The sequence below is a fragment of the Chamaea fasciata genome, unplaced genomic scaffold, assembly GCF_029207755.1.
Source record: "Chamaea fasciata isolate MVZ Bird 193981 ecotype frontalis unplaced genomic scaffold, bChaFas1.0.hap1 SCAF_30, whole genome shotgun sequence".
Lineage (NCBI taxonomy): Eukaryota > Metazoa > Chordata > Aves > Passeriformes > Sylviidae > Chamaea > Chamaea fasciata.
In genome coordinates, this window is record NW_027094115.1 from 4261758 (window position 1) to 4331529 (window position 69772).

Here is a 69772-nt window from a genome sequence, read left to right on the forward strand (position 1 = left end):
ATTCTGCTTCCCTCTTGGATATTGCTGCTGCCGTGAGGATCCAAAACATGGAGGACATTAAATTTCTCCTGTTGAACCAGCTGCAGTCGTCCTCCTCCCCATCCTCCTGGCACACAGAAAAGGGTTTTCCACTCAAAAAGGAAAAAAAGTGGGAAGGAATATTAACAGCCTGCAGGTACGAGGCTTGTTTGGCTGGCATCTGAAGCGCGGTGGTTTTTACAAGCTGAGGTACATTCCTTTATTAATACATGGCATAATAAATGACAGCATTAATAATTAAACCTCGTGCTCAGGTTGCTGTAGGGCGGATTAGCATAAATCCATCGGCACCAAACGAGGCATTTCGGTTTGCAGGAGCCGAGCATCTCAGGAAAAAAATCACCTCCCTGAATCCCTGCCCAACCTGCTGGGAATCCTCCTCTCTCCGGCGTCTCTAGTCCTCATTTCTCCCCCTTTCAAGCCCAATCTCTGCTAAAGATAAAAAGATTCGCACAGAAAACTCTGCCTGTGCTGCTCTCCTTCGCACACCCTGAATAATGAATGGCTGCTCTGACATGCATGAATGCAGCCACCACTGGAATTTAAAAAGCAAATGGTGAATAAAAATCGAGGCAGGAGCCCGGGCTTGCAGTGCTGGCTGCTGGGAGCGGCTGCACTGATCTCCAGGAGGACTCTAGATGTGCGGAATGAAGTCTCCCAGCAGCTCTGCTGGGATGTGAGCGACACTTCAGCCTTTATGAGCTCTCGGTGCAGTTCATTCCGTCCAGAAGGAGCTCAGGTGAGCAGGGATTGCAGCTCTGTGCCTCTGAGGGGCTGCTGCCCTTCACAGCTCAATGATCCAATATTTAAACACCCTGAAACGTGTGGAGAGGCCGCCACACAACAGGTGATGCTCTGTGTGAGGTCACTGGGAAATAGTGGGGGATGCATTCAATCCACCCTGCTCTGCCTTTCCTAAAACAAACATTTGTTTGTGCCAGAAATACCCAATTACCACTGCAGTTACTGACAAGAACATTAGTTCATGCATGTTGTTAAGTCCTTCCCCTTTCTTTGGGAGGCACCTCGGCATTTTTGTGGTATCTGTCTAATAAGTGTAGTGACTTCAATTCCTCCCTTGAGAAAACTTTGAAGAGTCTGGTTTGTGATACATTTGCCCTCCCGACTCCAAGAGGTGAATTCTCATTGTCTTCTTGAGCCTCCCATGCAGTCTGTGCTCAAAACATCTCTAATTTACCTCTGATAAATCCCTACTACATAAACACCGCTTTGTCCTAATCAGCCGGTGGTGACAACCTGGCCCAGGGGTGGCTGCAATGCAGTTGCCCAATTCAATCTCTGCATTAGCCAGATTAGACAAGGATAAATGTCCTGTCCCTGTGATCCGTGGCTCAGACCGGCTTGGCTCCAGGGAATCTCAGGGAAGCAGGACTGAGGAGAACCACCCCGTGTCTGATGCTGCTTTCGTGTAATGAAAGGACAAAAACTCTGCCAGGCTTCCCCTGAAGTGCCCAAGGCCAGGCTGGAGCAGCCTGGGACAGTAGGAGGTGTCCCTGCCCATGACAGGGGTGGCTCTGGGTGGGATTTAAGGTCCCTCCCAACCCAAGCCATGCCAGGATTCCATGATCCTGTAATTACCTGGTTATTAGGGACTTGTAACAAAGGACGTGGGGAGGATGCCGGGGCTCCGAGAGCACTCATGCCTTGTGAAAACTGCAAACTCAAGGCAAAAATCTAGACTATTTACACATGTCTGGGGGTTCTGAGGTGCAGCCAGGGTTGGGTGTCCCCCAACCTCAGCCTCAGCCACAACCTGGGGCTTGCAGCACCTTCCCGAAGCTTCAGTCAGGGCAGGTGTGGAGGAGCAGCGTGAGGGGCTTAAACACAGCCTGAGGGGTGCAGATGGACCTGAGGGGAGCTGGATCTGAAAGGGTTAGAGCTGGGCCCCAGGGGGGCCGGGAGATGCCCCAGGACGGTCCGAGGCTGAGCCCAAGGAGGGGTGAAATAGGGCTGAGATGATGAGGTGGGGCCGAGCCGGGCGCGTTCCAGAGCGGGAGGGTCACAGCCCCCCGAGCCCGCGGAGGTGTCCGGAGCTGTCCAGGCATCCCTTCCCTGCTGTGACACCCGGAGCTGTCCAGGCATCCCTTCACTGCTGTGACACCCGGAGCTGTCCAGGCATCCCTTCACTGCTGGGACACCCGGAGCTGTCCAGGCATCCCTTCACTGCTGGGACAACCGGAGCTGTCCAGGCATCCCTTCCCTGCTGGGACACCCGGAGCTGTCCAGGCATCCCTTCCCTGCCGTGACACCCGGAGCTGTCCAGGCATCCCTTCACTGCTGTGACAACAGGAGCTGTCCAGGCATCCCTTCACTGCTGGGACAACCGGAGCTGTCCAGGCATCCCTTCCCTGCCGTGACACCCGGAGCTGTCCAGGCATCCCTTCCCTGCTGGGACACCCGGAGCTGTCCAGGCATCTCTTCCCTGCTGGGACACCCGGAGCTGTCCAGGCATCCCTTCACTGCTGGGACACCCGGAGCTGTCCAGGCATCCCTTCACTGCTGGGACACCCGGAGCTGTCCAGGCATCCCTTCCCTGCTGGGACACCCGGAGCTGTCCAGGCATCCCTTCACTGCTGGGATGGCTGGAGCTGTCCAGGCATCACCGGAGGGAGCTCCAGCCCGCGCCGCTCAGGGCATCACAGCAGTGAGGGAATGCCTGGACCACTCCGGGTGTCACCTCCTCCCTCGGCGGTGCCTGGACCACTCCGGGTGTCGCCTCCTCCCTCGGCGGTGCCTGGATCACTCCCGGTGTCACCTCCCCGCCGCGATGTCGCCGCGCCCCGCCCCGTCCCCGCCCGGAGCCCGCTCCGCCCGCCCTCCCCGCACATAAATAGCGGGGTGCGGGCGGCGCCCGCCGCAGAGCAGCCGCCGGAGCCCCCCGCAGCCATGAGCTCGTACGGCTACGACCCGTTCTTCCCGTCCTACAAGCGGCGCTACGCGGACAGCCCGCGCATCCATGTGTCGGTGCGCAGCAGCGGCGGCGGCTTCGGCTCGGCGCGCTCCGCGTACTCCAGCCTGTCCGCGCCCGTGTCCTCCGTGTCCGTGCGCCGCAGCTACGCCACCTCCAGCGCCTCGGGCTCGCTGCTGCACTCGGTGGACAGCCTGGACCTGAGCCAGGTGGCCGCCATCAGCAACGACCTCAAGTCCATCCGCAGCCAGGAGCGAGCGCAGCTGCAGGACCTCAACGACCGCTTCGCCTGCTTCATCGAGCGCGTCCACGAGCTGGAGCAGCAGAACAAGGTGCTGGAGGCCGAGCTGCTGGTGCTGCGGCAGAAACACGCCGAGCCCTCCCGCTTCCGAGCGCTGTACGAGCAGGAGATCCGCGAGCTGCGCTTGGCCGCCGAGGAGGCGACCAGCGAGAAGCAGGCGCTGCAGGGCGAGCGGGAGAGCCTGGAGGAGACGCTGCGAGGGCTGCAGGCTCGCTACGAGGAGGAGGTGCTGAGCCGCGAGGACGCGGAGGCGAGGCTGCTGGAGGTGCGCAAAGGCGCGGACGAGGCGGCGCTGGCGCGGGCGGAGCTGGAGAAACGCGTGGACAGCCTGCTGGACGAGCTGGCCTTCCTCAAGAAGGTGCACGAAGAGGAGCTGGCCGAGCTGCAGGCGCAGATCCAGTACGCTCACCTGTCCGTGGAGATGGACGTGTCGGCCAAGCCCGACCTGTCGGCAGCGCTGCGCGACATCCGAGCGCAGTACGAGAAGCTGGCGGCCCGCAACATGCAGAACGCCGAGGAGTGGTTCCGCAGCCGCTTCACCGTGCTCAGCGAGAGCGCGGCCAAGAACACGGACGCCGTGCGAGCCGCCAAGGACGAGGTGTCCGAGAGCCGCCGCCTGCTCAAGGCCAAGACGCTGGAGATCGAGGCCACCCGCGGCATGAACGAGGCGCTGGAGAAGCAGCTGCAGGAGCTGGAGGAGAAGCAGAGCGCCGATATCTCCGCGCTGCAGGTGAGGGGTGGGCGCTGGAAGGGGTCCTGCGGGGGAGGAGGGTCGGGGTCCCGCAGGGGAAGGGGTGATGGGGTGTGCAGGGTCCTGCGGGTCGGGGGAAATCGGGGTTTGGAGGGCTCTGCAGGTGAGGGGGTGATGGGGTTTGAAGGGTCCTGTGGGTCAGGAGAAATTGGGGTTTGAAGGGTTCTGCAGGTGAGGGATGTTCGGTTTGAAGAGCTCTGAAAATGAGGGGATGTTGGGGTTTGAAGGGTTCTGCAGGTGAGGGGATTGATGGGGTTTGAAGGGCTCTGAAGATGAGGGGCTGAAGGGCTCTGCAGCTGACAGGGCTCGGGTTTTACAGGGGTCTGCATGTGAGGGATTTCAGGGTTTTCTGGGCTCTGCAGGTGAAGAGATGACAGGGTTTGCTGAGTTCTGCAGGTGAAGCGATATCAAGATTTGAAGGCTTCTGCAGGTGAAGGGATGGACATCGGGGTTTGAAGGATTCTGCAGGGGAGGGGATTTGGATCTGCAGAGTCTCACAGCTGAGGGGATCAGGTTTGCAGGGTGTTATCAGGGACAAAGCTCCTGGTTCGTGCTGTGCCCGTGCTGCAGATAAGGCATCCTAAAATCACAGTGCAGAATGGCACAGAGCTGCCAAGCAGGGTGTGGTGTGGAAATACAGACCCAAATCAGGACCTGGATCACCCAGATCAGCCCGAAGATGGGGACATTGACTCTGGCGCTGCTTAACCAAAGTGTGAGGTGTTATAAAATCAGAACACAAAATGCCCCAGGCAAAGCCCCGTGTCGTGTGTCCATGTGCTGAAACAGCCTAAACCATACTGTACCAAAAAAAAAAATCACAGAATATCCCGAGTTGGAAGGGACCCACAAGGATCATCAATGAGTATCCTTAAATTAAAATCAGAAAAAGCACACAGAGACCAAAATCAAAATGAAACAATGCACGAATTTCACGGGTGCTTTAGCCCTTGGGTACCAGAAAATTGAGCTCTGTGTGTGTGAACAGGGCTGGAATAATGTGGAATAGAAAACCTGCCAGGAAGGTATTAAATGACTTTTTTGGCTGAGGGTGGAGAGGGAGCTGTGCAGCTTCTGTCTGCTAGAGCAAGATTAAGTTAAAAGGATAGGAGAATTTCCTTGAGGGGAAGGCATTTTACGCTGTCAATACTGTTCCATCCCAACAGGATACAATCAACAAATTGGAGAATGAGCTGAGAACCACAAAGAGCGAGATGGCTCGGTACTTGAAGGAATATCAGGACCTGCTCAACGTGAAAATGGCCCTGGACATCGAAATTGCAGCTTACAGGTATGGTGGGGGAATGTTTGAATGAGCCAGAACTCAGAGCAGTTCCCGTTCTCTTCAGGAGGATTCAGGTTATTTATCATCCCCCCGCAGCTGAAATTTTTACAGACTCGTGGCTGAGTTTCATCAGCTCCTGTCTGTGTGCACACAGAATTTTTAGCTTGCCGGTAAATGATCTCAGTTCTCCATCCTTAGAGATAAAAGTGCCTGTTCTGTACTCAGGGAAGGGATTTTGTATCAATGGAATTCCTCAGTACCAAAATGGGAAATCCCTCCAATGCCCTCAAGAGCAGGGTTGGGTTTTTTCTAACTTGTTAATCTACAAATTAAATATTTTCCGGCAGAATTGCTGCTAAATAACTGTGATGTTTTGTCTCAGACACTGAGAGATTTCGCTGCTGGGAACAGAATTTTCGTGGAAGCCACAAGGGGGAATAATGAGAGAGCAGCTCCAAACCTTGTCTGACAGCTCAGCAGCAAATTGACTGCCTGCACTGATCTGTGCCAGCTGCAGGGTGCCAAAATATGTTTCTATAGCTTCACCTGCCAGAGGTGAGGGGTTCTAGAGAGGTTTTGCTCTTCCTTCCAACAAGGAGAAGTATTAATTCATCCACAGCGAACACATCTGAAAAAAATATTCCAGTTAAACAGGGTAACACTGGCACAGAGCGCAAAACAGTGTCTGACAGCTCAGCAGCAAATTATTCCAGCTGCACTGGCCTGTGCCATCTGCACGGTGCCAAAATACAGAAAAATACAAAATAGAAAGGTTCTAGAGAGGTTTTTCTGTTCCTTCTAACAAGGAGAAGTATTAATTCACCTACAATGGACGAAGCTGAAGAAATGATTCCAATAAAACAGGGTGCCGCTGGCACACAGAGCAAAACTAACCCTTAATTAATTAATAACCACATGATCAGTCTGCAGGGCTGCTGATTGTGGACCCGACATTTTCTGAGCCTGAGCTGTTCCCAAGGGGAGCTTTTCAACCCAGAATCCCACAGAATCACAGAATCCTGTGTAGGTTGGAAGAGACCTTGGAGTCCACCCCAGCCCCAACAGCTCAACTAGATCATGGCATCGAGTGCCACATCCAGTCTCTTTTTAAGCACATCCAGGGGTGGTGACTCCTCCCCCTCCCCGGGCAGGCCATTCCAGTGTTTAATCACTCTTTCAGTGAAAAACTTCTTCCTGGCATCCAACCTGTATTTCCCATGACGAATCTTAAGGCTGTGTCCTCTCCTTCTGCCAAGAGTTTTTCTTTTTCCCGAAACGACCCTTGTGCAAACAGCGTTCCTTTCCCGTGACAGCGGGAGTTGTTTGCTATTTCTGTTCCTGAGCCAGTGGCAGAGGCGTCAGCCCTACGGGCCAATAACGTGCCTTTTAATGTGTCGCTTATGTTATAAAAGGGCTGAATGAACTGTAAATAAAACCTTCTGACTGGAGTCAAGCGCCTTTATTTCGCGTCCTATCGCGACAGCTGGCAGCAGCGCCACCAACTCCTTTCTCCCGCCTCTCACTTTTTTTTTTTTTTTTTTTTTCCCCTTTCCAGGAAACTTCTGGAAGGGGAGGAGACGCGGCTGAGCTTCACCAGCGTGGGCAGCATCACCAGCGGGTACAGCCAGAGCGGCCCCACCTTCGGCAGGTCGGCGTACGGCGGCCTCCAGGCCAGCTCCTACCTGGTCACCTCCCGCCCCTTCCCCACCTACTACTCCAGCCACGTGCAGGAGGAGCAGATCGAGATCGAGGAAACCATCGAGGCCGCCAAGGCGGGAGAGGCCAAGGCGGCTCCCGGAGAGGAGGGAGAGGAGGAGGAGAAGGAGGAAGGCGAGGAGGAAGCGGGGGAAGAGGCTGAGGAAGAGGAGGAAGGTACTTAAGGAGTTGTTGTAAAATGCCTTTTATTTGTTATTAAATTATATATGCCTATTATTAAAATATTTATTACATTATTAAATTATTTAGTAATTTATTAAACTGATTATTAGGTTTTATTATTTATTATTCATTATTTGTTATTTATTGTTAAACCCCAGTCACCCCAATGACTAAATCCAATGATTAAAGCTCTTTTCTTTTCCTACTCGCATCAGCCAAAGGATGGTGTGTATTTATTATTAAATTATATATATATATATAATTTATTATTAGATGTTATTATTTATTATTCATTATTTGTTATTTATTGTTAAACCCCAGTCACCCCAATGATTAAATCCAATGATTAAAGCTCTTTTCCTTTCCTACTCCCATCAGCCAAAGGATGGTGGGTATTTATTATTAAATTATATCTATATATAAAATTATTACATTATTAAATTTTATTATTTATTGTTAAACCCCAGTCATCCCAATGATTAAATCTAATGATTAAAGCTCTTTTCCTCTCCTACTCCCACGAGCCAAAGGATGGTGGGGTTAAAGCACATGGGATTTACCAGGAAAGTCTGAATATTGAAGATAAGTGTGGACCCGATATTTTCAGAGCCAGCAGTTCTCAGGCTCAGAAAATATCACACCAAGTCCACATCAAGTGTTCGAATCAGGCAGATTTTGGGTTTCCAAAAAAACCCCAGTGATCACGTTCACATCTGACAGACATCCTCAAAAAAAAAAAAAAGAGGAGGACCAAGGACATCCTGAGCTAAAAGTGAATTCCCAGGGAGCAGCCCGAGATAACGGGGACATCAGCTGATGTGTGGCGCTGGAATTACTGGGTTCAGTGTGTGCTAACATCACTTCTCTGGCCACTGAACTATCAGGGGTTCATTAATGTGAAGTTTAATTATAGTGAAATTAGAGCTGAAGAGCCAATTGCAGAGCAGTGAAAGGGAATTCAAGCCTTTGGATGAGGCTTTAAGCAGAACTGATATTTTTCAAGGCCTTGGTTTGTTTCTTTTTATGAAGCGTTTGACTCCCCCTGAAATCCAGGAGAAATTGGTTGTGCAGTTTTTGCCGCAGCTGTCAAAATCTGTGGGGGTTGAAGGGGGGGATTCCCACTGCAAAAGGATCAGGAATTTGACCTGGATGTAAAAATACCTTTCTGTCCTTCAAAGGTGCTAAGGAGGAATCGGAAGAAGCCAAAGAGGGCGAGGAAGAGGAAGGAGAAGGGGAAGAAACCGCGGCAGAAGAAGGGGAGGAGTCCCAGGAAGCTGCTGAGGAGGCTGCTGAGGAGGAGAAGGAGGAGAAGGAAGAGAAGGAAGCAGCAGGGAAGGAGGAGAGCGAAGGCAAGAAGAAAGCTTGAGCTGAGGGCAGCTCCCCACCACAACCAACGGCTGACTGAGCTCCGGCTGCAGCCTCACCCGTTTGATCCAGTGACCACTGAGGTTCCAGTTCATGATTACGATGTTTTTTTCTCCCTGTGCAGAGTCTGAGTTTGCTTGCAGAGCACCCAAGGCTTGCTCCCCGAGTGCCGCATGGTTCCATGTATGAGTTTCAGGGCCTCTGTCTTTCCTGGGGTGTCACCCAGAACCTTAACATTTCAAATGGGAGGGGAAAAAAAAAAAAAAGAAATAACAAAATAAACGATGGGAATGAAAGGTTATCTTTTAAGTTGCATTTAAAGAAAAAAATAATCCTGGAAACGGTGGGTGGGGGAAGTGATGGAGGCTTCATTAAGTACGTGCAATAAAGCAGTTAATAAAGTTCAGAAATGCTTACACGGATCCCCGCTGCGTGTCCTGTGTCGCTGATGCCCTTCAAAGGTTGATTGGTGGATGAGAAGTGGGGGGGGGGGAAAAACAAATCTCTTGGGGCGTGTAAAATTTCATTTATTTATAAATTTTAAATTACATTGTATAAAAATCCGCCGGGGTCTTGTGGTGGCTGGGATGGGCCTCGCTGGCTGAGGGAGTTCCCCCCTGGAAAACGGGAATTTTATCAAACCCCCACAGAGGGGGAAAGCAAATGTGGCTGTTAAATGGTGGCAGGAAGTTGCTGAGTGTCTGTGGGATCAGTGAGGAGAGGGAAGAACAATTGAAGGTGTAGGTGAGGCTCGGAGCAAAGAATATCTTCAAAAATAACATTAAAATCCGAAGATGATGAGCAGTCAGAGGGATGGGGAGTGTGGGGGAAGGAGCTGCCTCTCTCCCCCAGCTGCTCAACCCTCCCCAGGGCTCATTTTCTTCTGAGAATTTCTCAGAAAGTTTAAAGCTTTTTAAAGTTTTGACTGAGCTAAAAAAAAAAAAAAAAAAAGGGAACACCTCAACAGCAGCACAGCCTGGCAATTCCGCAATTAAGTGTCCTGTGCTCTGAGCCTGTCAACATCCAGTTACCTAAAGCTGATACAGAAAATGAAAAATTAAAGAAAATTAAGGGCAAGCACTGGGCCAGTGCTGCAAATTAAACCAGTTTAGATAAACGAAACCCGTGGAAATTTGAGGTGAAACAGGCACTAATGTTCTGCACTAAACTCTACAGAAAGATTTGTCTGGGTGAATTTCTGCACAGGATTTTGGGGTCACTTTTGATTTAGTGCACTGGCGATGGGCTATCAGTGGCTTTGCATTGGTTCTCCTCAAAGGCTTAGTTCAGAGAGAAGGGAAATCTCTTTTTTTATTCAAGTTTTAGGGGGGCACAAAAAGCATCTCCCTTTTCAGGGTTTAAAGGGTGACAAAGAAGATTATGATGGATGAAGTAAGCGCTTAAAATTATTTTCTTCCGCATTCCCAAAGAAAAAGAAGCTTGGTCAAACCATTCAGAAAAGCAGTAGCTCACGGAGTCCCAGTGTCATTTCCAATCCCTTTTTTCCCTACTTCCCTGGGAGTTTGATGCTTTTGAGAATCAGAAGGGGAAAATAATTTTCACTTTCTTACACACCACCTCTGAAACTTTTCCCTTTTATATTTCCCTCCTGCTTCCAATGGAGTTTTTCCTCCTGGTATTTACGCACAACAATTGTCACAAATGGCTTTTTTTGGCAGATTTTTTTTCCCCTCTCCGGGGCAGTGGTGAGGAGAACTGGGGGAACTTGCAGGGAGAACTTTCAGAGGGGCTGGAGGGGAGCTGCTGCTGCTGCTGTGGGGTGTGACAGCCCCAGCTCCCCCAGCAGATGTTGGGGCTGCTGCTGCTGCTGCTGCTGGGTGATAAGGAACGACAGCCGGTTCTCAGAAATGAGAGCTGGTTCTGGGAAACTCCCCCGGTGCTCCAGCAAGAACTGAGGCCTGGCACTCAGCTGGGAGACAGGGGCTGCTCCTGAGGAGAAAACTCCTTCTCCAGCCCTGCTCAGAGCCTGTCAGGACAGTTAAAGGCAGAGCAGAGCTGGAGAGCTCGGCTGGAGAGAGAACTGACCAGGGGTGGAGGGGCAGGGACGGCTTCGAACTGCCGGGGAGGAGGTTCAGGTGGGATACTGGGAAGGAATTCCTTATTTAGAGGGTCTTGAGGGGCTGGGATGGAATTCCCAGAGGAGCTGGGGCTGCCCCTGGATCCCTGGAAGTGTCCCAGGCCAGGCTGGAGCAGCCTGGCACAGTGGGAGCTGTCGGGATTGGAACTGGAGCTTCAAGGTCCCTTCCAACCCAAACCATCCCGCGACCATCACCGGACAGACCACCAAACCCTGCCTTGCTCCAGGCACTCTGACCTCCTTTAACTCTTCAAACCCCAAATTTTCATCTTCCTTCACGACTTTTTTTTTTTTTTTTTTTCTTTTTTGCCCACAAACTCCTGCATCCCTCAGCCCTTTGGGAAGCCAAGTTCCCTGTGCTCCTCCAGAGCAGGAGCAGCAGCTCTCCCGTCTCTCCTGCAGCCCTCCCCGGGCCGATGCCGGCTCCACGGGTTTATTTTTAATGCGTTGCAGCTCCGCAGGGCTGAGTCAGCCCCGGCAGGAGCTGCAGCAGGGCTGAGTCCGCAGTGACCCCCCGGTCCTGCAGGGAGGGAAGCCGGGCTGGCTTCGCCTTCCCGGCCGCTCCCGGCGCTCCGGGATGGATCCTGCTGCCAGCGCTCGCCTCACCTTGCAAAATCCAGGCGCTGCTTTTGACGCAATGCAGTAAAAGCTGGCAGAGGGAGAGGCTCGGGAGAAACTTTTCGCCAGAGTTGCAGCTGCGAGTGAAGCCTGGAGTGTCCTGAGGGTGGTTTTTTGGTTTTTGTTTTTTTGGGGGTTTTTTTTCCTGCTCTTTGGGTCTGGATCAGGCTGAGGTGTCACCCCAGGGAGGGGCACACACACCCCCTCCCCTCCCCTCGGCGAGGGGAACGCCTGTACAGAACACCCACATCCCAGAAATTCCTTCAGAGAGAAGGGAAATCTCTTTTTTTTTACCAGTTTGTTTTTTTTTTTTTTTTTTTTGGGGGGGGGGTACCAAAAACATCTCTCTTTTCAGGGTTTAAAGGGTGATTTAAAAAAATTTATGATGGGTGAAGTTAGCGCTTAAAATTATCATTTTCTTCCACGTTCCCAAGAAAAGCAGCAAGAGAAAGAAAATAACTAGCAACTTCTAATAACTGAATCATTAACAATTCGTCATTTGCTGCCTTCCCAGATTAGTTAAGGGTGCTTTAATCCTGAAAAAAAAAAAGCAGGAATGAAGCCCACATGTGAGTGGGGAGAGCACAAACCCCGATGGCTGGAGAAAATTCTGGGTGCCTGACTCAGCTCCTTGGCAAACGCATCCTGTTTGTGTTTTGTAACGCTTCCCAGTTTGTTCCCACCTGGAATTTCGTTCCGGGATGCTGAAAAATAACTGTGACACCTCCACAACCCAGCACAGGAAAAAAAAAAATCCTGGCTTAGAACCCTCCAGCTCCTAAAGCCAAGGTGGTCTGAACATAGAAAAAAAAATAGATACAGAAATCTTCACTATAAATTCTGTTAATTATTATTTTTCCCTTCATGGATTGTTATTTATTCTTTATTGTTTAATGAATTTCTCTGTCTGAAAATAATTATTCCCTTCACTGGTTCTGTGCAGTCTGGAGGAGTAATTGGTGCAGAACAGGCAAATAACATCCTATTTCTGCCTCTCTGCCCGGGAATTGTGCTCTCCTTTGAAACTGTCTGATTGCAGATGTCAGTAGACAAAACCTCTTGGCGCCATTAAATATTAATCAGCTCTTACGGTTTTATAAACATTTAGAAATGTGTTAACCACTTGCTTGTTACTCTCAGGGTCGGCTGGGAACATCTGCAGTGGGGAATGGGATGAATTCGCAAATCCAGCGTGTTGGAGCAGGGGGGAAAATAGAGTTGTGGGTGATAACTGAAAGCTGTGAGATATTTTGGGTGGGAAAGGGGGGAAATGAGGATTTTGTGAAACAAAACCCTCGCAAAACCCTCCAGGGGATGGAGGAACCCTGGGGTTGGTGCAGCCCCTCGTCCCAGGAACTGCAATCCCAGATTGCAAAGAGGAGCAAACCCACACAAATCAGGATTTTGGGATCCTGGAGACGTGTCCTCCCAGGGCCGAAGAGGAAGCAGCTGAAAAGGAATCCCAACATGAAAAATTGCCAGGCTGGGATCCCACCTGCGCATTTGAAACGTTCCTGAGCCTCCTGCTGACACCAACATTTAATCCACGGTGCAAGGTGACCCTTCCTCTCCCTGCTGAAGATTCCCAACTTCCCACCATGAGTGTTTTGCAGTTTGGGACGTTTTAATGGCTTCTAGAACTCATTTGGAAGCGCTCACACACAATTCCACGTTAAATATTGGTCTTTGGTTTAGTCGTGGCGTTCTTTTGAAAACTTCTTTAAATCCGAGGGGAAAACACCTTCAATTCTCCCAAACCTCTGGGTTTTCACACAGTTTGGTGCCGGCACCAAAAATAGGGGGAGCGCCGAACTCCTTATTCCTAAAGGTAAAGTTATTTTTGTGTCACGCCCACACGTGACTGGGGAGAAGCCGCCTTTTAATTTGCTAATTCAGCTTTAATTAACCATCCGTCGGCAGCCGGGCTGGGGAGCACAGATCCCCGTGATTGATAACATCCATCGGTTTGCTCCACAAAGACACCCAGATTTATCTGAGAGCCTTATCTGCTGTGGGCTCTCCACCATTCCTCCAGTGAGGAACACGCTGAACCCTTTCAATTAAAAACCCCCCTTGATCTTCAATTATTGATGGGGTGAAGAATCGAAGGCACGTGGAAATCCTAGATTTCAATCAGGCTCTCAATTAGGCAACAAGATTTCAGGCCAGCCCACGGCCTGAATCCAGGCTGGAAAATTATTTGCATTTCTTTGTGAGTTATGGGAGGTGGGGCAGCAGCTGCAATCTTCATTTTCCTTTTAAAACGGGAAATAAACACAAAATTAATCCCATAATGATCAATTAAGTCCCACACTGGAGTTGGGGCCTTTATCTTCTTCCCTTTGTTTCGTTTGTCTCCATTTCTTTTTCCACGTAGAGCAATTTTTGATTGGTTTTGTTCTCAACAAAGCCAACCTGGGAGAGGCCGGCACTTGGGAGTGGGAATTGTTGGAAATTGGGAGTGGAAACCATTGGAAATTAGAAAATGTTGGGTTTGTAACCCTAAACTGGGTTAATTTTCGATTTTAGGATTTCGTGTTTAGAGGCAGACTGAACTTTTTGATCATTGGAGCCAAAGAATTAATAAGGAGGTTCCCATACAATTAAAGCAGGGGTAAAATAAGCAGAACCAAACCCATTTTGGGGACCTCGTGGCGGCTTGGTTGAGTTCCCTCAATGGGTTTTTGCTCAATTAAGCGACAAACTGGTGCCTCAGGAGATGCCACGCCCAGCTGTGGTTCATCCAGCCTCTCTCCCCAGGAAAATCAAGGAATGATTTGGGAACTGGCTCTCTGTGTGCGGACGTTGGGGTGTAAGGAGGAAAATTACACTTACAGCAGATTTTAGCTTTTTTTTTTTGGCTCAGCACAAGCAGGATTGAGGGCTTAGAGACCTCCCCCTTCCTAAAAAAAGCAACTGCAACCCCTCCAAGCACCTCAAGGCCAGGCAGAGGTGTTCAATGGATTCCTCTAGAAATTTTGGCATTTGGCTCTGATTTTCCTAATCCAGCCTTTGTGTCGTCAGAGGAAATTTGTCCCTCACAGCCAATTCCCAAACCACGAAACACCCTGAGCTGGATGAGACCCCCAAGAACCATCAAAGTCCGACGCCTACACAAATGAGAACACTAAGGAAGGAAAAAAACCAACTCAAGCAATTTTCCACCCACACGACTGCACTCCCATTGAGGAGAGAGCACCCAGCTGAGGGAAGGGTTTGGATTGGGGAAAAACTCACCAGAAAAAGTCACGTTTTCATATTGACCTTTATTGAGCAAGAACTGCTGTGACTGTTTTACATCAAACAACAAAAGGTTGCGTACTGTGCATGTCAACAAGGTTCTCCCAGGAGCAAAAGTCCACCCTAATTGCACCAGTGAGGTAAACATAATCAGTTATAAGTAGCTTTTTTTTATTTTTTTAAGTTTTTATTTTAAGGCTAGGAGAGTTCTGGTTCTCACGAATACTCTATGACTGTTTTCCGTTTGGTTTTGGCTCAGTTGGCTCTTTGCATAATACATCTGAACTCGTTCCTCAGATACGTCCCTCCAACAGACAAGCTCAGGAGATTCAAGAAAAGCTTCCTCTGCACATTTTCATCTCATGCACTAGTAGTAGTAATTAATTAATTAATTTTTTTTTTTTTTTTTTGTAGATCCCCAAGCTCTGTGGAGGGAGTACATCTTGAGCCTGCATGCATTCCCCCCCCCTTTTCCCTATATTGCACGAAAAAGTAAAATACTGCGTGTCTGGAGCCTCCGTGAGAGAACCCTTTCTGCTTTGAAGCCGTCACCCACATGCATTTTGCAGCTGTCTATGGCTTAACCTTTTGCACCGACCCAAGCTCTTGAGAATTGGTTTGAATTTTTTTAGCTATGGTTGGCTCTATTCGCTCTCTTTAACCTCCTTTACTACGGCGTGCGAAGTGACTTTCTCCACCTTCTTGGTGGACACCAACTTCTCCTCGAAGCTTTCTTCGTGCTCCTCCACCTTCTGGGTGACGGTCACCGACTTGGTGACGAACGTGGTCCCGCTGTCCCCGCCCTCCCCGGTGATTTTCTCCACTTTTTTGGTTACTACGATTTTCTCGGCCTTGTCGTCCACGGGGCTCACGTCGAGGCCGTTAGTGACCACCCCCTTGTCTTCCTCCTCCTTCTCTTTGGATTCCTCCTCCTTCTTCTCCTCCACCTCCCCGTTGATGGCAATGTCCTCTTTCCGGGACTCCTTCTCGGCCTCGGCGCTCACTTTCGTCACCTTGGTGACCGTGATGGTCTCCTCCACCACGGCCTTGGCGTCCTTGCCTGGGGAAGGAGGTTTCTCCGGGGTTCTGGGCTTTTCTGGGGTCCTGGGCTTCTCGGGGGTCACGGGTTTCTCGGGGGTCCGCGGCTTCTCCGGGCTGGCCGGCTTCTCGGGGGAGCGCGCCTTGTCCGGCGGCGCCAGCTTCTCCAGGGTCACGGCTTTCTCCGGGGCCTTTTCTGGGGTCACAGCTTTCTCTGGGGTCACAGCCTTCTCCGGGGTGACAGCCTTTTCTGGGGTGACAGCCTTCTCCGGGGTGGCAGGTTTCTCCGGGGAGGTCACCTTTGGTGTGGCAGGTTTCTCAGGGGATGCAGCTGCTTTCTCCTCCTCCTTGGCCGCCTTCTCCGCCTTCTGCTCCTTCGCTGCTTCCGCGGGTTTTTCCTTCGGGGCGGTTTTGGCCGGCTCTGTCACGGGGGATTTTGGGGGGGACTTCACGGGAGGTGTTTTCACTTTCTCTGCCTTTGCTGGTGCCTCTTCAGCTTTGCCCTTGACCTCGGGTTTTTCCTCCTCTTCCTCGGCTTCCTCCCCTTCTTCCTTTTCCTCGATTTCTTCTTTTTCAGAGCCGCCTTCTTCTGCGGCGTCGGATTTTGCAGCTTCTTCTTCCTCCTCCGCTTCCTCTTCCTCCTTCTCTTCCTCCTCAGCTTCTTGTTCTGCAGGAGCCTTCTCAGAAACTTCCTCCTCCGCAGCTTCTTCCGCTTTTTCTTCCTCCTGTTCCTCTTGCTGTGCCTTGGCTGCCATTTCTTCTGCGATGGCTGCCAGGGCATCTTCCATCTCAGACTTTTCGTCCTCCACCTTCGTCTCTTCGATGATTTCTTCTACAAACTTGTGCTGGACCTTCAGCTTTGGCGGTTCGATTTTTGTTTTCTGGATTTTGGTGGATGCTATTGTGACAGATGGTTGTCTGTGTGTGAATATGGGACCAGTAATGCTTCCAGAGAAGGCACTGAATCTTGTCTCTTCACCCTCCAGCAGCTTCCTAAGGGAGTCAGGAGGAGAGGGGAAAAAAAGAAAATGAGCATTTGAAAAAGAACAAAATAAGGGACAGCTATCGGAATAATTGTGGCTGTCCCATCCTTTGGGAGTGTCCAAGGCCAGGCTGGGCTTGGAGCCACCTGGGATGGTGGAAGGTGTTTTGGGATGGGCTTTAAGGTCTCTTCCAACCCACCCCGTTCCAGGATTCTATAATATTTCCCTGCTGTTCCATCCCCCTGCCAGCAGGATGGACCCGGTTTGCTGTGGAATGTGCTGGAACTGACCAGGACCATCCACTGCTCACAGCCCCAGCGCGGCTTTCCCTGAACCCACTCCCCTGCAAAACTCACATCCAGCAGTTTTTAGCTTGGTTCTGCTCATGGCAAGTGTGACACCTTCAGTGATCAGTTAAAATTCATCATTACTGTCAGGAAACTTCATTATGGCCTAAACCAGCGGGGATTAGGACAAAGTAACTAATTTCATAGGATTCATTACGACTTAGGCAAACAGAACTTGACACAGCCAACAGACCCAAATCAAATATTGTGTCTGAGACAGTCACAGCTGATGAGAGCACGTGCTCTAATTTAATAATTTGGGCATCCACCTTTTCTTTGTGGGAATGAGAGAACTGGAGGCTTCAGCTGACTTTGGCAGCAGCCAGCTCCAGCCCCTGGGGTGTCTGCGTGTCTGAGCAACCTCAGGAATTTCAACAGATCTGGAGACGGGGTGTTTTTGTGTTGCTTTTATTTTCCTCCTATTCAAACGTTTTTCATCTCAGCCTGCGACCCAGAAAAATCAGGAGCTCTCCAGTGAGAGTTCTGAAGTGCTACAGAGGAGACTAAAAAAACCTGCCAGGTGATGGCAACAGCAAGCAACGCTCAGCTCCAGATTAGAGCAGACGCCTCTGAAGGAAAAGTTGAGCAAGAAAAGCAAAAAGTGTTTGTGACAGGCAGATCGGCGCTCGCCGCCTCAAACCATGATCAAGCAAATTCTGCTGTCTCTCCCAGGCGATGAAAGGGAGCTCTGGTGACAAGCCCCGCACGCCTGGCATCTGCAGAGCAGACGGGCGTTTAAAAATAACCTCGCGTCTCTCGCTGCATCTCCTGCCCGTGCGGCCAAGGGCAGAATGCGGCGCGGGAGCCGCCGCACTGAGTCACGCTGTGCTGGTGCCGTGCCCACGGGGCTCGCCCGCGGCTCTGCCGCTGATTAGCTGCTCCCTAATGACCTTCTGGGCTGGCTAATGGCTGCAGCGATGCAGCCGAGCTCTGGTTTTACCCGTGTTGGCCGCATGCAGATATTTCTTAGCTGTGGCAAAGCTTCCCGAGCCGGCGGCATCCGCAGCGCTATTAATATTCCAGGCGTGTCTGCAAAGAGCCCACTGTACCTGTATGCAGCAATTTCGATGTCCAGGGCCATCTTGACATTGAGGAGGTCCTGGTACTCCCGCAAGTGACGAGCCATTTCCCACTTCGTTCCTCTGAGCTCGTTTTCCAGCTGGTGAATCGTGTCCTGCAAGGGAGAGGCACAAAAACCCCTGTGACACGGAGAGGGGACAGAGCGGGCACAACTTGTCCGGGAGGACTTTTAGAAACTCTTCCCGCCGCTCGGGGAGGCAGGGCCGGCATCAGAGCAGGAGCCACCCGCTCCCACCGCCCTCCGCAGCATCCTCCCCCCGCCTTCCGCATCCCTGCATCATCCCTCGCTGCGGAGCCGGCTCCGGGCACCTCCCGGATTTCCTTCTCCCACAGCGGGCACCTCCCGCATCCAGAGCCGGCTCCGGGCACCTCCCGCATCCCTCCCGCCGGAACCGGCACTGGGAACCTCCCCGCATTTCCTCTTTCCCAGAGCCGGCACCTCCCGGATTTCCCCCTCCCAGAGCGGGCACCGGGCACCTCCCGCGCCCTTCTCCCCGGAGCCGGCACCGGGCATCCCCCCGCCTTCCCGCCGGGCTCGGGACAGCCCCTCGCCGCCTCCCCGGTACCTGATAGGTGCTGAGGTCGTTATTGTGGCGCTCTTCGATGTCGCTGAGCTGCCTCTCCAGCGACTCCTTGGTGCCGCGCACCGACTCGAGCTCGATGCTCTTGGACTGCAGCTGCCGGCGGTACTCGGCGATCTCCTCCTTGGCGGAGCGGATCGCCTCCTTGTTCTGCTCGGCCGCCTCGGTGAGCTTGGCGTAGCGGCACTTGAACCACTCCTCGGCCTGGTGCATGTTGTGGTCGGACTGGCACTCGAGCTGGGCGCGGATCTCCTTCAGCGCCGTCGTCAGGTCCGTCTTCAGGTAGTCCTTCCTCTCCACGGTGGCGTGCGACGCCTGCAGCTGCGCCAGCAGCTCGGCCACCTCCTCCTCGTGGTTGCCCCTCAGGAAGGCCACCTCGTCCTGCAGCGACTGCACCTTCTTGTCCAGCTCGGCGCGCATCAGCGAGGCCTCCTCCATCTCCTTGCGCAGGGCGCGGATGGTCGCCTCCGTCTCGTCGCGGAGCCGCGCCTCATCCTCGAAGCGCTCCCGCAGGCGCTGGATGTCCTCCTCGATGTGCTCCGAGTCCAGCTGGATCTGCGCCTTCTCGTGGCTCACCTGCTCCAGCGCCCCGCGCAGCTCCCGCAGCTCCTGCTCGTAGGCGTCGCTCAGCTGCGCCCGCCCGGCGTGTTTCTGCCGCAGCGCCGCCAGCTCCGCCTCGATCTCCTTGTTCTGCTGCTCCAGGTAGTGCACCTTCTCGATGTAGCCGGCGAAGCGGTCGTTGAGCCCCTGCAGCTGCTCCTTCTCGTTGGAGCGGCTCAGCTTGAGCTCGGCCGCGCCGTTGAGCAGCGAGGACTGGCTCACGTCCAGGCTCTCGGCCGAGCTCAGCACCGTGGAGCCGTAGGCGGCCCGGGGGCCGCCCAGGTTGGAGCGCTTGTACGAGGAGGACACGGTGCTGCCCGAGCCCCGCGACCACGACTGCGAGCGGAAGCCGCTGGACGGGGACGCGCTGGCGCGGCTGTAGGTGGCCCGGGTCTCGGTCACCCTGCGGTACGAGGGGTTGCCCAGGGGTTCCATGGTGTAGCTCATGGTGGGGGCGCTGGGGGCGGCGGTGCGGGGCTGCTCCGGCCGCCGCCGCCCCTTTTATAGCCCCGCCGGGCGGCTGCGGGGCGGCCCCGCACACGTGTATGGGGGGCGGCTCCCCCCGGCCCGCCCCGCGCCCCGCCCCGGCTCCCCCTTCCTTCCTTCCTTCCTTCCTTTCTTCCTTCTTTCCTTCCTTCCTTCCTTCCTTCCCGTGCCGTCCCTCGCCCGGTCCCGGCTGCCCCTGCCCGGCCCCGGCGCCTCCCCGGTGCCCCCGCTCCCCGCGCCCTCCTCCCCGCTGCCCACCCACTGCCCCGGGTCCCCGCTGCCCCCCGGGTCTCCTTCTTCCCCCCGCTGCCCCCTTTCCCTCCTTCCTGCCCTGCTTCCTTCTCCTCCCTTCCCTAGGCCAGCACTCTCTTTCCTTCCTTCCTTTCTTTCCTTTCTTCCTTTTTCCTTCCATCCCTTCTTTTTTCCTCCCTTACTTTCCATTCTTCCCTTTCTTTTCTCCCTTCCCTTCCCTTTCTTCTTCTTCTTCTTCTTTTTTTTATTCTCTCGCTTTCCTCCCTTTCATTTCTTTCCCTTCTTTCTCCCATTCCTTTTTTTTTTTTCCTCACTCTTCTCCCTCTTTTCCTCTCTTTTCTCTGTCCCCGCAGCGCCCAGGGCAGAGCGGAGCGCGGTGCCGGCCCCGGGGGCTGCGGAGCCGGGTAGGGCCGGGAGTTGGGAACGGGAACCGGGAACGGGAACCGGGATCCGGGAGCGGGATCCGGGAATTGCGACCGGCGGCTCCATCACCACGGACAGCTCCGGCCGGGACCGGCCTGCCCCGGGGGCTCGGGGGGGGGTTCGGGGGGCAGAGAGACCCGCGGGTGGGTGCGGAGGGTCCTTCCCCCGCTGTCCCCGCGTTGTCCCCCGCTGTCCCCCGCTGTCCCCTGTCCCCAGGCGGGGTCTGGCGTGTGAAGGTCGCAGCGGGCGGGGGAGGCGGGCGCTGCCCGGCGCTCTGCGGCACCGAGCGCTCCCCGCACCGGCCCCGGCGGCTCTGCGGGAGGAGCGGGGGGACCCCAAGCTCCCAGCAAGAGTTTGGGAGACCCACCCCCTCCGCCATCCCAAATCCTTCCTCTTGGTTCTTTTTTCTTCCTCTCTTTTTTTCCTTCCTCTCTTCCTTTCTCTTTCCCTCCCACCCGCCCGCTTTGATCCAACGCTTGGTGCATTGCTCAGAATGAATAATAAATTGTTTGAAACGTCGTTAGGAATTGCGTTTATGGGGGGAAATAGACTTTGTATGGGCTGCGTGACGGTGCCTGGCTGCCGTCCAGGCTCCCGACTGCTCCTGGAGGGACTACGGCTGCGGAGGAAATGGATTAGTAAACTGCAAAGAGAAAAAAAAATAAATAAAACACCAAAAGCCCCCCAAAACTGCTGGTGCTAGGAAAATCCCTGCCACAGCTCGCATGGAAAAGCAGAGGGACGCTGAGGGGGGAGAGTTAACTCCTCGCTCAGGGGGCGCAGAAAAGGCTCTGCCTGTGCTCACAGCCTGAATTTTGGATCAGACGATCCGGTGAAAAGACAAAAAACCCTCCTCACAAACCGCCCGGGTGCCTCCAGCCCTGCCAGTTCCCGGTGGGGAATGCGTGCGGCCGGGCAGAGTTGGGGAATTGTGAGGTTAAACTTTGCCGAGCACATGGAGCCTCGCAGCGGCTCATTAATATGACGCTGTCATAGGACTGCAGCACTGCAGTCAGAGCACAGCTCGGGTTTCTGCTCCCAAACCTCCGCCTCACCTCCGGAGCCGCAGGTTATCCACACAGGACAAGGATTTCATCCTCATGGACGGATCCTAAACCGGCTTCATTCATTTTACTGAAAGTTTCTGCCGCAGGCACAACCCCCACCCCCCCGGGTTCCATTGGGAGTCAAAATAAAATTGAAATAAAATTACTCCCTATCAGGGCGTTGCATTTTGTTCCTTTTTAGGGTCAAAGATATGTTGTGATCTGGTTTATTAATTTTTTTTTATTATTATTTTTTTTCCCCTGGGGGGAGAAACAGAGCATGGTTTTATCCATAAGGAAAAACTCACTGTATGAGGAAACACACAGTTAACAGAAAGTGCCTGGGAGCTTTTATTGTCCTTTTAATCTCCTGGAAACAAGGGCTGGCAGATGGAACTTCGTAATAAAACTCCCTCTCATTAAATACCTCCGTGTTTGAAATCCATTTATGCAAAATAAATTGTTGCTTTGTAATCAAGCAGGGCTGGGTTTGATTTATTTATTTAATAGTGATGTCAAGCCGTGCAAACTTTAATGGAACACGATGCATCTCATGTATAGATATATGGATTGCTTTAAAAATCAGGATATTTAGAAGGGAAGGAGGTTGGCATTCACAGAGGTGTTTAGTGCGGAAATTCTGAAATAAAAATTCATTGTTTTAATTGAAACCAGAGCCCTGCAATGTGATTTTTGCGCTCTCTAATCAGATGCAGGGGGGACGGGGCTCCTGCTACATTATCCTGAAGGTGGTTTGAAGGTTAAAGTGAGTCAGGGAAATCAGCCTGAGATGTTCCCTCTTTTCTGATGAGCAATTAATCCCTTTTCCCTTTCTGCCCATCTCCGCTCTGGAGGTTTTGAAACGCAGGCTGATGTTTCTGCTTAAGGAGAGCTGGTTTTTTTGCCTCAAAGTTGAGCAAAGCAGAGCTTTGACTCGGGAGCAAAAAGCTGATGTCTCAGGGCTGAGGCGGGAGGAGGGAAGGGAGGGGCACTCCCGTGGAAAGGGAGAGCGGCAGCATCGATTTTAATCTCGATTCCCCACTATTGGCAAGCCTGCAGTGATGGGAGGGTGAGGCTGAGTCCTGCAGCTCCCTTAAAAAAATAAGGGGAAAAAAAAAAAAAAAAAAGGAAAGAAAGCACAGAAGGTGGAGGAGCACAACAGCCTGGCTGCTCCCAGAGAAACGAGATCAAAATACATCCGGTGATAATGAATTAATTTGAATATTTTAAGAAAACATTGAATCAGATGGGCAGAATAAAAAAGGGGGGTTTGGGCGGGGTTGTAGAGAGGCAGCAGAATGAGGACACTGGACAGGTAATGCAACAGGGCTGGAACCATTACAGATTATTTATCAGCTGAAAGAGGGTTTGTCCTGGTCAGTTTTTTAATATAAAGCCTGGCTCAAGTTTGTTTGGTAAGTTTAAGGTCTGTCCTGGTCAGTTTTTAATATAAAGCTCAGTTCAAGTTTGTTTGTTAAGTTCAAGGTTTGTCTTGATCAGTGTTTAATATAAAGCCTGGCTGAAGTTTAAGCAATTCAAGCCTAAATAGATCTTAATGACTCCCACGCAAGGAGAGCAGACAGTGGCATCAGGTGGGATTTTTCCAGAGAGGAAAAGGAGTCAGGGAGTCAGGATTTGGTCCATTTTTATGTCCCCCACCATGCAGTGATATCATTGGGGGTGACTGTCCCAGGTGCAGGATTTACACCCGTTTGTGCCCTGTGGGGTCACCCCAAACTCAGCACCAAAAATGTCCCAGGACAATCAGCTGGTGGGAATTGGTCTGGTTCCAGCTGAGCCAGGAGAGCAAGGACGGACATCTGAGCCCAGCTGAGGACGTGTCCTGAGATACTGAAATATCCGAAGATGAGGGTGTGTCCTGAGATATTGAAATATCCAAAGATGAGGCTGTGTCCTGAGATATTGAAATATCCAAAGATGGGGATGTGTCCTGAGATATTGAAATATCCAAAGATGAGATGTCCCCTGAGATATTGAAATATCCAAAGATGAGATGTCCCCTGAGATATTGAAGTAGCCACAGAGGATGATGTGTCCTGAGATATTTAAATAGCCACAGCTAGTGAGGAGAAATGGGATTTATGGACCAAGGGCCTTGTCCTGAGCAGCTGGATGCTCCCTAAAAAGGGATTTTATCCCTGAGGATGGCCAGGAGTGCCCAGCACAGGGCAGGACAGCCCAGGGCTGCTCTCCTGCTCCCTGGGAAGGGGATTTTTAACAGGATTTACTTTTTCCTTCTTGTTTGTTCAAGATCTGGAGGTTTGAAAGATCAGGTTTGGGGTGATGTGGTTGATAATGGATCATCCTGTTCCCAAAAGTTCTCCAGCATCCTCAGGGCCTTGCAGGAAAGAGGGAAGGGGATGGAGGGGAGAGAACGAGCTGTAGGAATTCTGGGGTTGGAGTAGGATGATCTTTAAGGTTCTTTCCAACCCAAACCATCCCAGGATTCCATTTTCCCCCGTCCTGGGAATGAGGCTGAGGTGGGGATGTCCCTTTTTGGTGTCACAAGCACAAAGCTGCTGCCGGGCAGCGCCTGTGGTGTGAGAAACGGATGTGTTCATTTTGTTTCCGCTGGGAGCCGGGCTCTGAGGGCAGAGCTGGAACGTTTTCCTCACTCATCATCGTTCCCTCTGAGCCACCTGAGGCCTCCCAGCGCCTTAAATCAAGCCCTGCCAGACACTCGGGTTATTTCCCTCATGCAGAAACGTTCCGTGTTGCATTTGAGGGTGAAATATTCCCGAGAGCCCAGCCCTGAGGCAGAATTTTCATTCCACTGACCAGTGAAGGAAAATCCTTTGTGAATTCCCACAAATCATCACGGAGCTCGTTGTTGCTACTTTCACTTCCCCGGATCTATCTGCTGCAAGAGCAGCTCGTGGAATGATGGAATGGTTTGGGTTGGAAGAGACCTTAAATCCCATCCCAAATCCCACCCCAAATCCCATCCCAAATCCCATCCCAAATCCCATCCCAAATCCCATCGTATCCCATCCCAAATCCCATCCTATCCCATCCCAAATCCCATCTCAAATCCCATCCCAAATCCCATCCTATCCCATCCCAAATCCCATCCCAAATCCCATCCTATCCAATCCCAAATCCCATCCCAGATCACATCCTATCCCATCCCAAATCCCCTCCCATATCCCATCCCAAATCCCATCCCAAATCCCATCGTATCCCATCCCAAATCCCATCCTATCCCATCCCAAATCCCATCTCAAATCCCATCCCAAATCCCATCCCAAATCCCATCCCAGATCACATCCTATCCCATCCCAAATCCCATCCTATCCCATCCCAAATCCCATCCCAAATCCCATCCTATCCCATCCCAAATCCCATCTCAAATCCCATCCCAAATCCCATCCCAAATCCCATCCCAGATCACATCCTATCCCATCCCAAATCCCATCCTATCCCATCCCAAATCCCATCCCAAATCCCATCCTATCCCATCCCAAATCCCATCCCAAATCCCATCCCAAATCCCATCCTATCCCATCCCAAATCCCATCCCATATCCCATCCCAAATTCCATCCCATATCCCATCCCAAACCCCATCCCAAACCCCATCCCAAATCCCATCCCATCCCCTTCCACTGGCCCAGGTGGCTCCAAGCCCCATCCAGCCTGGCCTTGTGTAACATTTACCCCAAAATTCCACCCCCCAAAATTTCCACCCCCAAAATTTCACCTAAAAATTTCACCCCCAAAATTTCCCCCTCCGAAATTCCACCCCCAAAATTTCCCTCCGAAATTTCCTGCAGCGTCAGCACCGAGAATCGTTTCACAGCTCCAGACACGCCTCAGTCATTTACTCACTTCTAAAAACCAAGATTTTTCCCAGCCCTCCCACACTCTCCCGGGGTGTTTTCCCCGCATTTTCCAAGCCCTGCATTGCACCTTGATCCTATAACTCCCGGAGCGGGATGTTCCCTTCCCTGGCCACCTCCTGCTGTGCTTCCGTGGCCTTCCACTTCTTTCATCTGAAGGAATTCACAGGATGCTGAATTATTCCGTGGAGGGCTTGGCCTGGAGTCTGCTGATTAATAATAGAATAATTATATTAATATTAATAATTAATTAATTATTTGAGGAGATTCCTTGAGATTCAAGCAGGTTCCGCCTTTGTGTGGTGTTCTCTGGGGTAACAGGGTGACAGGGACAGGGAGATTTTGTGCCTCCAGCTGCCTGGTATTCATGGATTAGGCAAAAAAAATTATTATTTCATTTAAAAAAATCTAAATTTTTTTGATTAGGCAAAATTTGTTGATTTTCCGCCAATAAATTCCGGCAACTTTTGGAATCCTTGGCCAGCAAAAACTCTGCCCGTGCTCCTTAACTGGGTGTTGAACTCCTTTCCACGGCTTCTTTTAACTAATTAACCAGTTAATCATAGAGCAGTGATGAACTTGTCATGGAGAGTCCTGGAATGGTTTGGGTGGGAAGAGACTTTAAAGCTCCTCTAATCGGGGACACCTTTCCCTGTCCCAGGTGATCCAGGACAATTCCAGCGATCCAGGGGCAGCCCCAGCTCCTCTGGGAATTCCATCCCAGCCCCTCCCCGCCCTCCCAGGGAAGGATTTCTTCCCAATATCCCATTTAAAACTCCTCTCCTCCAGTTTAAAGGGCAATTTCAGCCCACAAGTGACCCGTGACCCTTCTCAGTGACATTTCTGGAGCGATGGCCGCGTTCCCTGGGCAGGTATTGGAAAATTTGGATTTTACCAGGGAATTCCTTTGTAGTGTCAGAGAGGTCAAAACCTGACAGGGCAGGAATGAGGGCGCCTGGAACAGCTTTTTCCAGGCAGGAAGAGTTTGGAGGTGAAGGTTAGAGGGTGCAGAGTGCAGAACAAGCTCCCATTTATCCAAGGGAAAGGATGAACTCCAAGGAATCTCAATTTCCTTTTCTTCTGCACCATGCACAGCAGGATTCAGGCACAAAATCCTGCCAAGGATCAGGGAAAAAATGGAATTTACACAGAATCCTGCCAAGGATCACGGAAAACTGGGATTTAACTGCACAGAACCTGCCAAGGATCAGGGAAAACTGGGATTTAACTGCTCAAAACCCTGTCAAGGATCCTAGAAATTTGGATTCAGGCACATTACCTGCCAAGGATCAGGGAAATTGGGATTTGACTGCACAAAACTTGTCAAGGATCAGGGAAACTGGGATTTAGCTGCTCAAAACCCTGCCAAGGATCAGGGAAATTGGGATTTGACTGCACAAAACACTGCCAAGGATCAAAGAAAACTGGGATTTGATTCCACAAAACCCTACCAAGGATCAGGGAAATTGGGATTTGACTGCACAAAACCTGCCAAGGATCACAGAAAACTGGGATTTGCCTGGCCTGGATGAGGAGCAGAGGAATCCCTGTGGGTTTGGCCCTGGCTGTCCCCAGACCCTGCCAGGATTGTGACCCTCTGCTCCTTTTCCCAGGTGTGGTGTTTGACGTCTCCAGCTGGAAATTGCCACCCGGAAAAGGACAAATCCAGGTCAGGGTAGCAATCTTCTGGTGAGAAAGTGAACAAAAATAGCTCTTCCTACCTCGTTTGAAGAGGTTTTTTTGGGTTTTTTTTTGTTTGTGTGGTGTTTTTTTTTTGTTGGTTTTTTTTTTGGTTTTTTTTTTCAGCCTTCCCTTTCTAAAAATATCACCTGGAGAAGTGGCCACAATTGTGCCTTTTCTGACCGTTTTTTTCCTGGAGCTCTGCGTCCCCCACGACGGTGCTGTCACAGGGAAAAGCTATTTTTAGGGTGATGCTTTTCCCAGGGAAAACAAAAAATAAAAGGAGATAAATTGCAGCAGGCTGGAAATCAGAGGCGGTTAGCCACAACAGCAGCCGGCTGTGACATCTATTGTCATGCCAGCAATAATTATGGGAATTATCGGGGGGGGAAAAAAATCTGATTTTTCAGCACCTGGATGGGGAAATCCTGTTGGCTGGGCTGGTGAGAAACAGCCCTGAGATTTGGGATCACTCTGTCCAAATCGCCTCCTCTACAGAGAGGCTGGCTCAGAATATTCTCAATATCCTGAAAACTCTGGAGCTGGTGGGTTTTAGCACAGCAGAACTGCTGGTGGGGGAAAAAGGAGCTCAGAGCTTTGGGTCATGTCCAGGCTTGGACGTTGGGGAGCTCTTGGGCAAGTTGAATTTAAACCCGAAATGAAAATCGAGTTTAAACCCAGAATTTAGATCGAATTGAAACCTCAAAATTTAAATCAAATTGAAACCCCAAAATTTAAATCAAACTGAAACTCCAAATTTAAATCAAACCGAAAACCGAATTTTAAACCAAATTGAAAACCAACGAGAAAATCAAATTTAAAACAAAATTTAAAAGAAGTGGTGCTCCCCTAATTTCAGGCAGATGCCGACAAGTGCTTTATTTGGGAATAGACCCTGGAGCTGTAGATTTGGATGGGATTTGGGGGTGAAATCTTTCCCTGGGAGGGGCTGGGATGGAATTCCCAGAGGGGCTGTGGCTGCCCCTGGATCCCTGGAATGTCCCAGGCCAGGTTGGAGCGCCCTGGGACAGTGGGAGGTGCCCCTGCCCATGGCACGGGTGGATGAAATTCTCTTTAACGTCCCCCCCATCCCAAACATTCCAGCATTCCCCGTCTCCCAGGATTTCTGCAGCAGCTCCTGGTGATGGAGAGGAGCTCCCCGAGGGTCCTGGGTGGGCTCAGCCCCTCTTCGTGCGTCCCTGTCCCCTTCCCCCGTCCCCTCCTCCAGCAGCAACAACAGCTCTGGGGACATTTGGACGTTTCCCTTTTTCCTTTTATCGCTTTCTTCCCAACAGAAAAGCATTTAAACCTGGATGTCAGAAAGGAGAGGAAACATTTTCCGCCGCCACTCTCGTTCGGATCTGGGTTAATTGCTCTCCCGCTGGAGCTTTAATTGATCCGTGAGGAGGCAGCGGTGAGATGCTCGGCGACAGCCCCGCACAGCCGCAGCCACTCCCGATTTTTCTTTTTTAATTGGTGCTGGAGGAAGAGTCCACCTGGCTGCCGAGCCCGCCGAGGAGCGGTTTTTATGGAGGTGCGGGGCATAAATAGAATTTATTCTCCTGATTCGCGCCCCGGGCAGAGCCAGAGGGGTTCTTCCAGGTGAGAAAGTTGCACGAAGAAATTGAGAAAGAAGGGTTTGTTCAAGCAGCGCTGCTTGGAGGGTTCACCGCGTGCTTTATTGTGGGGAAAAAAAAGGGAGAATTTAATAATATTAATTATCATTTTGGCCCAAGAGCTCAGAGGAGCCTGGGCAAGATTTGTACAAAAATCCGAGCTGGGTTTGGCTGGGATTTCACTTTAATTTCTCCAGTCATGTTCAGAAATCTGAGCTGGTTTGGCTGGAATTTCACTTTAATTTCTCCAGTCTTGTTCCCTTAACATCTAAAGAACATCCTTAGCAGAAATACCGGTAAGCTGATTAGGAGGGAAGCAATAAATACAAATCCAATCGATTCATGCAGAGACTCCCAGCAAGCAAATCAATAATTTCAGTGATGTATTTTTAAACTCGTGTTATTAGGAGAAAACACACGCAGCTTCTTCAGGTCTTGATTAAACCAGAGCTGGGAGTTTTCCTTTTTTGTCTCAGGGTCCTCAGCTGGAGTAAAAATCAGAAGTTTTGAGTTAAATTGAAGAGAAACGGTGTGAGTTTGCAAAGCCGGAGCAGGACAAACCCAAGATGAGCCGTCCACGCTGAGGGAGAGGGACGATTGCCCATGGCAAGGCTGAAAATGTTCCATAATCTGATTTAAAAATGGCAAAACCAAAGGTCATTTTCAGCGCTCCTTCTTTCCTTTTTTTAAATCAATGTCTGTCGTGAGCAGCTGCACGTTGGGGTTGCTCGGAGACTCCACGTTTGGGACTAAACAGGAGCTGGTTTTCCCGTTTGGGATGGGGGGAGAGGCCATCGAAATGTGCTTGTCTGAGTTCGCCAGCACCAAAGGCAACTCCACGTTCCCTGAAATGGAATTCCCTGAAATGGAATTCCCTGACATTCCCCAGAGTCCTGGAGCCTTCTCTTGGCTTGGAGTGGTGGATCCTCTGCCTTTCTCTCTCACTTTTGCGGTCACAAAAATGAGGGAATGTGGGGTCAGTCCTTCCTCCCTCACTTTTGGCGTCACAAAAATTTGGGGATATGGGGCCATTCCTTTCTCTCTTGTTTTTGGGGTCACTCCTCTCGTTATGGACGGATGTGGGACCGCGCCTTCCCCTCTCCCTCTGTATGAGTAAAATGGATAAAATAGAAAATACGGGACCATCTCTTTTCCTCTGCACGGATAAAGTGGATTAAATAGAAAATGAGGGGCCACCCCTTTTCCTCTCCCGCTGCATGGACAAAATGGATAAAATAAAAAAGTGTGGGACCATCTCTTTCTCTGTCCCTCTGCATGGATAAAATAGAAAATATGGGACCATCCCTTTTCCTGTCCCTCTGCATGGATAAAATAGAAAATATGGGACCATCCCTTTTCCTGTCCCTCTGCATGGATAAAATGGATAAAATAAATAAAATAAAAAATATGGGACCACCCCTTTCCTCGTCCCTCTGCATGGATAAAATAGAAAATATGGGACCATCCCTGTCCCCGTCTCTGTGGATGGATAAAATGGATAAAATAAAAAATACGGGACCATCCCTGTCTCTGTGGATGGGTAAAATAGAAAATATGGGACCATCCCTGTCCCTCTGGATGGATAAAAGGATGATTTTTTTTTCCCCTCCCTCTCCCCTCAGCCTGTGCCTGAGATGCTCTGGTGAGTCAGCAGCACCGTCTGTGCGAGGCTGCTCCTTCCAAAAATCCGCTGAGTTAAACATGCCCAGCCCTGCCTCCCCCCCGGGCTCCCACCGCGCCGCTTTCGAGGCTTTTCTCCTCCTGCTCCACCTTCGGAAATCCGGGAAACCCTCCCTGGAATTCCCGGGAAACGCTGATTTCACGGGAGAGGCAGAGCCGTGCTGAGGGCTGAGGGGGCTGTTCTGAAATTCTGATTTCCTAAAAGGGGTTTTCTGCGTTTTTATCCCCGGGAAATGGGGGGAATTCCCGGGGTGAGCGGCTGAGCACATCAAAGGAAATTCCGCCTTCCCTGAAATGAAATTCCCTGACATTCAACGGAGTCTTGGAGCTTTGAAGTGATGGATCCCTCACCAGCATGCTCACCACCCAGAATTCCATAAATTCCCATAGGAAAAGGAGAGTGGGGAGGAGCTCCGGGGGCAGAAAACATCCAGTTAATTTTGGATTTATCAGATGAATCCACAACCCCGGTAATTCCTTGGAAGGATCATGCTCACCACCCAGAATTCCATAAATTCCCATAGGAAAAGGTGTCTGGGGAGGAGCTCCGGGGGCAGAAAACATCCAGTTAATTTTGGATTTATCAGATGAATCCACAACCCCGGCGATGCCTTGGGAGGATCCCTCACCAGCATGCTCACCACATGGAATTCCCTAAATCCCAGAATTCCCTAAATCCCCATGGGACAGGAGTGTGGGGAGGATCTCTGGGGGGCAGAAAACACCCCAAAATTCTGAATTCAGCCGTGCTGTGGTGGCAGCAGCACCACCAGCCCAGGATTTCCCCGCTGGGAGCAAATTTCCTTCCTTAATTCCAAGTCCACCAGCAGCCAGGGAGGGGAGTGAGGCTCTTGTGGGTGCTCAGGGGTGTCTGAGCGATGACGGGCTGCAATTATAATTACCTAATTACCCCTAATGACAGCGCTTCCAAGGAATGCAACGAGCACGTTCTGAGAGGCTGATATAAAAATAGATCCTTTCTTGCATTTTTTTTTTCCTCAAGATATGAAGTTTAAACTCAGAGGACCAGACATTACATTTAGTCTGCAGTTGTTTCATCCGTTTTAGCTGTGGAAAAACCTGGTTCTCGAGGAGCTGGTGGGGACTGGGAAAAGCGTGGCCTCGTTTATTTTTTTTCTTTTTCCACATCTTGACAGACTAGGGAGGCTCCTTCCACGTGGCTGACATGGAGGAAAAAAAAAAAAAAAAAGCCTTTGTTTGTTGGGTTTTTTAGGGGAAAAAAAGGGGGGAAAAAGAAAAAATAAAAAACAGGAAAAAAAAGGGGAAAAATGGAAAAAAAAAAGAAAAAATAGAAAGAAAGAAGAGAATTAGGGAAGAAAACAGCAAGTCTCGTGCCCTGCCCACCAGGAAACATTCCCATCTGCTCGGGGAGGGAACCAGGCCCGGAATTTCCCAGTTTCCTGTGTTGGCGCTGGCGGCGTTTGGAGCTCTTGGCTCAGGGATGTCGGGCAGATCCTCCCCGGGGAGGTGGGAACACAGCTCGGCTCTCGCTCTGGATTCGGATTTATCCCGGTCCGGGCGGGCTCCGCGGGGCTGATCCACAGCCACAGTGACCCACATCCTGCTGCTCCTGCGGGTTCGGGGTTTTATCCCATGGGTGGGAGCCTTTAGGGGATGTTCCAGGGATGTGTTTTATCCCCCACGTTCTTTTCTTCCACAAAGACATTTCAAGTTTAAAAATATATGAAATAATAATAATAAGGAGGAGGAGCAGCACAGGGAGAGTGGAGCTACTCAGGGAGAGGAAGGATTTTCCTTTTCGTTGTGCTGTTGGTTGTGGGAAATCTTCCCTTTTTTTCCCTCTTAAGGGGCCAAACACCAGCAAATAAACAAACAAATCAATCAGTTTCTCCCGCCATCCCTCCCCGAAGATGAAATGCTCTCCTGCAGCCCTGCATTAACCCCTGGCCCTGCATTAGGCACCCTGGAAGCTTTTAAGGCAGGATTTCAATTACCCAGAGTGGCTCCTGACAGCGTTCCAGGCACTTTCCCGGGGGTGAAATGGATCCCTGGGACCCCTGGTGACGCTGTTTTACACCACAACGACACAGACTCCGAGATTCACGAGGCTGGAAATGACTCCTTTATTTTTGGGATGTGTCTCCCTTTTATCCTATTTCACACAGACCAATGGGATTGGTGACACAAGGACAAACCTCTTCACTCACATTGGTCAGAGCAGAGGGACAGCAAGGAGAAGTCCCTCCTAGGGAAAAGGAATGAATGACAAAGTCACAGTTACAAAAACATTTCTCCTGTTTCCAGAAAATTCCCTGGGAAAGGAATTTCAGGAAACCAAAACACCTCAGGCATGAAACCTCCCGGAGCTGCCAAGGAGCCCCTGCCCTGCAGGGTGAGGTCAGGGAGAGCTCCCAGAAATTCCTGGGATGGGTTTGGGTGAAATCGGAGGTCCCTCCCCTGGGGCTCGGGGATATTTATAGGAAAAAGCTTTTTAAGAGCCTGAGTTGGGGAAAAAAAAAAAATTAAATCTGGTTAAACCTGAGCTCATCCCCACGTAATGAAATAACCTGGTTATGGCTGAGAATATTGATCAGCCCCTTCCTGCCCTCCCTGCCAAAGGAAATTTCCTTGGGGGAGATTTTCCTGCTCTCCCCAGCCCCGTTCCCAGAGTCTCCTTACATCCTTTGAAAATGCTCTGCTTTGCCTTAAATCTCATGTTTCCTCCTTAAAAAAAACCCAACAAAAAACCAGAAAAAAAAACCAAAACAAAAAAACCCCCAAAAATCCCAAAAAACCCCAAAAAACCAAAACCAAAAAAAAAACCAAAACAAACAAAAAACATTTAAAAAGAATCCACGGGGGGTTTTATGGGTTGTTTTCTTCTCCGGCATCATCTCCACATTTCCCAGTTGTTCTCATTCCCAGCAACCCCTCTGAAAGCCCACAAAGATCAAAATAAATTAATAAGTGCGAAGCATTCGGGGTGAAACACTCCAGATTTTCTGTCCAGCGTTTGTTTTCATTTCATTATCACAAAACCGATTTTAAACAAGGCACCGAAGGTGCTTTTCTGGTTTGGATTTTCGCTGCCTGGCCTCATGCCTGGTAAAAATGTTAAAAAAAAAATAAATATATATATATATATATATAAATTGGAGGTAAAAGTGTATTTGCAGCTCTCCTGCAGGTTAAATTAACTGTCAGCGTTGCTCATTAGACTCCACATCCTTCAGTGATCTCAGTTTTTTTTATTTGGTCCTAAATGTTAATCACCAGAATTGCTGCTCATATTTTAATATCCCTTTTCATTATCCAGCCTCCTGCACGCAGGAAGCTGAATTCATCTGAGGGGCTGTAAACTCTGTAATACACTTTGTATTATTTATGCCACATATTTGCCAAGGATAATACAGGGAAAAAAAAAAACCCACCAAACTCTTTTGTCAAGAAATTCTGTGCTTGGTCTGGGTACTTCTGACATCAATAAGAGCTTTTTTCATAAATATTAATTTCAGTTTCAATCCTCGGCACGGGGAGCATATAAAGCATGGGGAAAAAATAAATGTGTTTGCAAAATATCCCGGCTAATTTGGGCTCTGGTGGTGGAAAAGTGCAGGGGACGCTTTGAGTTCAGCTCTGCGATGAAAAACGGGAGCAGAGCTTCAAATCCTGCATCTGTTTGGGGTTTGGGTTTTTTTCCGTAAAATCAGAGAACGGAGGAAACTTCTCCATCTCCAGCTTTGTGTCTCAGGCTTCTGAAAAAGAAGAGGAATGATGGAAATCACAGAAGTGATCGAAATAATGGAAAGTGACAGAAATAATGGAAATAATAGAAATAATGGGGATAATAGAAAGGAGCTTCTTGTCTGCCTGTTTTCCACAGGCGACGGAGTCCAGCTGCTCTAAAATAAAGCCGCTGGGGAGTGTTTGAGGCAGGCTTTGTGCTCCTCGGTTTTCCTTTGTGTGCAGAATTAGCCCTGAGATCCCGAGGAGGGGAAGGGCTGGGGAAGGGCAGAGGAGCTCCAGGGAAAGGAATTGCCTGGAAAAGCCGATGGGAAGGGCTGAGTTCAGTCAGGGCTCGGACACGGGGACAGCCTGGGGGGCAAAATGCAGCTCAGTCTGCTGGATTTGGGGGTTTTTAGGTAAATAAAGCCAGAAAACCAGGAGCTGTCAGAAAACCAGGAGCTGTCAGAAAACCAGGAATGGTCAGAAAACCAGGAGCTGACAGAAAAACAGGAGCTGCCAGAAAACCAGGAATGGTCAGAAAACCAGGAGCTGTCAGACAACCAGGAGCTGCCAGAAAACCAGGAGCTGTCAGACAACCAGGAGCTGTCAGACAACCAGGAGCTGTCAGAAAACCAGGAGCTGCCAGAAAACCAGGAATGGTCAGAAAACCAGGAGCTGACAGAAAACCAGGAATGGTCAGAAAACCAGGAGCTGTCAGAAAATCAGGAATGGTCAGAAAACCAGGAGCTGTCAGAAAACCAGGAATGGTCAGAAAACCAGGAGCTGCCAGAAAACCAGGAGCTGTCAGAAAACCAGGAGCTGGGCCATCAGGAAACCCAGTTTTCCCACTTTCTGTCTTGGGGCTGATGATTCTTTTGGGTCCCTTCCAGCTCAGGATATTCCCTAATTTGGGATTCTGGGCTGGTTTTTGGGCTCTTCTGGTCACAAAGCTTCCTTTGGTGCCGCTAGAGTTTGGGCTCTTCCGGGGCCAAGTCAAACCTGGGGTCACATCAGACACGATGGAGGAATGAGAACCCCAAGGAACATCTGGGTTCTCCTATTAGTGTTCAGACTTACTGATTTATTTTTTTTTTGTCATTATTTTTATGGAATTCTGGGACGGTTTAGGTTGGAAAGGACCTTAAAGCCCACCTCGTTCCACAGGATTCCTGCAGGATCACCCCTGGGCTCCCCTGTGCTGTCACCTCATTTCCACGTGGCCCTTCCCCTGAACCACATCACGGTCGGGGACTTCAAACTCCCTTTTCCTGATGGGAATTTGGGAGTTAAGCCAGAAAAAAAAAAAAAAAAAAAAAAAAAAAAAAAAAAAAAAAGAAGGGAATTACTTTCCTTTTATCCCTGGAGGGGGAGAAACCCCTCACGGTCTGGCACTGGCACACGGGCGGTGTCACCGTGGGTCGACAGGTGACAAATTTGGCCAGAGCCTGGCCAACCTGAGCCCAGGAAGAACAGGAGCCACCAAAGAGGGGCTTGCCAGGAGCTGACTGCAATTTTAGGGCCAGAAAACCTCAGTGGAGCTCTCTCCGGACAGCCTCTGCTCTGGAATTGTTATTTCGCCCTCGGTGAGCAAATCCATTGAGGAAAAGGGTTCGTTTTCACCTGGAGCTGCTGGGAACATTCAGCTCCAAGGCGGTTGATTTATGGCCCCTTTTTGGACGCTTGTAAAATCATTTGTTTCTATTAATACCCCTCACTGCCTCGCTGCCACTTGAGCAGGGACAAATCTGCAGTCACAGACGGAGGGAGATGAGGGATTAGGGTAACCTGAGGAGACTCAACCCTCTCCATCCCGGCTGGAATGAGAGCCCGGGGATTCTCTGTGGGGTGAATTCACCCGCGGGAATTTGGGGCCAGAGGCAAAAAAAAAATCATCCCTGGCGAGGGGGATGAGACTCCGAACCTTGTCCCGGGGGTGATAAAGGAGAAGTGAAGAGGGATGAGAAGCAGGGGAGAGGGGAGAGGTGGGGGCTGTGAGTGCAGAGCACTTTGGCTGCTTGAAAAAACCACCCGAATCTTGTCCCAAGTGGGATTTAATGTGCTTCGGGTCAGTGCAAAACCAGACCGGCCCCCTCACGATCATAACGTGGGGTCTGCCAGAAAGCCTCGAGGGTTCATTGCACCTGATTCATTATTCCAGGTGACTTTCAGCAGAATTTCAGCGTCTTTAAACATTCAGATCCTTCCTGATTCCGTGGAAGAGCCTCAGATACCCCACAACGAACGAGGACAACTCTGTTCCCCTACAGGAAACTTCAAACGTTTCATTTCAGGGCCGTGGAAACGCTAATCAGCCTTTAAAAAAAACCAAACAAAAACATTTTCCCCCCTGCTCTTTATGCAGAGAGCCAAACCCGATCGTTTTGCTATCGAATCGATCTGCCAGGAGCCAGCCCTCAGCTCCGAGAGGATTTGCTCATCCTTCCCCAGTTTAAATCCACGAGGGAACAGCACAACAAAGGCAGATGTGACAACCCTTGGGTGGGATGAAATGAGATCGAGCCCAGTTGCTGCGCCCAGGCCGAGTTCATTTGGAGTTCTGAACCAAAAAAAAAAATAGAAATAAAAAAAAGGAATAAAGAATTATAGAAAGAAAGAAAGCAAGAAATAAAGCAGAGAGGCAGTTGCAGCCTGCCCTGGTTGTTTGTTTATTTGTGTGAATGTCACTTCAGCGTGGCTTTTTTTTTTTTAATTTTTTATCCCCTCTCTTGTCTGGGCTGGCTTAACACCCAAAGTGTTCTGAGGGAGCCGTGAAAGCTTAAAAAAATAAAAGGTGATTAGAGATGGAGAAGAGAACAAAGGAGGCTCGGAGCATCCATGGACTCCTGACCTTGGGAGAAAAAAAAGCTGCTCTGGGATTAAAATGTAACTTTTGACTCCAAGATATTTGATGGACGTTGGTATTTCACAGCACTTTGAAGGTGCCCTTGTAAACAGCTTGGACATTCCTCGGGGCTTCTTTTCCAAAATCTCTTCACTGCAATCCCATCTCCAACCAAACCTCACCCATTTTAGCTCTGACCCAGTGCCAGGACAGGCAGTTCTGACCCATCCAGCCTTCCCCACCTGCATTTATCCCTGCCCCAGGGTGTTTAATCCTCTGCATGGGTGCGAGCTCATTCATTTCACTAATCCTGGGAGCTCTGGGATGGGGTTTTTTTTGGGATGCTGCAGCATCACTAAACGTGGCTGGGCTTTCCCAAGGTGATTTTCACTGTTCATTGCCTGGGAGCAGCTACAACCCCTTAAGTCAGGCCGGATTTCGGAAATTTTGGGTGCAGGGAAGCATCCCTGAGGGTCTGGGGAGTTTTTGAGTGTCTTGGATAATTTTTATCATGTAAATGTTGGAGCCTAGATAACCTTCTCCCTGATCTCCAGCGTGGTGACTCCAGAACCTTGTGGGTTGTCACCCAGGGGGGACCTCGGGGACAAGGCCAGCCCCTGCTCCAGGGGCGGCCGAGAGTCATCTCTGAATTCTGGGGTGGGAAAACTGAGGATAAAGTGATTTATGGACTCATCCCCTCCAGGAATAACTCACCCCGGCTTCTCAAACACCCCAAACTCATCACTTCCAGCAGGACCCCCAGAATTCTCTGTCTTACGTCGCTGCCCCAAGGGTTCTGCTCCCAAAAAACCTCCAGCCTGGGCACAAGGGATGTGGGAATCTTTGTGAACAGCCACAATAATTCTGATTTCAGCCCTGACTCTCAGCCCGGGTTTGAGGGCTGGCAGCAGCAACGGGAGGGGTTTCCAAGGGTTAATTAAGGTTTTCTTCACAGGTCACCGGGGACGCTGCCTGCTTTAACTTGGCTTTTTCTCTCTTTACCGAGACAGAGATCAAACATTAATAAATTAAAAGATGGTGGGAGAGAGATGCAACAATCAATCAAAGACTTGCCCAAGCCTGGGGGGAGTGACTCCAAGGGAAGCTGAGAAAACAGAAGCGACTTCTTTCCTGGACAAGAGGTGAAGGAAAAAGACCTTTTTTTTTTTTTTTCTTTTTTTTTTTTGGCAGGTTTTAAATGAGCTTTTGGCCCAGAGCTGGCGATTTCCACGTGTGCACAGGGCAGAGAAAGGGGCTTGGCTGTAACTCAAGCTTCAGTGAGTGGCAGGTAATTAATTAAACCCGGGCTGAGCAAGTGTAAAGTCACTGGAATGTTGAGCCTGAATCCAAACTTCCCCAAAGCTTGGCTTTGATGCTGCCCTGACAGAGCAGCCACAGACCTGAGCCCTGCGTGAAGATCGCTCCCAGCCCCTCCTGCTCACCTGGAGGTTGAATAAAATCCCTTTGATCGACACAAATTCTTCCTTTTTACCTGCTCCGAGTCATCCCACGGTCACTTGTGACAGTTTCCTGCTCAATATCCTGGGGAGAGATGGAAAAGCAGCAGTGGGAGATAAAGGGGAGGCTTCACATCGTGGTCTGAAGCCCGAAACGAGCACTCAGCCAAGAATAAATGATCCCTAACCAGCTGCTTGGCACACACGGGGAACCTGTCTGCCCAGAAATCCAGTCTGTTCCTTAAATTTTCCCTGACCCCCTGGAGCTGTTTCATGTTCCGACTCGTCTTTTGGAGGGGTGAAAGGAGTTTTTGGCGTTTTGGGCACCAAGAGCTTCAACCTTGACACACTTTGCACTCTGTGGTTCGGAGTTAGAAGCCCCAGGGTGATCCCAGCTGAGGGTTGGGGCTCTTTCCCAAGGGAATTTCACATCCCTTGCCCCTGAAATCCCTTGAATCCAGCAGGGATTTCAGCAGGAGGGGTTGGAATTTCTGCCCCTCCGGAGCAGTTTCACTCCTGGCACTGCCAGCTGGGCCTTTCTGCTTCGAGGCAGATGATCAAAAGCTTCCTTTCAGCAAAGATTTGTAGCTGGAGGGGGGGGGAAAAAAAGACAAATTAAGAAATTCAGGCTTGAGACAGGCTGATAAATGAAGGTTTTTCTTCGTGGCTCATCCATCAGTTTGTTTTCCTGATGTGCAGGATGGATGAGGTGTTTTTTCACAGTTCATTTGGGTCGTTATACACAAAGTATCGACGTGTGGGTGCTGCTCCCGGGGCTCAAATGAGCCTAAAAAAAAAAATGTAAATGAATATTAATAAATTATCCATGTTTGGGCACCTTCAGGGGAGCCTAAAAAAATGTAAATTAATATTGATGAATCATCCACGTTTGGCCGCCTTCAGGGGTGTGTAAGCAACTCACCTGAGGACAGGGATGGACATTTGGAATGTCTGAAGAGCTTGGGATAAAACTGGGAACTTGGCTTGAGCCACGAACAGTCCAAACCCTAAAGACTGATAATATTTTTCTCACTGGAGATTTGACAGCTTTTATCGGCCAATAAAATCCATATGACACATAAAACAGACCCTGCTCTGAGCACTGGGTGGAACTGCAACCTTGGCTGGAAATTTTTTCCCCCCCTCAGGAAAGTGCGTGTCATGCTTGGCACCTGTGATCCCACTGAGATAACAAAACCGAGCCCTAAAGCAGAATATTTTTGCTCCGTGACTTTCCCTCAGCCGCCTCGCAGCTGATGTCTTTATTCGACACGGCCTTCAGGAAGGATTTCTATAATTCAATTCTAAATCTTGCAGTGTAAAATTGATTTTTTTTTTTTCCCCCTGCCTGTTTCTGCTGCTTCTCAGCAAACAAATGCTCCTTCCCCCAGGAAAGGACTTTCTCCTCTCAGGTTAATGATATGTGGAGCTAGAGAAAAGTCTCCAGTCAGCACCCCGAGGATGAGGCTGGAGACAGGGCTGGTTCCTAAGTAAGGAATTAATTAATTAGATCGAGGCAGGCAGGAAATGTCCTGTTGTGATGTTTATCTCAAGCAGTGCCCCGTGTCTGGGTTTGGTTATCTCTTGTCCTCCACCAGCAAACTGAGGTCACTGCCTGCGGGGGAAATCCAGGCTGAGCCATTATTGGAACATTTTTCAGAGGTGATCTGTGCACCTGCAGCTCTTTTATAGGGAGCACTCCCTGTCCGGAGTGTTCTGGGGTCTCAGGGGACGTGATTTCCTCAGGAATAACTCGGGGAGATCACAGTCCCTGATCCCTTCTGGGAAAAGCTGCTCCCACTGAGGCCAGGACAGGGAATGGGACACAGCCCAGCCCAGAAATCTCAATATTTGAGTGTATTTCTAGTCCCAAAGTGCAGCTGAAACCTGCAGCCCTGAGGTAAAAACTGAAGTCCTCAAAGTCCCAAAGCTGTTTACTCTGATCACTGCCCTCTCCCCCCTTCCCTGCACATCATCAACCTCAAATCCCACGGGAAAACCTTCCTCTTGTCCATCAAAACCCTCCCGATGCCTCGGGAAGGCTGAGCTGGAACAGAGACTGGACAGAGCTGGAGAATAAAGTGAATATTTATTAAAAGACTTTTGGGGTACACCTCGGGCAGGACCAGAGCCTGGCCAGGGCTACACCCAAGGTGGACCCAAAACGGTCACAAAATGGTCACAAAATGGTCACAAAATGGACAAACGGTCACGAGGTCTCACACTTTTATCAGTTTTGGTCCATTTGCATATTGGGGTTTAATTGTCCAATTCCAGCTGCAGGTTGTGAGGTCCCATCCTTGTCCCTCCCTCCAGCCCACCCTTGTTTGTGCTGTTGGGTCTGAACGTCGTCCTTGGTGTGCAGCAGGAGAAGGATTTGTTTTGTGTCCCTGCTGTGTGCAGAGCTGAGTGACACTGACTGTGAGCTCAGAGCCGCACCCCTGGGCAGCACAGAACATGAAATACATGGAATTAAAACTCGAGGCATCATTAACAACCTCAAATCCCCAGTGAAAACATTTTCTCTTGTTCATCAAAACTCTCTCCAATCTGGCCGAGTTTGGGGCGTTGACGTGGAAATCGGGATTTGATGGAATCGTTCCCGCTGCCAGGACACAATCTGGGTTTGTCTGGCTCCTGCCTGGATCCCTTCTCCCCTCCCGCAGGAATGTGAGAGCAGCAGGGAGACACTGGGCAGCAGGAAAATTTAGCCAGGAGAGGGAAAAAAAAATAAAGTTAAAGTCAGCTCGTGGATTTGGAGTGCAGGCTTGGAAGCTGCTCTGCCACAGCAAACCCCATGAGGCAAATAATTAACTAATTAGCAAATCCAGCAGAAAATTGTCAGGCAGGAGCAGGGAAAGGGAGGTGATATCCCCATCCATGAGGAATTTCACCCGTGTGGGTGAAGATTTGGGGCGTTTCTCAGGTGTCGGGGCAGTTTTGGGGGTGGCGGCAAGGCCTGGAGGGTCGTGAGCTCAGCGTTAGAGCTGGGAAAACTTCAGAGAGGGGAGGAATTAGGGGCAGAAAACCTCAGTTTGGGTAGAAAATTAAAATTGTTCTTCCCCAAAATGATCAGTGTCTGGGAAAAGATGGAGGGCACCGGGTCTGGCCAAGATTTAAACTCCTGGGCGGTGCTGGGTGTGTAAGTCACATGTTTGACCATAATCAAATCTCAGGTTTTGACCAGTATCAAATCCCAGATTCTGACCATGATCAAATTCTGATCAGTCTGAAATCTCAGATTCTGGTCGATCTCAAATCTCAGATTTTGATCAGTTTCAAATCTCAGATTTTGGCCAATCTCAAATCTCAGATTTTGATCAGTTTCAAATCTCAGATTTTGGCCAATCTCAAATCTCAGATTTTGATCAGTTTCAAATCTCAGATTTTGGCCAATCTCAAATCTCAGATTTTGATCAGTTTCAAATCTCACATTTTGATCAGCCTCAAATCTCAGATTTTGGCCAATCTCAAATCTCAGATTTTCCTACAACCCCACCCCAGCTGCCTCCGGATTGCTGTGCCTGATCAGGGCAAGGAAAATCCCTGGAATGGAACAGAGAGAAGGGAAAAAACTGTAAATAATGAGGGAGGTAAATGGTGCCACTGGGAATTGCTCAGAAGGAAGGACAGAGGATGGTTCTAAATCCAGGACTTTTTCCTGCCTTAAACCAGAGATTAACACCCAAATCTATCAGATTTCGGCTGAAAGCAGCCAAAAAAATGGTGCTGAACTTGTGATTTTAGAGAAAGATTCAATTTTTTTATCAAGTGAGGAGTAATTTTGCAGCTGTTTTCCAATGGAATATTCTGGTTTTTGAGGATTCCTCTCCAAAGCTGAGCATGGCTGGAGCAGGGTCCCCCACTGGGATGTGAGGAGGAGGATCTGGGGGCTGAACCTGAGAAATCTCCAGGACAAATTTACAGGAAGGGAAAAAATAAAACCAAACCTTTGGAACCTTGAGATGAGATAAAAAACCCCGAGTCTGCTGCTAAAAATGGCTCTGGTTGGGAAAGCGAGATTTGATTTGGAGATATTTGAAAGAGCCTGAGGGGAATCAATCTTGCTCTATTTATTTTTTCTTTTGATTTTCGGCAAATGATGTAACGTCTAAACGGACACGAGAGACCAAATATTTGTTGGAAATATTAAAAATATCTGCATGAACCTTGGGTTTGTTGTGGTGATCTTCGAGTTAAAAAGTCAGTTTGTTTCTAATAACCAGCAACTGGGCTGAGCCTAAATTCTAAAAGACACAAAACGTGAAACTGTGTTTTGCTTTATGACAGAAAATGTTTTATTTTCTTTTGCTTCATAGGATCCATCCTGAAGGCTTTGGGTTCTGGGAATCTGGAAGATTTAGTGCTACAGATCCCATCACTTTTCTCTCTTTTTAAAGGAGAACTGGGGCACAAACACAAAACGTTGAACGGTGCCCAGGTGCCAAATTTCTGCCAAATAATTTTTACTGGGGCTGGACACGGAATTGCTGCTGAAATGATTGAAAATGAGGAGTTGGCAAAGTCCTTCTGAGGCAAAAAAAAATGTGCATTTTGGCTCCTTTTGCTTGCGGGGACTTGCAGAGCCAGAAAAGTCAGAGTAATTAAACCAGAACTATTTAACCCTTGAAAGCCTGGTTTGGGATTGTTCTGGAAGATTCTGGGATTTCAAACTTTCCACTGTTTTCTCGTAAATTGATCCCGTCCCATCTTGTCCCACCCAGCCTTGGACATTTCCAGGGATCCAGGGGCAGCCACAGCTCCTCTGGGAATTCCATCCCAGCCCCTCTCACCCTCCCAGGGAGGAATTTATTCCCAATATCCCATCTAACCCTACTCATTAATTGCCTTTTTTGGCTCCTGTGTAGAATTTGATGCAAAGATTTTTTTTTAAATAATTTTAATATGTTTTATACAACGCCAATGAAAACAAAATTTCCTCATTTGAGCCACCAACCCCAAACTTCTTCCTCCATATTTTTCTATTTTATTATATTTTTCTTCCTGGGTGATACTTCTCCCCAGCATTGCGTTTATCTCTTTTGTACCTCCTTTTATTTTTCTGCTGTGTACAATTCAAGGGTTTGAAGAACACTTAAGCCTGTTTTGTTTCTCTCTGCTTTTATTCTGGGTGGAATTCAAGGCTTTGAGGAGCACTTTTGAATAAAATCTGCTCTTTTTGTTTCTCCCTGCATTTTTTTTCCCTGTGTAGAATTCAAGGATTTGAAGAGCACTGTTAAATAAAACCTTTTTTTTTTTTCTTCTATGTCTCCATTTGGTTTTTTTTTTCTCTCCCAAATTATCTGTGTAAGAGCATCTATAAATACCAGAGCAAGTCAGGCATGAAGCACTGAGACGAAATATAAAACCTAAGGAAAAATACAGTTAAAAAAAAACACCAGGAAGAGGAGAACACCTTGATTTTATTGGACAGATCCCGTTATCCACATGGGATCTGTGCATCAAACCAGGCTCAAACCGCCAAACGCAGAATTTTCGGAATATTTGAGCCAGATCAGACACCAAAATGGGATTTAATTTCTCAAAGAGCCTCTTAAAATTCCAGTTAGATATTCCAAGAAGTGATGGAAGGGGATTGAAATCCTTGTAAGGGCTCCAGGATCCACCTGGAACAGATGCTGGAGAGGAGCATGCAGCTGTGTGTTCCAAAAGCAATTTATTTGCCCTCCGAATTCATTGTCAGGAGGAGAAAAGTATCCAAAGTCTTGCTGGGATCTGGAGAGGGGACTGGAATCCCAGAGATTCCAACAAGGGATGAGGAAAATCAAATGGAAATCCAGATTAACCTGCCGCACCCAGGAAAATAACATTAATATCCAGACTGCTCTGGAGAGGTTCGACGAACGAATAGTAAAACTCATATTTCAGGAGTTATTTCAATATTTAATCGGGGATCACAGAACCACGGCAGGGTTTGGGATCTGGGGGTGGGACGGCATGAGCCGTCCAAAAAACCTGTGATTGTTCTTGAGGCCATTAAATAAAAGCCTTGTTAGAAATAAATACCCCGAAGCATCCTTCATTTGCCTGCTCAGCCTTGAGTCTAAAAATATGAGGGAATAAAGAGATAATTGATCCAATTCCTGCGATCCTGCAGTGCCTAATGGGGTTTTTTGTGTTAATAACAGAAGCCAAGCAGATTGATGTGTATTCCACCACTCCCTAAACTTGTTTATACCGGGGATTAATTAGCAAAGGCCTCATATAAACAAGGTGCTGGAGCTGGCAGCTTGAAATTAAAATAAAATAAATAAAATAATCCGTGTGCAAGGGGATTAATTTGCTTTTTCACTTGTCTGGAAGACGACTCGGATGTGAAACGGATCAGCTCAGCCGAGAGGTTCTTGCCCAAAGGGATTTGAAACCAAAACATCACCAGGAAGATTTCTGCAGAGGTGGGAACTGGAGCCAGGCAGCACCTGGGGAAGGTGTGGGGTGAAGGGGAGACGTAAAAACACGACGGGGAAAAAAACCTCGGAGATGGAGATGAAGGCAGGGAGATCCTTGAGGCAGCAGTGCCGGGGGGAAAAAGAGCTCAGCCTGGAGAAAATGGATGGATTTCACAGCTTTGGATGGTGGGAGGCAGAGAGAACACTGAAATGCCTTCCTGGTTTCATGCCTGAGGTGTTTTGGTTTTCTGAAATTCTTTTCCCAGGGGATTTTCTGTCAACAAGAGACGTGTTTTTGTAAACTGAACCTTTTGATCAGTCTCAAATCTCAGATTTTGGCCAACCTCAAATCTCAGATTTTGATCAATCTCAAATCTCAGATTCTGACCACAATCAAATCTCAGATTTTGGTGAATCTCAGATTCTGACCACAATCAAATCTCAGATTTTGGTCAATCTCAGATTCTGGCCACAATCAAATCTCAGATTTTGGTCAATCTCAAATCTCAGATTTTCCTACAACCCCACCCCAGCTGCCCCCGGATTGCTGTGTCTGATCAGGGCAAGGAAAAGCCCTGGAACAGAACAGAGAGAAGGAAAAAAACTGTAAATAATGAGGGAGGTAAATGGGTTCCTTTCCCTAGGAGGGACTTCTCCTTGATGTCCCTCTGCTCTGACCAATGTGAGTGACGAGGTTTGTCTTTGTGTCACCAATCCAACTGGTCTGTGTGAAATAGTATAAAAGGGAGACACATCCCAGAAATAAAGGAGTCATTTTCAGCCTCCTGAATCTCGGAGTCTGTGTTGTTGTGGTGTAAAACAGAGTGACCTTCCCTTCCTCCCTGGGTGTGGAATTCACTCCCTTTCCCACGCCTCTCCCCATCCAAGGCCTGCAGGAATCAGGGGAAAGCCATTCCTGCCAGCCCCTCTCTGCTCCCCTCCCTCCTCACACCTTCCCTGCCCTTTTCCAGGAGCTGAAGGGTCCCAAATGAGATTTTTGGAGCACTCCCTCCTCTGTCCTCCCTGTTCCCAAGGTTTTTTTCCCACTTTTTCCCTCAGCATTGCCCACCCTGGCCAGGCTGCCCTGCTCCCCCAGCAATCCCTGCCTCCCTCTGGAAGGAATTCCTGCCTGGAGCTGCCAAAGCCGCCCTGACTAAGCTCACAAAGCACAAAATAACCTTTAATTAAACGGCCAGAAAGGCAAACATCGCCCTGGTGATTTATTCAGCCAGATAAACTCCGTCAGGAGGAGTTGGTGATGGACAGAGAACGCGCTCTGCTGATGGATCTCCCTGGATTCACCTCCTGGAATGTGGAGGACAAGTGGCAGCACACTTGTCCTGGTTTGGGGAGTCCAAAAAGCCCAGCAGCCCCTCCCACACCCCTGCAATTAAAAATCGCTGTTTAAGGCTTTAATTGCCCCTTAATTCCCAAATAAAGGAATAAGGGAGGGGCCAGCTCCTGCCCTAATTGGTCTGACCTGTCTCATTCCTGTTCTAGCCTGGACGAGCTCTGAAAAACCAACTTTTTCCCTGGATTTTCCTCATTGTGGGGATGGCAAAGGCTCAGAGATGCAGGGCAGCCCCTGCCTGTGATGTCATTGCTTTGACTGCATCCCTGCTTGCCTGGAGGCTGGAAAATGAAAAAAAAAAAAAAAAAAAAACAAAAACAGAAAAAAACCAAACAACCCTCCCGGGGTTTCCTTTTGTTCCCTGGGATTTTCAGGGTTGTTCTGGAAAGTTCTGACCTGTGAGCAGAGGGGCTGCAAGAGGTGAAGTGGGGAAAATCCGGCTCCCAGTGCCCGCCTGCAGCTGGGACGTGCCCTGCCTGCTCCTTCCCTGCCCGTCAGAGCTGCAAAAGTGACTTTTCTGGAGACCAGGCACCGTCCAGTCCTGTCTGTGGAGTTGAATATTTAGTGGGGTTTAATATTTCACCCCGGAGGAGGTTTGAGACATCCCCTGGCAGGATGTTGTGGCCCTGGAGGGACCTGGCAGGTGTGTAGAACAAGGAATGAGCCGAATCTGCAGGTGCAGAACCCCTGGGCAGGTGTGTGGCCAGAGGGGAACAGCAGAAAAAGAGGAGCAGGAAGGAAAAAAGCTGAGAAATCCCATCGTTATTCTCCTCAGAGCTGCGTTTTGCACGGCCCAGCCCGCACTGTGACTCACAGAAGTTTCCCCTGAAGGAGCTGGAAGGATTTTCTCGACTGGATTTGGTTCTTTAATACTCTCGGGAGGACGTGGCCAGAACGAGTTAGTGCTGGGGGAGGGAGGCTGATGAAATCAGCCGGGATGTGTAATTCCAAAATCAGATTCTCAGCTGCACTCGTGCCCTTGCTGGAGCACTCTGGGCAGCCAGAAGAAATCCTGGGAGAGACATTAAAACAGGATTAGGGGATTCGTGTGGTTTGGGGGAGTGACCAAAGCACCAAATTTACTCAAGAGTGGGGAGGGAGAGGAATTTTAGGAGAAAACTCTTCTTTCCGTCAGTGTTGAAAGGACTGACACGAAACTCTGGGTTTTTTACCGACACGAAACTCTGGGTTTTTTACTGACACAAAACTCTGGGTTTTTTACCGACACGAAATTCTGGGTTTTTTACTGACACGAACTCTGGGTTTTTTACTGACACGAAACTCTGGGTTTTTTACTGACACAAAACTCTGGGTTTTTTACCGACACGAAACTCTGGGTTTTTTACTGACACAAAACTCTGGGTTTTTTACCGACACGAAATTCTGGGTTTTTTACCGACACGAAATTCTGGGGTTTTTACCGACACAAAACTCTGGGTTTTTTACTGACATGAACTCTGGGTTTTTTACTGACACAAAACTCTGGGTTTTTTACCGACACGAAACTCTGGGTTTTTTACCGACACAAAACTCGAGGGTTTATTCGCTATTTGTACTTAAGCACTGATAAGGAAGAGTCTGAGTCAAAGCAAACTCGCTGTTATTGATCAGGAATATTTTAAACCCTGACTTCCAGCGCTGTTAATAGGCCCAGGAATTAACCAGCTGCTCCCACCCCTCGCGGCTCTTTGGGGAGAATCCTCAGCTGGTGCAAAGCTGGGAGCATCTCCTCAGGGGAGCTGGGCTGGATTTCAACGGGAACCTGTCCCTAAACCATCAAAAACGCCATAAACGCCATAAAACCCAGAATGGTTTGGTTGGAAAGGACCTTAAACCCCACCCAGTCCCATCTCCTGGACACCTCCCACTGTCCCGGATTATCCCAACCTGGCCTTGGAGACTTCCAGGGATCCACAGCTCCTCTGGGAATTCCATCCCAGCCCCTCACACCCTCACAGGGAGGAATTTCCTTCCCTCTATCCCATCTAACCCTGAGCTCTGTCAGTTTTAAAGTCCTTCCCACTTGTCCTGTCCTCTTGGCTCTGTCCCTGTGAGGAGAGCAGGAATTTAATCCTGATTAATTCCAGCGATGGAAATGCCAGGAACAAACTGCAGCTCTTTTGTCTGGCCTGAATTCCTGCCCTGGCCAGCAAATCTTGGATGAGACACAGAGGTGTCCACCCCTGGTCCCTTTTGTACCTTCTCCCTGTCACAGGTGACCCCTCACTCGGCACACAAGCTCAGGTAGGGGCTGGGATGTTCTTCGGGAGGTTAATTTGAGCAGCCAGGAGAATAAAAACAGGCTCGGGATGAGTCGGAAGAGCTGCTGTGGCTCTGGAAATATTCCAGGGCTGTTGCCAGCCCAGTGTTCCCGGGGATGAGGGGCTGGTTCAGGGTGTTGGGGTGTTCCTGGGGTCCTGCTTCAGCATCTCCCCCCCGCTGAAATTCTCCTTGCCCACGTCCTTGTGCCCCAAACGGGCTGAGAGACCGCTCCAGAGGGGGGATAACACCCCTGGAGAGATGGAGAGCGGGATGGAGAATGAAGAAAAAACCTTCCAAAACTTGATTTAACCCCTGCCGTCCCACCCTGGTTGCCCTAGGGCCTCATAAATGTCGGTTTTCCGGCAGGATCTGTGTCACATCCCCAGGGATCGCTGCCAAATTCCCAGCACAGCTGTGACTCTGCACAGAGCTGGAGCCCATTAATGAGGGCTGGGCTCTTCTTCTTCATCCAGACATCATCAGAAATTTGAGGTTTGGGGGGGGTTTTTTTGCTGCAGAGCAAATGTTTGGAGTCCTTCAAACCCTTCAAAGGGGCAGCAGTGGGATTCAGCTCTGCTGGGATCTTTCCTTTGGGATCCTGAGCGACTTCGATCTAAATTTAAAAACTATAGAGCAGAGAGGGTTTTCTCCTTCACTGGGGTGGTGGTGGCTGTGGAGTTCTGTATTTTGAGGGGTGAATTCTTATTTTCAGCTTCAGTTCAGGGCCAAAGGATTTTTGGGGCTGGGAGCTTTAGTCCTACATTTAATCAGTCCTATATTTAGCTAATCCTATATTTAGTAAGTTCTATATTTAGTGAGTCCTGCATTAAGTTAGTCCTATATTTAGTCCTGTCTGAACTTAATTTATCTGTACAATCGTCCCCAGGAAGTTCCACTGTCCCACCTGTAACTCCTTTTGGGAAAACCTGTTTTTCCTTTGGGAGAACAATTATTTCTCTGGGTCACGGGAGCTTTTCCAGCAGTTTAGGAGTGAAAATTCCTTTATTTCTGTAAGAATTTATCCTCCGGGGCCGCCCAGCGCTGCTCCTCAGCAGCATGCCAAGGCTCGGCAGCTGAATTATCCCCGTGTGGGATTTTTTGTCAGACCCACGCAGTTGGGAGGTCACTTTTTTCTCCCCGGATAAGGAGAATTTTCGTGCACAAAAAAGGAAGTTTGGTTTTTTTTTTTTGAGCCGTGCGAGCCGGGATCCTGTGTAACGAACGCACTGCAGCAGCAGTGACTCCACACTTCCAGCCCTCTGCTGATCCCAACGTTTTCTCACCCTGTGGATGCCAGAGCTGGGGACGGGGATTTATCGATTGCTGGTGCAGCAAAGTGAAATTCAGCCCCGGCCAAAGTGATTCAAGGAAAAGCTCGTTTTGCTGAGCCGCGGAGTTTTTTTTTTTTCACCTTAAATCTCAGCTCTGTCTGCTGCGAGAAACCTTCAGCAGGAGTCGGTGGCATCAAGGAATTCACATAAAGAGCATTTAAAGTTTTGGGGTTTTTTTTCTGATGGTGAAGCTGGCACAAAGAGTTGCTGGGGGGGAAAAAAAAAGGCAGAAGTGTTGACGTTGCAAATTTTTTTGCGTTTTCAAAGTGAACTCGAGCGAGAAGATCACACAGAGGGAATCAAATCCAGGGAGCAAAGAGTTCACAGGAGGAGCTGGATCCTTTCATGAGCTCCTAAGAGTGCAAAAGCAGGAATAATAATTTAATTTTCGCTACCATGTCATTATTAATATTATTTTCATTTCTTCTAGTTTTTATTTGCAGGGTTGGGGTTTTTTTTTTATTATTTTTATATCAATCACTAAATCCTCTGCATGCAAAACAGCTCCGAATTGGGGCAAATTAAAAGAATCATGAGTCAAAAAAAGCAAGTGGAAAGTGAGGAAAGTATTAGTTGTTTTTTCCTTTTCCTTTTCCTTTTCCTTTTCCTTTTCCTTTTCCTTTCCCTTTCCCTTTTCCTTTTCCCTTTTCCTTTTCCTTTCCCTTTCCCTTTCCCTTTCCCTTTTCCTTTTCCCTTTTCCTTTTCCTTTTCCCTTTTCCTTTTCCTTTTTCCTTTTCCTTTTTCCTTTTTCTTCTCCTTCTCCTTTTCCCTTTTCCTTTTCCCTTTTCCCTTTTCCTTTTCCCTTTTCCCTTTTCCTTTTCCCTTTCTCCTTTTCCCTTTTCCTTTTCCCTTTTTCCTTTTCCTTTTCCCTTTCTCCTTTTTCCTTTTCCTTTTCCTTTTTCCTTTTCCTTTTTCCTTTTTCTTCTCCTTCTCCTTTTCCCTTTTCCTTTTCCTTTTCCTTTTCCTTTTCCTTTTCCTTTTCCTTTTCCTTTTCCTTTTCCCTTCTCTCTGAGAAAACCGTTGCCACACCTCAGGCCCTCAGGTGAGGAAGCGAGGGCAGGTGAGGGTCTGAGAGGATTTTTAACCTGCTTTGCAGCTGCCAACATTTTCTCAAGGAAAAGTCTCTCCAGAAAGCTTTTTCTCCAAAGCAATCTTGGTAAACAACTCTCCTCCTTTCTCAAAACAATCTTTGTCCAGCTGGCGTTTTTTATTTTTCTGGTTTAACCAATGAGACTAGAGAGGTGTCATTTATTCACCAACCATGTTAAGCATGGGAACACCTGATAAGAGGTACCAAGAACTTTGAAAACAAAGCTCCTTTTTCTCCACCTTTTGCCTTCGGAATTATTTGGAGTCTTTTATTATTTTGGATCTATTATTCTTCTGTGTCCGACAGCAACAGGCAGGAAGGACCCCGAGGCAGGGAATTGTGAATGAACACCGGGATGGGTTTGTGGGAGGGACCCCCAGGAAAATCAGGACGTGGGGAAATGGTGGGGTTTGTCCCCGCGGCAGGTCCAGCTCCCTGGAAAAGCTGGATCAGTGTTTTCCTTCCCGAAAGGCCCCAGCCCAGCTGGGCAGGGCATTGATCCCGAGATTTTACGGGAAAGCTGCTGTGGGGTTGTACCTGTTCTCTCACCCATTTCTGCCACCCTATCCCAATTAATATCCATCAATTTTGCCTCTGGATCGAGGGGCAGCAGGGCCAGGCTGTCCCTGCAGGGGACTCTGGTGTCTCTTGGCCTTCCCTTTGTGCCCCAAATAATTTCCTGCCTTTTCCTGAGGTAAAATCATGGAATTCTGGCGCACAGCTAAATCATGGCGCACAATTAGCTGCTGTTTCAACGGCACAATGAACAATGAATGGAATGCCAATTAATGTAATGCCTAATTAAACGATCCTATCGCTTCTAAATGTGGATTATTCACATTGATGTGCAAGCAAAGCTGGGTGGAACAGCCAAAAACCCCCCGAGATTTGGGGATTACTACGGGATCATTCCATTGATGAACTTTTTAAAGCAATTTTTGGGGTGGTTTGTTTTTTTTTTAATAAAAATGCTTTTCCTGGGCTAAGGAAAAAGGAGAAGGAAGGACGTGTGTGTTCCCACCCTGGAGCCAGCGCTCAGCCTGATCTACATTTTATCTGCAATGCATCAGGAGTTTGAGCAGCCTCTTTTTTTTTTTTTTTTTTTTTCCTTTCCATTTGGCACGATTCCTGTGGCCTGTGCAGAGATGCAGCCTCGCCAGGCAGGTGCTGCATTCCCTGTAACCCTTGGATGGCTGCTCCAGGAAAACCAAAGGATGCACTCCTAAACACCCCCCCCCCCCAAAAAAAAAGAACTTTCCATGCTGAGGTCGATTCAAATCACGACAGATCTAAGGAGACCCTTCAAATGTGGATTTTAAAGTATTTTTTTTAAGGCCAGAAAACAATTATTCGCGAGATTTTCAAGCCTAGAAAACTCAATTATTTATAAGATTTAGAAATCCAGAAAATTCTATTACCTGTAAGATTTTTTTTAAGCCTAGAAAACTCAATGGTTTAAAAGATTTTGACGCCCAGAAAACTCAATGCTTTTTAAGGTTTTTAAGCCCAGAAAACTCAGTGGGTTTAAGGTTTTTAAACTTATAAAACTCAATGTTTTTTAAGATCTTTAAGCCCAGAAAACTCAATGTTTTTAAAAATTTTAAGTGAGAAAACTCAGTGTGTATGGGCAGGTACAGGCTCGATCTTCCAGGGTCATGGGATTTGTGGCCCTGCCAGATTTCCTGGGTTTTTTAAGATTCCTCTTCTATAAATGTCCACAGCCCATGATTTTCCCTTGCCCTTTCATGAACCTGAATATTTTGTAGCGCAGAATAAAAAAGAGAGAGATAAAAGCAAGTGACGACAAAGAACTCTCGGGTGTATAAAGGGAGAAATCTTTTGTCTACACCAATATTTGAGTATCTTGGACACAAATTTTGGGTTTTTGAGGACGTGGCTGCGCTGAAATCCCCACCCAGCTGCAGGAATTGCAGGCGGGGTTTAGCAGGTGTTGTCCCTCTCCATCCTCTGCCCTCCTGGGGTTCATTGCTCTGAATAAATGAACAATTTTGGGGCTGTTCCCAAAAGCTCTTTCAGTCTGGGTAAGGAAATCGAGGCAGAATCCTGTTTTTTACAGGCAAAAAAAAAGGATAAGGGGCAGTAAGATTTATCAGCAAAGGTTTCTGAGTGATGAGCTGCCTCTGTGGTTTGTTATTTGTAATTTGGATTTATAACTCAGTGAAATAACCGATGATGGATTTAAATTCGTGCGTGAAATCCTGAGGTTTGTTGAAAGCTTTTGCTTTTCAACACGAACTGGGGCAGCAAAATCTTCCCTGAGAGTCCCAGTCCCCCTCTGCTGCCGCTTTCAAAACTCGGCCTTTTGCAAAAATTCGCTAAATTTAGTGTGAAGGAAGTTTAATTAGAAAGGACCAACCCAAATCCTACAGGAGCCTGGAAAAGGTGGGAAAAAACTCCTCAAAGCCCTGACCAAGGTTGTCTCCCTGTGCTCAAGGCTGGGTGAGCTGCAGGTGGGAAAATCTGGGATAAATTGGGTTAATTTAATGGATTTTTGGGACTTCTGCAGGTTTCCAAGTGGTATTTTCAATGTCAAGGGTGACTCGGAAAATATTACAGATGATCGGGATCTGTACAAGGGGGAATGTCCCAGAGGGGTGTAAATCCCTCCTGATGAAGATATTTCACTTGGAGCATTTGAAATTCCCTCTTTTTTGGATTTTAAGGGTTTTTTTCCATATTTTATATATATTATATACATATGTAATATATATATTTTCATATTTTATGTCTTTCAAAATATTTTTCTGATGACACAATTGTTTTCATATTTTACATATATTATCTACATATCTATAATATATTTTTTAAGATTTTATATCTCTTAAAATATTTTTCTGACGACACAACTCTTTCGTATTTTATATATATTATCTACATATATACAATAATTTTTTATATTTGATACCTTTTCAAATATTTTCCCGACGACACAATTTTTTTTTCATATTTCATACATATTACATACGTCTCTTTTTTTAACATCTGATATCTTTTGAAAATACTTTTTTTCCTGATGACACGCAACGACAGTGATATTTCAAAAAACAAAAATAAAAATCCACTTTAGGAAGCGGCAATTCCCATGGTCTCCTCCCAGCTGCAGCTCCTTGATCTTCCCAATTCCTGAGCATCTCGATGCCAAACCGGAACGAACGGTAAAGAACCCTGAAGAACAAAACCATTTAAGATTATGAAGACGTATAACGGCATGATGTATTTAAAAAATGTGCTTTTTGCACACTTAACATTTTTTTTTTTCCCCTGACTGGAAACCTTAACGTCTGATTGAAGGTTGTTCACGAGGCGTCTCTGGAGATGGAAGAAACAATAAAAGTGATTTAACAAGAAAAAAAAAGAGAGGCGGCGATAAATTTGAACGTTGTCCGGGTTTCAGCTGCCATAGATCGTGGGGATAATGGCACGTTAATGCTCAAATCAATAGGCAGGATTAAAGCCAGCTCCCAGTCCGGCTCCTCAGAGCTCTGCCAACCTTAACCCTGGTTTTTCCTCCCCCGGAGAAAGAGGGAAGGGTGTGGATGTGGAGGGTGGTGTGGAGTCTCTTAGAGAGCAGCTACTCCTGTTCTCCCGGGAATTCTGTCAGGAATGAGGCAGGAATTGTGACCCTTCGCTGGGCGTTTTGAAGCTCGTTTTTGGGGCTGGCAGCAGAGAATCCTCCGGCCCTTCCTGGATCCCGTGGAGCAGGAATGGGAGCAGAGAATCGTCCAGCTCTCCCTGGGTTCCATGGAGCAGGAATGGGAGCAGAGGATCCTCCAGCCCCCCCTGAATTCCATGGAGCAGGACAGGGAGCAGCTGTAGTAGGAATGGGAACAGGGAATCCTCCAGCTCTCCCAGGATCCCATGGAGCAGGAATGGGAACAGAGAATCCTCCATCGCCCCTGGATCCCGTGGATCAGGACAGGGAGCAGAGAATCCTCCATCCCCCCTGGATCCCGTGGATGAGGAATGGGAACAAAGAATCCTCCATCCCCCCTGGATCCCATGGATGAGGACAGGGAGCAGAGAATCCTCCATCCCCCCTGGATCCCATGGATCAGGACAGGGAGCAGAGAATCCTCCATCCCTCCTGTGTCCCGTGGATGAGGAATGAGAACAGAGAATCCTCCATGCCCCCTGGATCCCGTGGATCAGGCCAGGGAGCTGAGAATCCTCCATCCCCCTGGATCCCGTGGATCAGGACAGGGAACAGAGAATTCTCCATCCCCCCTGGATCCCGTGGATCAGGACAGGGAGCAGAGAATCCTCCATCCCCCCTGGATGCCGTGGATGAGGCCAGGGAGCAGAGAATCCTCCATCGCCCCTGGATCCCATGGATCAGGACAGGGAGCAGAGAATCCTCCATCGCCCCTGGATCCTGTGGATGAGGAATGGGAACAGAGAATCCTCCATGCCCCCTGGATCCCGTGGATGAGGACAGGGAGCAGAGAATCCTCCATCGCCCCTGGATCCCGTGGATGAGGACAGGGAGCAGAGAATCCTCCATCGCCCCTGGATCCCGTGGATCAGGCCAGGGAGTAGAGAACCCTCCATCGCCCCCTGGATCCCGTGGATCAGGACAGGGAGCAGAGAATCCCCCATCGCCCCTGGATCCCGTGGATCAGGGCAGGGAGCAGCTGCAGCAGGAACGGGAGCAGAGCCGTTCACGCCTGGCCTGCCGTCCCCCCGAGCAGGACAGGTTCACGTGGGGCCGGCAGGGCCGTTTTTGGGGACGCGGCTCATCAGGGCCCTGCTGCCTAACGGGCTGTGACTGCGGCGCTCCTCTGCTCCGGCCCCGAGCGGGGACACGGGAGGTGAAGTGAGGGCCCAGACAGAGGGGGAGGATGCGCAGCTCCGTCTGCCCTTCAAGCACCAAAGCAGCACAGGCAGCTGTGAAATGTCTGTCAGGGGCTGCTTGCACAGAACCCGCCTCTGCGACCCGCTGGGTTTGGCGTGGCATCCTGAAAAACACGGACGGAACCTTTGGGAACTTGGCTTTGAATTCATCTCAAATGTGTGAAAGGCAGGCTGGGTGGGCTTGGAGCAGCCTGGGACAGTGGGAGGTGTCCCTGCCATGGCAGGGGGGGCTCTGGGCGGGATTTAAGGAACGCTTCCCACCCAAACCGTTCCATGTTCCATGTTCAGACTGTTTGGGGTTTTTTTGGCTCTGGATCCCAAATGGGCCATCCCAGTTCAGGCTCAGCTCATTTCTCCCTCTCCATCTCCGTGGGAGGCTCAGTTTGCTGAGGACAGATGATCTGGGCAGCCCTGGGACTGGGAATGGGCCTGGGACTGGTTTGGTTTCTGCTTTGCGAGTTTCACAGAATCCTGGAATGGTTCGGGTTGGGAAGGATTTAAATCCCACCCCTGCCATGGGCAGGGACAATTCCCACCGTCCCAGGTAATCCCAGCCTGGCCTTGGACACTCCCAGGGATCCAGGGGCAGCCACAGCTCCTCTGGGAATTCCATCCCAGCCTCTCCCCACCCTCCCAGCCAGGAATTCCTTCCCAACATCCCACCTAACCCTGAGAAGCCATTCCCTGTGTCCTGTCCCTCCACCCCTCGTCCAAAGCCTCTCTCCATCCTTTTCCTTTCTGAGCCCCCTGCCCTGCTCTCACCTGGCTTTTGTTCCTTTACCTGGGCAAGGAAAGAAACCCCAAACCAGCTGGATTTGGGAAATCCAGATTGCTGCTCCTGCCACAAAGCACCATTCCATTACTTCTATTTCTCAGTCTCCCTACCACAAAAAAAAATTACTTTTGCTCCACTCTTCCCTCAGTTTCGTTGGAGTTCCTCGTGGGATCCTCTGCGCTGAGCTGCCTCCTGCACTGCTGGAACTCCCCCAGGCCCGTCTGTTCCTGCCCTGGGACTCTCCGGATTTCACTTTTGTCTCGGTTTGTCCCTTTGGCAGCGGGAAGAGCCGAGCTGGTGGCAGTAGATGGCACTGTCTCAATCCTGCTCGGCCCGAGCCGGCCGGGCACGGGGCGGCAGCCACCAGCGGGGCTGGAGGAGCTGGGAAAGGGCTGAAGGTGACGGGAAAGGGGGTGGAGGTGATGGAAAAAGGGGGGTTCGAGTGATGGAAAACGGGTGGAGGAGATGGGAAAGGGGGTTCAGGTGCTGGAAAAGGGGTTCAGGTGATGGAAAAGGGATGGAGGTGCTGGGAAAGGGGTGCAGGTGTTGGAAAAAGGGGGTTCAAGTGATGGAAAACTGGTGGAGGAGCTGGGAAAGGGGGTTCAGGTGCTGGAAAAGGGGGTGGAGGTGATGGAAAAGGGGGTTCAGGTGCTGGGGAAGAGGGTTCAAGTGATGCAAAAGGGGTTCAGGGGATGCAAAAGGGGTTCAGGGGATGCAAAAGGGGTTCAGGTGGTGGAAAAGCGATTCAGATGGTGGAAAAGGGGTTCAGGTGGTGGAAAAGGGGGTGCAGGTGATGGAAAAGGAGGGTTGAGATGATGGAAAAAGGGGTGCAGGTGGTGGAAAAGGGGTGCAGGTGGGCTCTGACTGACAAACAGGGACTTCTTGGCAGGGCACCAACCCAGGTTTGATCTCCTCAGCCCCACACGTGTCCCGGCCCCAGGACTGACCCCTCGGCCCCACATCTTCTCTCCGGATTCATCTCCTCAGCCCCACACGTGTCCTTACCCCAGGACGTGTCTGCCCCTCGGGGCTCTGCCAGGGGGTTCAACACCAGGGCCTGAGGCCCCTGCAGCCCTTCCACACCCTCCTTCCCCCACAGCTTCCCCGGAATTGTGCAGGAAATCATCCTGGAGATTTGCATTGTGCTGCCTCAAGAAGATTCCTGCCCTTTGTCCCGTTCTGTTGCTTTGCTTCCCTCGGAATCAATAAATAAATCCTTTATTTCCCTTTATCCCCATAAATATATTCCAGCTCCCTCCCCTGTGGTGCTGCCCTCCAACCCACCACTAATGATTTTCCTTTTGTTGTTTTTTAATATCAACCTCCCCCCAAAAAGTGCTTTTACAGCTGGTACAACCCCCTCAGAGCGTGTCTGACATCCAAACCTCCTCCTGGGCTTCTCCGGAATTTATTCCCAGGCACGTGGAGCTGAAAAAAACTCGGCGGGGAAATTTTTGGAGATGCGAAAAATTCATCAGCGGAGGTTTCGATCTCCAAAAACACCGATTCGGCGTCGCTGTTGTTGGTGGAGGGAAAAGCTGATAATCGAAGGGGTGATTGGCTTAACTGGAATTCTTGTTCCGTCCTTTAAAAACCTCTCGGTGGTTTTCTTTACGTCGAGTTTTTGGTTTTGTTTTTGGGTTTTTTTTATGGAAAAGGAGCTCTTGAGGGAATTCCAGATCTCTGTTTTCGACCCAGCTCCAGATGGGTTTGTCCCGGTCTGTTGTTTCCTCGTGGAAATGCCGCAGACTGGGGGAAATCTCCTTCCCCCAGCTGAATTCCAGAGATTTCAGATTAAAAGTAAAAGTTGGAACTATTGGGGTGCTTGGGGGGGGTTGGAGGTGTTTTCTTGGGGGTTTTTTTGTTTGTTTTTTGGTTTTTGGGTCTTGGTTTTTGGGTTGTTTTGGTTTGGGGGGAGGTTTTCAGGGTTTTTTGGGGCGTTTTTTGGTTTGGTTTGGTTTTTTGGTGGGTTTTTTGGTTTGTTCTTTTGTTGGTTGGTTTTGGTGGTTTTTTTGGGTATTTTTTGTTGGGGTTTTTTTTGGTTTTGGTTTGTTTTTTTTTTTTTTTTTTTGGTTTGGTTTGGTTTTTTAGTATTCTATTTTTTTTTTTATATAGGAAACCCAAGACCAGGGATTTCCCGAAGGTGGAAACAGCGACTGGCAAAGACCTCTCAGCTGTGACAAACTGGCACCAGTGAAACATTTCTTCCTGGGAGGGGAGAGCATTTCCCAGGGGTTTTGCCACTCCTTTTGGAGTTCATTCGCACACTTCCAAGGAGGAGCCACGAACCAAAAAAAAAAAAAAATTCCACTGGAGGGGAGATTAAAAAAGCTGAAGGAAGCGGAAACGAAGCCAAATTCTGCACTTTTGGAAGGAGATAATCTGCAATCATCTGGCCAGGGGAAGGGAATTTAGTTAATGGGAACAGCAGCTTCGTCCCCTGAGTGACAGCGACCTTCAGGGACAGGGGACAGAGGCGGCCAAGGGTTTTTTCATCAGCATTTCCCTGCCCAGAACTTCCAGGAGGCTTCTGGAACGCTCTGGGAATGTTGGATGTGGAGGCTGGGATGGAACTGGGGGGTGATTTTGTGGGTTTAGTTCTTCTCCAGCTACCCAGCAAATGCTGTTTTCATTCAGGAACAGAAAATTATCATTTGTGCAGGAGCTTGTTGTAAAGTTCTCCCGGAGCAAGGTGGGATCTGAATGGAAGAGGAGAGTTATCTCAGAAGGGATCAGGGCAAAAAAAGCTCTTCCCGGCATTTTAAAGGGGTGGATTTGGGAACGATGCTGAGCGAAATTCCAGCCCCCTCCACTTCAGTTTGTTGAAATTATATGACTTTAAATCCCTTTTTGAACAGTAACACTTCTATTATTCCAATTATTCCCAATTTAGGGTTTGCTTGGTCCAGCTTCCATTCTGCTCCTGCCGAAAAACACTCAAGAACAATTTTTATATCCTTTTTTTTTTTTTTTACCTAAGCCCACGAAACGTTTGTAAAAGATGCCGTGTGAGTGTCAGGGGCACAGAAAATCAGATTTCTTCCATCAGCCCTTGGCCAGCTCCTGTTTTCCCTCGCACCTTTTGCATTATTGATAATAAAAGCTCAGCCACCGAGTATTAAAACCAGCAAAAAAAAAAATAAATAAAATAAATAAAAAAGGGAGGTTTAATTGCAGAAAGGTCGGAGTCAGCCGAAAATAAATGCGGCTTTACAGCTTCCAACGGCAGTTCCAGCCTGCTGCTCTCCCCATCTGCACAGAGCCAGCAGAGTTCAGGGTTTTGTCACAGATTTGGGGGGGAAGAACACAGACTTGAGAGATTAGCTTGCAAAAAAAAAAAAAAAAAAGAAAAAAAAAGAAAAAGCCTTAAATGCAGCAGTTTAGCATTAAAACAAAAAAGGAGCCAAGTTCAGGATTCTGGGAGTTTTCCCTCACTTCGCTGGGCGCTGCCTTTGCCTGGAAGCTTCAGCACTTGGAGTTTTGCCCGGCTGAAATCTCAGCCCCGGTTTGAGAGCTGACGAAACAATACCTGTTAACCGTCGGGAACGGGCTTGTTTGCTGGGAAACAGAGCAGATTCCCCCCAAAAAAATCATGGAAAAACTGTCCTGGATGCGTTAGGGTGGAGAATTCCACACCCAGAAATGAAAGGGAAACCTTTTCCTTGCTGATGAAGTCGTGGGATAGGGTGGGCTGGGAGGGATCTGCAACTGGGAATGAATTTTCCTGGAATTTGGGAATGGTTTGGGTGGGAAAGGACCTAAAAATCATCTTTTTCCACCCCTGTCACGGGCAGGGACACCTTCCACCATCCCAGGCTGCTCCAAGCCGGCCTTGGACACTGCCAGGGATGGAGCAGCCATGGCTCCTCTGGGAATTCCATCCCTCCCCACCTAAATTTTGGGATTTTTTTCCCAATATCCCACCTAACCCAGTGTTCTTTCCCATTCAATCCATTCCCCCTCGTGCTGCCACTTCTCAAATCAGGCTGTGCTGGCCCACAGCTGGCTCACAGCTGGAGCAGGGCTGCCCCAAACTCAACCAATTCCACATCCCCTGGTGTTCCTCAGCAGGGGAAAAGCCAGGCTGCGACCTCCCCGTTTATTCAGGATTTCCTGTCCCCAAACCAGCAGCTGGAATTTGGGCTTGCAGGGACACTGATCCTGTCCCGCCTGGGCTGATGAGCACCAGGGAAGGAAATCCTTGATAAACTCCTCTAAACTGGGAGATCTCCTTATTAAATGCGGTGTGCTCTTCAATATTCTCGATTTTTTAAATTTTTTTTTTATTTTTTAATTTTCTGCCCTCCTCCTTGGGCAATCCATAAAGCTGAATTCATTATTACCTGTGCAAGGCTCGGCAAAGCCCTCAGGGAAGGGTTAAGCAGGGCTTAAGCGGGGCTGGAGATCGATTTTGTGTTCTGGAGCCTGGAGCGTGTGTCAGCAGCAAGGGAAGGAACTTAATCCTGAACATTCCCCGGGCTGGCAAAGAGCAGAAGGGAAAATCAAAGGTGAGGACACCAGAGCTGTGTGATCTTGCAAGGCAGCTGTAAACTGCTCTTTTTTTTTTTTTTCCTCCTTTAATTACAAAGAGAAACCTTTCACGGCAGCCCAAAAGCGGAGAGGACTCGGGGGAAGGAGTTAAAGGAGTTTTTCTCCCTCCCAGCAGAGGGAAAAGCTGCAGCTTTGAGTCAGTCCAACAACCTGAGCTCAGCTTTGGGTCCCGCCAAGGCCCGGGTCAGGCTGGATTTTCCTTTGCAGCACCCTCAGTCGCTCATAAAAGTGGGGAAATAGCCTAAACTGTGGTGAGAGAACGGAGTTATTTCCTAAAAAATCATCACTTTTTAGGCCCTGAAGTTGGGAGCTGCAGCACTTCAGCAGCTCAAGCGAAATATTTCTGACCCGTGGGAAATGATCCCAGTTATCCCCAGAGGAGATTGGCGTGGATGTGGCAGGAAAAAATGGATTTTTTGGATCAGGGCAGCTGTTGTAGAATTCGAACAAGAATTTTGTGCATTTCTGCTTTTTTTTTTTTTTTAAAGTCAGGGTAGCCGTGGTAGAATTTGAACAATGCTTTTGCGCTTTTGCAGCCACCACCATAAATCAGGAGAAGAACCTAAAGATCTTCAGGGCTGCGAATGATCGCGGAGAGAGACCAAACAAAGGAAAAAAGAGCAGGAATTCCTCGTTTTCCTCCTTCGCTCTGGTCAGGGCGGGGAGGCGGGAGCGGTTTTGGGGACCATAAAAACCCCGCCGGCTTTCCAGCCCTGACAATCACAAAAAAACAAACCCAAAAAACCAGCTCAATTAACGCACGTGTTAATGGCGCTCGGAAAGCGATTTCGGAGCACGCGAGGACAGGCACGGAAGCTTTTTAAAAATGCATGAGCAGCCGGAGCTGCGGGAGCGGGTTTTGCTGATGACGAGGAAAAAAGCAGAGTCGCCCGCTGGTGTCCTGCGAGCCGGGGCTGTGTCCTCGCAGAGGATTTGTTTCTCCATTAATCATTCATTAGCCCTCGTTAAGTCCCTTTGACTAATTGTTGTTCTGGGTGCTGCTGGTGCCCAGGACGTCCTGTGGGGAAATGTGCTTTGCCCTCTCCCTGAAATTAATCGGGTGCTTCTCCCCATCCAGGGTAATTAGTGGGGGTAAAATAGGATTTCGCTGCTCCCGAGCACCAGGGCAGGGTTTGGGTTGTGTAGGGGGAGGGACGGATCCTGATTCCTCCCACTCCCTGGCCTGGGAAATGTGGGATTCCGAACGTCTCGGCTGCAGCAAAATCCTGCGATCGCACGAGTGCGGGAGCGGGGTTTGGACAAAATCCTTTCTCGTTTGGGCAATTCCAGAAGGGCCGGAGCGGTTTGGAAGATGAGATGCGCAGATGCTCCCAGTCAGGACGAGCCACTTAAGACAATTAAAGCAGGATTTGCAAAAGCAGCTCAATTATGGAGGGTTTTGTTGTTTTTTTTCCCCTGGAGAGGCACCAGACTGATTTATTTCCTCACATCATCTGAAGAAATGAGAATATCGCCCTCTCCAAATAATAATTAAGATCTGCAGTGCCTCAGAGTGGGAAGAATTCTCAGGCAGCTTTGCTGACCTTTGGAAGAAGGAGCTCCAGGAGTCCAACGTCACCACGAGACCTCTAGAGGGGATTTGGGGCAGGAACGTGGCTCTGGAAGTGCAGGACCCATGGGATCCTCAATGGGATGGGTTGGGAGGGACCTGAAATCTTCCAGTGTCCCCCCTGCCATGGGCCGGGACACTTCCCACTGTCCCAGGTTATCCCAGCCTGGCCTTGGATATTCCAGGAATTCAGAGGCGGCCCCAGCTCCTCTGGGAATTCCATCCCAACCCCTCACAGGGAGGAATTCCTGCCCAAACGTCCAATCTAAACCTCCCCTCCTTCAGTTTAAAGCCCTTCCCTCCTGTCCTGTCCGCAGGGAATGGCTTTAGACCCTTTTGTCCTGGATCCCAGCAAGAGCCCAAGGTTGGCAAACCCCGGGATAGCACCAAGTATCCCTGCCCATGGCAGGGGTGGAAAAAAAAGATGATTTTCAGCTCCTTTCCCACCCAAACCACGTCGTGTTTCTCTATTTCCAATCCAAACCTGCTCTGCTGCCTTAGTTCCAGAGGAAACGCTGCTTTTGCTCTCAGCCTTTGGGAGGAATCACTGGAGAAACTCAGCATTGCCCATAAAACCAAAAAAATAAAAAATCCAAATCCAGCCCCTGGGGGCTGTTCCCTGCACCAGCTCCAGGCTGAGGCCAGGAATTTCTGCCTCTCCTCAAGCCTCCCTCTGCTGCCTCTGCCCAGGATGAAACGAAACCGTGGTGAGCTCCACGGGGAAGGGATTATTTGGGTCAAGGTGTCACGGCTGAGGCAGAACCGAGGCAGCGCCGAGGTTTTTTTCCGTAAGACTCTGGTTGGGGATTTATTTTTTTGTTTTGTTTTGATCAAAAGGTTTGGAGCTCTCCGACGGGGGAGCAATCTTTGGGGAAGCTGATTAAAGCGCAGGGGTTTTTTAGAGCTGGCAGGGGTGAGGTTGGGGCTGCTTTTGGCTGCCTTTGATTTCCCACCCCGAGGGAGCCGGTGCCCACTCAGGGCTGAGCAATCCCGGTCCTGCTGCTGCTGTGGGGAAATGCTTCCCCCATTCCTTTGTTTTATCCTCTTTTTTTTTTTTTTTTTTTTTTTTTTCCTTCAGAGGAGCCGTGGAAAAGGTTTTTTTCCAAGTGCATTGTGGGGATAAATCCAATCCTGGGGAGTTTTTCCCTTTTCCCTGCTCAGACAAGGAGCTCCCTGGGGGTGGGAGCAAATCCAGTGCTCCTCCTCCCCCCGAGTTGGGAACAGCAAAATGTCTTTGCCACAATGATTCCTGATCATCCAAACCCACAGGACTCGTTCCCTGGATGCGGAGAGGGAGTAAAAAACGGCACCAGACTTGTGGGTTTTTTCTCATAACTTTGGGGTTTTTTGCTGCTTTTTAGATGAATTAAAAAAAAAAAATTATTTTCCACCCTTCATTGTGTTGGTGGGGTGACATTTTGGGAAGGAGCACCGGGAGATGATGTCTCTGCCATCCCACAGCCTGCACACCTGGGTGCTGCAGTTACAGGTGCAGGACAGTCCTTGTTACGAACCAAACACCCCCAGGTCCTCTCACTCGCTTCCTGAGCAGGGATTCCCAAGGTTTTCCAGGTGGAAGCAAAGCCGGAGGTTTCCTGAACTCTTCGACTTCCCCATGGCTTCCATGACAAACAGTTCGTGTTTCTCCCGGGAGAAATGTCCCCAAAAGTGACTTTTTTTTTTTTTTTTTGTCCTAATCGGGAGCTGCCTCTTCCAGCTGCCAGTGCAGAGGCCTTTAATTAAACACCATCCTCTTAATGAAAGCTGTTGGAGATGTCACCTTGTGGAGCTTGATTGGATTTTACTCTGCTGAGGATGGGATCAATTTTTCTCCTGGTTGTTGGCCGAGAGAGGTTTTTAATAATAACACAAATGGAGATTGCTCTTGGAGGAGCTGCTCCTTGGCTGGATGTGGCTGCTCTTGCCAGCTCCGTGCTCTCGGCCCTGGAGATGATTTTCGGATGACTTTGGCGTGTTCTGGGATTGGTTTTCCCTCCGTCACTTCCCCTGTGCCGGTTCCTGCCCTGTGGAACGCCAGCAGTTCTTCCCTGAGCTCAGAATCGTGGAAAAATGGGATAGGATGGGATGGGTTGGGTGGTATCTTAAAGTCACCCAGAGCCACCCCTGCCATGGGCAGGGACACCTCCCACTGTCCCAGGTAATTCCAGCCTGGCCTTGGATGTTCCAGGGATCCAGGGGCAGCCACAGCTCCTCTGGGAATTCCGGCCCAGCCCCTTCCCACCCTTCCAGGCAGGAATTCCTTCCCAATCTCCCACCCATCCCTGCCCTCTGGCAGTGGGAAGCCATTCCCTGTGTCCTGTCCCTCCATCTCTTGTCCCCAGTCCCTCTCCAGGGAATTCTGGAATGGTTTGGGTTGGAAGGGACTTTAAATTCCATCCGTTCCCATCCCTGCCATGGGGACACCTCCCACTGTCCCAGGGTGCCCCAACCCGGCCTTGGGCATTCCCAGGGATCCAGGGGCAGCCCCGGCTCCTCTGGGAATTCCATCCCAGCCCCTCCCAGGGAGGAATTCCTGTCCAAACATCCAATCTAAACTTCCCCTCCTTCAGTTTAAAGCCCTTCCCTCTCGTCCTGTGGAGGGAGGTTTTCCTCCCCAGGATCTAAAGGGGATCTTTCCCCTTTGGCCTCTGTCCCTCCGTGTCGGGATGTGTCTGCACAACTTCGGCCACCCTGTGCACCAGCCCAACCCTTTGTAGGTAACCTTAACAAACCACCCGTAGGTTTTGCTGTCAGAGCCCCCAGGAACTCACCGAGGTGAATTCCGAGACAACAAGAGGACCGAAAAAAAAAGGGACGAAGAGCCTGAGGAACTGACCACCAAGAGTGCAAAACCTAGATAAAGGAGGCACGAGGTGATGGTGGAGTTTTGACCAGCTGGGTGTCCTGAAGGGCTGGTGCTGGACGTGTGGACGAGGCGAGGCGGTCAGTGAGATGATGCATGAACACGGGAACAAGCACCTTAGAATTTATAATTATAGTTTAGTGTAAACAATGAATGGGCTTCTTATCCCCTTCTCTGACCCAGAGATGGGGCAGCTCAGAGGTGCTTTAAAAACTTCTATTCCGTTTTCAGTCTCGTGTGAAGGGTGAGACTGTTCAGATGTCACACTTCACACCGTCACAACCAGAAGCCAAACTGTTTCCTAATTACAAAACATCGTGAGAGTTTCTTGGCCTGGCAGCTTTTGCCACACAATGCTGCTGATGCCTTAAAGCCAAACGTCTACAATCACCCCTGGTGGGTCCTGCTACAACGCACCTTCCATGGTTCTATTTTCATATTTACATGTCCCATATTTTCACCTTCCATGGTTCTATTTTCATATTTACACGTTCCATATTTTCACCTTCCATGGTTCTATTTTCATATTTACACGTTCCATATTTTCACCTTCCATGGTTCTATTTTCATATTCACATGTCCCATATTTCCACCTTCCATGGTTCTATTTTCATATTTACACGTTCCATATTTTCACCTTCCATGGTTCTATTTTCATATTTACATGTCCCATATTTCCACCTTCCATGGTTCTATTTTCATATTTACACGTCCCATATTTCCACCTTCCATGGTTCTATTTTCATAATTACATGTTCCATATTTTCACCTTCCATGGTTCTATTTTCATATTCACATGTCCCATATTTTCACCTTCCATGGTTCTATTTTCATATTTACACGTTCCATATTTCCACCTTCCATGGTTCTATTTTCATATTTACACGTCCCATATTTTCACCTTCCATGGTTCTATTTTCATATTTACATGTTCCATATTTCCACCTTCCATGGTTCTATTTTCATATTTACATGTCCCATACATTCACCTTTCATGGTTCTGTTTCTCCAAACTATCCAGGCTTATTTTCAAGGCCATCATCAGAGACTTGTTCCCAGTCCCATTTCTCTCTCAGCAATGTCCGTCCCATCCCGTGGCATTTCGAAGTCAGCATTTCTTATCTCGATGTTTGCACACAGATCCAGACCATGCGAGCCCGCTGTCAGCCTTGGAGGATTCTCTACAAATCCATTGCCCACAGGCTCCTGTTTCAATCATACTGGATGTGTGTTCCGAGGTCCTGTTCTGCACTTCCAAGGTTGAGGCAGAGTTACCTTGGGGCCAAACCCCTGGATGTGACAGAAACCTGCTCCGGGCCCAAACCCTGGGGAGCAGCGGGGTCCCCTCGGGTGAGCGCGGCAGCTGCCCTGCACTAAGTGCCCGTGACACATTGCGTGACTGCCTGTGCCTGCGGCTCCCGCTCCTCCCTGCCCTGAAATATTGATGTCCCCCAGCAGCGGCGGCGCTGGCCGGGCTGGGCCGAGGCTGCTCAGGTAGAAAACGCGGCGCCGCGTGTGGGATGTTCCGCAGGGACACCTGAGGAGTCCCGGGGATGGGGGTTTGGTGGCCCAGGTGCTGCTCCAACGTCCCCCAGGTTAATGCAGCCCCTTCCCGGCCCTCCGTGAGGGGTTAAATCTGTCCTGTCAGCTCTCCTGGGACACGTCTGTGCTGCAGGAGGGGACGGGAGGGAGGTTTTCTCCTGCTCTCTGTAGGAAAACAGCGTTTGGTTGTGGTTGTGTGAGGAGCGAGCAGGGCGTGGGGAAGAAATGGAAGAAAGAGGGAATGGAATGGAATGGAATGGAATGGAATGGAATGGAATGGAATGGAATGGAATGGAATGGGATGGGATGGGATGGGATGGGATGGGATGGGATGGGATGGGATGGGATGGGATGGGATGGGATGGGATGGGATGGGATGGGATGGGATGGGATGGGATGGGATGGGATGGGATGGGATGGGATGGGATGGGATGGGATGGGATGGGATGGGATGGGATGGGATGGGATGGGATGGAATGGAATGGAATGGAATGGAATGGAATGGAATGGAATGGAATGGAATGGAATGGAATGGAATGGAATGGAATGGAAGAGGGGAGGGGAGGGGAAAGAAATGAAAGGAAGGAAAGCAAGAGAAGGGGAAAAAAATAAGCAAAAGAAAGGGAGGGGAGAAAAGAAAGGGAAGAATGGAAAGTGAGGGAGGAAAAAAGAAGGGGAGGGAAGGAAGGAAGGAAGGAAGGAAGGAAGGAAGGAAGGAAGGAAGGAAGGAAGGAAGGAAGGAAGGAAGGAAGGAAGGAAGGAAGGAAGGAAGGAAGGAAGGAAGGAAGGAAGGAAGGAAGGAAGGAAGGAAGGAAGGAAGGAAGGAAGGAAGGAAGGAAGGAAGGAAGGAAGGAAGGAAGGAAGGAAGGAAGGAAGGAAGGAAGGAAGGAAGGAAGGAAGGAAGGAAGGAAGGAAGGAAGGAAGGAAGGAAGGAAGGAAGGAAGGAAGGAAGGAAGGAAGGAAGGAAGGAAGGAAGGAAGGATCCAGGTTTGGAGCAATCTGGTGCAGGGAATGTGTCCCTGCCCATGGATCTGGAGCATTTGGAGCCCCCAAACCTGTCCTGTCCCTCTGGAATTTGGCACCTGAACCTCCTCGTGCAGCTGTGGCTGTGCCAGGGACAATGTTCAAGGAGAAATGGAGCAGGTCCAGGTGTCCTCGGGCTGAAACAAAGTCACCGCAGGAGCTCAGGGGCTGGGAACTGGGGGGTAGAGCACAAAAAAATTTAGGGTCACTGAACAAAAATTGGGAGGCACTGCAAAAATAATTTGAGGGTCGCTGCACAAAAAATTGGGGGGCACTGCACTAAAATTTGAGGACACTGCACAAAGAGAGGTTACCTGGGGCTGGTCCCTGTGATCCCACGGTGGCAGAGCTGGGATTTCTCTGACGAATCTCCTTATTTCTCATCCACCAGCAGGAAATTCCAGCTGATTACATCAGGAATTTGTTCATTGGGGCGGTGATGGAGAAGGCTCCTCAGAGGAGGCGATGGGCTCCCCCAGATCAGAGAACTGCCAGGTTTAATTATCTCCTGGAGCCGATGTCAGCTATCGATAAATGTTTTGCTGATGATCTGATCATTGGGGGGGAAAAAAAACAAACCTCCAATGTTCCTGTATCAATCCAATTAGCGTTAGGGAGGGAAAGTTGTGGATGCTGCCATAAATTAACTGATTTATTTGTGATTTGGTTTTCGGGGTGCTGAGCACGGCTTTAGAGATCTGCTCCAAAGGCCAGCATTTGATCTTCCGCTGATATTTCCATCCAGGAAGGAGAATAAATCTATTTTTTCCACGGAGGGGCTGTATTTTTGTTGATGAAATCTTGCATTTCAGGCAGAGATGGGCGTGAAATCCGAGGATGCCAAAACCTGACCATGGCCGGGAGGTCTGACAGCAGCCACAACACACATTAAAAATGGATCCTGATCTCCCAGTTTATCCCAGAAAGAAGAAATTGTGGATTTTAAAATTTATTTTTTTTTTAGTTCTGCTCATTTCTAAACCCACCTGGCCGGGGCTGCAGTGACTGAAATGTCAATATTGAGCTGGGCTTTGCCATCCCTTTCTCCCAGCTGAGGGCTCCTTAAACCAAAACAAACGCCATCAATCCGATGGAAACGCCGAAATGTGACAAGAAATTCCGAATGGATCCCGGCAGGAATTCCTGGAGGAGCAAAGGGCTGGATCCAAACTCTCCCTGGATGGCTCAGCTGTGCCTGGAATTCACAGAAAACCCGAGGCCTTGGGGTCACATTGGGTTTTAAAGGGGAAAAAAAGTAAAATAAAATTGAGGTTTGATCTGCTTTTGTTGTGCTCTCTTCGGGATTTTTTTGGGAGATCAGCTCTGGCACTCGGATCCCAGAGACGAGACCCAAAGTGCGGGGGGTGCTGATTGTCAGGGCTCTTCAAAACAGCTTTGTTTAAAAGAGAAAAAATACATGAATATTGCTTAAAAATATAAATATAAATAATATAAATATAAATAATGTGTATGTAAATATAACGGCTAAAAACACATTCCTTTTTGTGATCACCCACATTTCATTTGCTTTATTTATAATCCAGGATGGTGTTGAATTCTCCTCTGGAAAAATGCAGGGAAATGTTGGATATTGGGGCAGATCCAGGTTTGCATCAGCCTGGAATTTCTCAGAGTAACCTGAAATTAATTGAACTTGTAGCGTTTAAATCCTGCTTTTATCTGTCTCATGCTCCATTTCCCCTTTTGTTTTCTGGGCACTAAAACACCTTCCCCTGCACCTGCCTGGGGCTGGATGCCAGAGCCCGGGCTCAGCCCTTCCTTCCCTGTCCGTAATTCTGCAAAAATGGGATTTGATTCCCTGGCTGAGGGGTTTGGGGGAGGTTTTGATGCGTCCAATCCATCTTCAGCAGCCTTTTAGGATCCTCTCAGGGGTGCCCTGACCCTCACCTCTGGAAAACCCACTAACAGCAGCCCCAGGTGGCCACAGAGC

General features: G+C 49.3%; 2 protein-coding genes across 2 annotated transcripts; one reads left to right on the forward strand and one right to left on the reverse strand.

Annotated features, from left to right (window-relative positions):
- The first annotated feature begins 2930 nt into the window (after positions 1–2930).
- NEFL (neurofilament light chain) lies at positions 2931–8880 on the forward strand. Its single transcript, XM_066206272.1, has 4 exons — positions 2931–3999; positions 5187–5311; positions 6861–7177; positions 8362–8880. Exons 1-4 carry the CDS (start codon positions 2947–2949, stop codon positions 8547–8549), a joined length of 1683 nt encoding a protein of 560 aa, XP_066062369.1. The 5' UTR covers positions 2931–2946; the 3' UTR covers positions 8550–8880.
- A 5630-nt stretch (positions 8881–14510) lies between these two features.
- Positions 14511–19591, reverse strand: NEFM (neurofilament medium chain). The gene is made up of 3 exons (XM_066206287.1): positions 18519–19591; positions 17922–18046; positions 14511–16535 (listed from the first exon to the last, which is right to left on the reverse strand). Exons 1-3 carry the CDS (start codon positions 19578–19580, stop codon positions 15149–15151), a joined length of 2574 nt encoding a protein of 857 aa, XP_066062384.1. The 5' UTR covers positions 19581–19591; the 3' UTR covers positions 14511–15148.
- Between the last annotated feature and the right edge of the window lie 50181 nt (positions 19592–69772).

Excerpts from the sequence above, each read along its gene's own strand:
- NEFM (XM_066206287.1), bottom strand. The coding sequence starts at position 19,580 with ATGAGCTACACCATGGAACCCCTGGGCAACCCCTCGTACCGCAGGGTG. Across the intron at positions 18,047-18,518 it reads ACGACCTCAGCACCTATCAG|GACACGATTCACCAGCTGGA; the intron begins GTACCGGGGAGG and ends TCTCCCTTGCAG. Across the intron at positions 16,536-17,921 it reads ATCGAAATTGCTGCATACAG|GAAGCTGCTGGAGGGTGAAG; the intron begins GTACAGTGGGCT and ends TGACTCCCTTAG.
- NEFL (XM_066206272.1), top strand. The coding sequence starts at position 2,947 with ATGAGCTCGTACGGCTACGACCCGTTCTTCCCGTCCTACAAGCGGCGC. Across the intron at positions 4,000-5,186 it reads CCGATATCTCCGCGCTGCAG|GATACAATCAACAAATTGGA; the intron begins GTGAGGGGTGGG and ends CCATCCCAACAG. Across the intron at positions 5,312-6,860 it reads ATCGAAATTGCAGCTTACAG|GAAACTTCTGGAAGGGGAGG; the intron begins GTATGGTGGGGG and ends TCCCCTTTCCAG.